At 38.1% G+C, this 72,089-nt stretch overlaps 1 long non-coding RNA gene and 2 pseudogenes across 3 annotated transcripts in view; 2 read left to right on the forward strand and 1 right to left on the reverse strand.

The window, feature by feature from the left end:
- LOC309661543 (tumor suppressor candidate 2 pseudogene) overlaps positions 1 to 143 on the reverse strand; it is a 2,159-nt pseudogene extending 2,016 nt beyond the window's left edge. Inside the window, exon 1 of the transcript in view lies at positions 1 to 143. This exon is cut by the window's left edge and continues 2,016 nt beyond it. The product of the transcript in view is annotated as a tumor suppressor candidate 2 pseudogene (transcript).
- A 3,522-nt stretch (positions 144 to 3,665) lies between these two features.
- On the forward strand, positions 3,666 to 20,796 carry LOC309661538 (large ribosomal subunit protein mL49 pseudogene; annotated as a pseudogene). Its single transcript, XR_014268383.1, has 2 exons — positions 3,666 to 9,520; positions 10,404 to 20,796. The product of XR_014268383.1 is annotated as a large ribosomal subunit protein mL49 pseudogene (transcript).
- Positions 20,797 to 36,146: 15,350 nt separating this feature from the next.
- Positions 36,147 to 38,842, forward strand: LOC309661553. Its single transcript, XR_014264072.1, has 2 exons — positions 36,147 to 37,378; positions 37,704 to 38,842. It is a non-coding gene; the product is annotated as an uncharacterized lncRNA (long non-coding RNA).
- The last annotated feature ends 33,247 nt before the right edge of the window (positions 38,843 to 72,089 follow it).

Raw genomic sequence — 72,089 nt, forward strand, 5'->3', positions numbered from 1 at the left:
AAACAGATTTTCTTAGCCTGTTTAAAAATCTCCTATATGAAGAGTTCCAATGGTTTTGAACCTATTTACTAAAAATATAAAAATTAACTTGATAGATTTTGCAAGAGTTTACTGGTTGAAATCATGGAAGATCAAAATTTACCCTTCAAATTTCAACAAAAATATTTGCCTAATTAGTAGACCAAATAAAAAAATTTAAAAAAATTTTTTCTGTGTCAACTTTACTGGGCTAAAGAATGCCCAGATATTTGGTCAACCATTTTTCTAGGTGTCTGTGAGGGTGTTTCTGGATGAGATTAACATCTGAATCAGTAGACTGATTAAAGCAGATTACGCTTCCAAATATGGGTGGGCCTCATTCTATCATTTGAAGACCTGAATAGAAAAATAAGGCCGAGTAAGAGGGAACCTGGTTGACCTGCAACATAGGTCTTCTGCCCTACGACTGGAACACAGACTATCAGCTCTCCTGGGTTTCCAGCTTGCTGCCTGCAGATCTTGGAACTTCTTAGCCTCCATAATTATGTGAGCAAATTCCTTATAATACCTATCTATCTATCTCATTACAGAGAATTCTCTATAATAATATAGATAGATAATTATCCTGCCTTCCTCCACTACTCCCATAGGGAGGTGAGAGAATGTTTCCAAGTGAGGTTGAACTCTTTGTCCTTTGTCTGGAGAGATCTTTAATCTACACTCTTGGGAATTCTTGACATTAAAAAAGTTTTAACATCCACCCATATTCAGTGGAGAATTGAGCTATATTGGGCACCTTATTACTTATATCAAACTTCAACAGACTGAATTTAGGTATCCGAAAAGAAAAAAAGACTGTACACTTTTCCAAGTTACTCCAAAGTGGAGCAAGTTTAATAATGAACCATATTTCCATTGCCAGATTGAATAATTATCAACATTTGCCATCCTTGTTTTATCTGCCAGTTTGTTCTTTCCTTTCCCCTTCTTTTTTCTGTGTATGTTTAAGATTAATTCTTGACACCAGGTAACTTTATCCATAAATCCTTTAATATGTACCACCAAAAAATAAGGATTTGTTTCTGACATAAAGACACTGCTAACATCATATTAAATTCAATTAACATATTTTCTTAATATCATTTAATATGTAGTCCACATTTAAGTTTCTCCAATTGCATAAAAAAGTCTTTTTTCATGGATGATTTATTTGATTCAGGAAGCACATGAGATTCACAGTTATTATCACACTTATTAGATTATTTGCTCTATTTTAATCCAGAACAGTCTCACCTCCTTTTTTCCCCTTTGCCATTGATTTATTGGAGAAACTGGGTCATTTGTCTCAGGTCTTGAGGAATGATTAATATTCTGCATTTGTCTGCTTATTTCCTTGTGGTATTGCTTCCTTGTGGTATTGTTTAACTTGTCTCTATCTCCTATATTTCTTAAATTAGAAGTTGGTTTGAAAGCTTTAATTAGATATAGACTGAATTTTTTGACAAGACTACTTATGCTGTTTACTCCATATTGCATCATACTTAAAGGCTCATAGTAAGTGGTTGACCAACTTTTAGTGATGCTTAAGTTGGATCATTGGTTTTAGTGGTGGCAAGTTGATCCTCCCATTGTTAAGGTCTATCAGAAAAAACTGATAGTTTTTTCTCTTAATGGCTTTCTCTCATTCTACCATTTCTTTTACATTTACTTTCTGCAATTTTTCTCTAAGTAACTTTCCTTCATCAGCTAGGGCTATTTTAAATAAATTACACAGGACTGATGAGATAAAAGCTTATTTCTTTCTCTATAATTGTCATTTTCAAAATAAAAAGTCAGTGCTCTAACTACCTCTAATGATTTCTGATGAGTTCTTGTTAACTTTTTGTTTTTGCTCTCTCGTTCTCTCTTTTGGAATATCATTATGACTCATACATTTTTATACAATTATTTTCAGTGAATTGAAGTGATTATTTTTATGCTCAGATTATTCCATCTTTGGCCAAGCTGGCTCTTATGTCCTTTTGACATAACCCTATTATAGTTTGGTGGCTTCTTTGATTTTTGGCACAAGATATCTAAGGCTCATCTGATAAATTTCCTGAACTGAACCTGAATCTGGCCATTTCTGTAAGGACCCCTAGTTTTTTTTTTATTGGTGAATGATACTTAGAGCTCACAACCTGACACTAGGTGTGGTCACTGATTTTAGACCTTTTCAGTAGACAGAGCTAACTTCTTATCATAGAAAAGTTTAAACATACCTAAAAGTTGAGAGAGTAGCATAAGAAATCCCTCTTGTGCCATCATCCAGCTTCAGCAGATATCAATATTTTGCTCACTCGGTTTTATCTAGTTCCAACACTTCCTATAAAAGCCCTTGAACATCTATGATAGAAAAATGAGCAAGAGACAAGAAGTAGAACTCCATAACTGAGGAACCACAAATGGAAAGCAAAAGTAAACAAATAGGACTACATCAAACTAAAAAGCTTTTGCACAGTGAAGGAAACCATCAACAAAATGAAAAGGCAACCTACTGAATGGGAGAAGATATTGGCAAATGGTATAGACAATAAAGGATTAATATCTGAATTATATGAATAACGCATACAACTCAATATCAAAACCCCCAAACAATCTGGTTAAAAAATGGGCCAAGAATCTGAATGGATATTTCTCCAAAGAAGACATTCAAATGCCCTGCAGACACATGAAAAGATGTTCAACATCACTAATCATCAGGGAAATGCAACTCAGAACCACAATGAGATATTGCTGCATACCTGTCAGAATGGCTATCATCAAAGAGACAACAAATAACAAGTGTTGGCGAGAATGTGGAGAAAAGGGAACCCTTGTGTACTGTTGGTGGGAATGTAAATTGGAGCAGCCCCTATGGAAAATTGTGGGAGGGTCCTCAAAAATTTAAAAATAGAACTACCATATGATCTAGCAATTCCAGTTCTGCGTAGTTACCCAAAGAAAACAAAAATACTAGTTTGAAAAGATATATGCACCTTTATATTCAGTGCAGCACTACTTACAATAGCCAAGATATGGAAGTAACCTAAGTGTCCATCAACAGATATGGTATATGTATATACACACAATGGAATATTACTCAACCGTAAAAAAGAATGAAATCTTGCCATTTGGGACAACATGGATGGACCTAGAAGGTATTACACTAAGTGAAATAAGTCAGACAGAGAAAGACAAATACCATATGGTTTCACTTATGTATGGAATCTAAACAATAAAGCAAATGAACAAGCAAAACAAAACAGAAACAGAGTTACCGACACAGAGAGCAAACTGGTGGTTTCCAGGGGGGAGGGGGGTGCAGGTTTGGGTGAAGGGGATTAAGAGGTACAAACTTACAGTTGTAAAATAAATAAGTCACAGGGATGCAATACATAGCATAAGGAATATAGTCAATAATACTGTAATAATTTTGTATGATGACAGATGGTTATTAGACATTATGGTGATCACTTTGCAATGTATTTAAACGTTGAATCACTATGTTGTATACCTGAAAGTAACGTAATGTTGTACATCAACTATACTTCAAAAAAAAAAAGGAAGATAAATTACCATATGGAAAATTATAGGCTCTGTATTTTATGGATTTATTGAAAACATTAACATATTGACCATTTATACATTTTAATCTAATTTGCTTTTGTAATTCTTAATGTGAGATTAAGGGATATGGAGATTTGGAGGAAGATGTGATTGGTATTGAAATCAGATATCCATGTAGCAGGACTTCCCTGGTGGTCCAGTGGTAAAGAGTCCACCTTACAATGCAGGGGACACAGGTTCAATCCCTGGTCAGGGAACTAAGATCCCACATGCTGTGGGGCAATTAAGCCTGTACGCCACAACTACTGAGCTTGCGTGCCTCAACTAGAGAGCCTGAGTGCTGCAAACTACAGAGTCCACGTGCTCTGGAACCCGCTCACCACAACTACAGAGCCCACGCGCCCTGGAGCCTGTGCACCACAACCAGAGAGAGAAAACCCGCATGCCACAATAAGAGAGAAGCCCGTGCCGCAACGAAAAGCCCATGTGCCACAGTGAAAGATCCTGCATGCCTCAACAAAGATCTGGCGTGCCACAACTAAGGCCTGATGCAGCCAAAAATAAATAAAATAAATAAATAAATAATAAATCTTTAAAAAAATATTCAGCATTAAAAAGAAAAGATATCAGTGTAGCATTTGTGCTTTGATTTTTCTAACATACAGAGGGGAAAATTCTCAAAGAATGAGACTTGTCATGAGAAGGCTTCAAACTTGATTACCATATGCACAAAACAACCACATTGTTTTGCCTAATCTGCATGAAACCTCCCACAGTGGTAATAATATGAGCCTCTCAACTGAAATAGCATGTTATATTTTTGGCAGAGAAACAGCAAGACAAAAAAAAACAAACAAAGCAATTAGAATACGAATTAAGATATAGAAAAGTCATTTTAAAAATAGCTGTTAACACTTCGCAATTTCAGTAGCAATTCTGCTTCTGAGGCAATATAAATCATGTATTAGACTTTCAGCCTCCACAATAAATTCTTTATCAGCACTACAAATTTAGAACATATAAAAATATCAGCACCATTATCCCGTGTTAACCAGCATAATACCTCGGTTCAGCTCTCACTACTGTAGTTCTGTAAAAGCAGATTTAGAGAATCACCAGAATAAATCAGCAATGTTGTTTAATAGAAGACATTATTAAGGTATAAAATATATTTTGTTAGGGAATAATTACTTATAATTAACAAATAATAATTTGTTTGCAGGCTTTCAATTTTGGATAGTCTAATTTGTCTAAAATCATCTTTCTTTAATATGTCCTTTTGTCAATTTCATTTTCCTTATTCTATTATTTAGTCTTAACATATCAGCATTATCTCTGATTTGTTCCAGTGTTATTAAATGTCTACAATTTGCCAGGCGCTGGATAGGAAAGGGAAGGGATAAAAAGATAAGATATTTTTCTACATTTGTAACGTAAATACAGAAAAATTGCTAAAATGTAAGTAACTAATACTTTTAGAAACAATGTAAGTGACTAATAATTTAGAAATAATCCGTCAACATTTTTCTAGTTCATTAGATCTGTAATTTTAATGTAAACGTTGAGAATTTATTCCTGTCATAATGTAAAAGCATGTTCTTTTACTCTTATCTCTAGAAAAAGCATCACAAATTATTTATTATATTTTAAGACAAAGTGTGTGACAGTTGAGTAAAAAAAGTTTATTAACTTTTTAAATTAAATCAAAATTATAATTCAAATGAACTTTGGAAAACACTAACTCGTTTGATTAGTTATTTTAATCGAGCCTCTACAATAATCATTGCACTTTAATATTCAAAATTGACAGTCGTTCTCTCATGTCACACAGTAGTATAAGTACAGAGACTATTCCTCAATACCTTTTGCAGAAACTATGACCCTACTAATGCGAAAGGGCAAGGCTGTTGATGACCAGACAGCAGGTAGCAGGGAGTCAGGCTGCCCTCTTGTTGAATGCTACCTCTCTTCTGACTATTGTATTGTGTTCCATGGTGTGGTAGGAGGTCAGCGAGAGGACGTGACTGCCGGTTGACCTGTGAACTGGACCTGGGCAGTGGAAGGCTCCTCGCCCCCTCCCCGTCCTTGGGATGAACTTCTGCCTACCGTTCCCACAGTGGGAGCCGTTTTCAAGGATGCAGCCTTGAGAGAGCAATGTGTTGCTAAGATCTTCTGGACATAATATGTGACTGAATCCCGTTAAGGCCTCTATAAAAACTCAAGATTCTGGAGAGCAGGTGCGAAGATGTACTGCTCTAGCAGCCGCCCAAGATAAGCCTCGTATGTAATGCCCTAGCTTATTAAGCTCGCCACCTACCTGGCGCGGCTGCCGCTTTCTTCGGTTTCTCCCCCACCTCCGTGAACAGGGGCCAGTTTCAGATTTCACCTGGGAAGCCCCTGAGGGTGCCAACCAACAACGGAAGGGTCTGTCTCATTCTTCTGTCTCTCCTTGCCCTCTGTGTTCTGGGCCAGTTTCGAATTTCATCCGGGAGAAGTCCTGAGATTGTGAACCAACATACGGTAAGACAGTTTTGTTCTATTTTGTTTCGTTTTTTAAGCTGAAATGTTTATTCTAGAGTATAACATTGGAAGGTGGGAGTTTTAACTTTAACTGTTTGTTCTCCTATGGTCCACGGAAGAGTGATGAAACCTTTTTCTGACCCATTCTCATCTTCATTCCCAATTTGCTCTCCTCTCACTGTCCCCTGCCCTCAGTCCCCTCATCAAGTACTCCCTGGTGAGACTCCAACTCTCTCCACCTACCGGGAGAATCTTAAGGGGGGTCTTGGCCCCAGAGCTTTTCACGCCTCTTATCAGCTCCCCTGTAGCAGATTTCAGCTGCCAAGGGCCTTACTTCTGCTTTGAGACTCCTGGTCTGAAGGAGTAGGAGGGAGGCCGCCCTGCAGAGCTGCAGTGAGTAGGGGGATGTCTGACTTTGTTTCAGGCTCTCCACCAACAATGACTGAGGCTCTTTTCTTCCAGAATTTACCTAAGTACAAATATACTTTACGTATCTTAGTTTTCTTCCAAAAACCAATCTATTCCTAACGTGAAGAATATTAATACAACACTAATACACACCCATTAATATGACACTCATGTTAAGCTTCATAAAGTTGTAGTGTTAAAGTAATTAACAAGGAAGCCATTAGACCAAGGTGTCTCTAATGCCTGGGCTGCCTATGTAAACAAACCAAAACCTAAGCCAGAGTCAATTTCTGCAGATGCCTCAAGGTCAAAAAATGGAAACCTGAGGACAACCAATCACAAAGAGCCAACTAGGCTTTCCCAAATAAGGCAGGGTTTAAGCTACAGCCAATCAAATAATTTCCTTGCATTGTTTCTTCATCTGCTCTCTAAAAGCCTTTTCCTGGCTCCTGTTGGGGAGGGCACCTAATCATTTTCAGTTTGGTGCTGCCTGATTTGACTCACTGTATGTTCAAAGAAACTTTTCAAGAGTTTATTCAACCTTAGTTTACCTTTTAACTATAGTATGTTATTATTTTTAATAGTGTGCAATTATTATTGTGTTAAAGGAACACAGAGGTGATGGATTGTTTATGTTGGTATTTAATAGTGTTGGATTGGGTCAGCAATAATACCAGTGCTTTAAGCCTGGGTGCAGTTTTCCTCCCGGTAACATGTGATGAATTTCAGTTCACCTCCCAAGACAGAAACCTGGGAGTCAAGGCTCTCTTCTTGTCCAGTCTAATTCGCCATCATGCCCAGTTAATCCCACTTCACTGTTATCTCTTGACTCTGTTTTCTTTTCCCCAACCCCTTTCTTATACTATAGGACTACAGGATAAATTATAAACTTTGAATACAAGACCCTTTATCATCTGACCCTTGCCTACCTACTTTGTGGCCTCATTTGTAGCTACTACTCATTTGTGGTCATAAAAATACAGCACTCATGTTTCCTTCCACAGGAAGCATAATTGACTGATGGCCCCAGATGCTGTCCTTCTGGATTCACTCTTGTGTTCATGTAAAGGCCATGTTTCCCAAAGCCTTCTCTCAGCCAAAGTCTGAGTAGCACGGGGATTTGTTCTAACGCGTGCCCATTCTTATAGTTACAGGAGTCCTTGAATAGGTGACTTCGGCCAGAGGACTCCCCTGAGTTCTGCCTGGCGGAGACTTTCTTAGAACGGTGCCACATCTGAGACCCTGCCTGTACAATCCTCCTCCATCCCCTCTCTCTCACAGGGGGCAGACCTGCATCACGATTTGAAGGCTTTTCCTACCTCCTCCAGCTCCTTCTCCTTCACAGGGTTTTCCCCCAATAAATCTTTTGTACATCTAATCCCATCGTGGCATTTTCTTGGTGGAGGACCCAAACTAACAAAAGTGGTTCCAGGAATGATTTGAAGAAAACTACAGGGACAAGTGGGGCTTTAGAGCCAAGGAGCAAGGTGGGGGTCAGTGTATGGAAAATTGCTAAGAAGAAACATCAGGCGTAAGGAAGGATTCTGGTTAACCTGACTTGACAGGATTCTTGCTGAAGACAGGCTAGGGTGATCAGATATCACCTGGAGGATGGTGAGAAATGAGGAATTTGATCAGATAGGGAGGGTGGAGGATTCTCTCTAAACTGACTTAATGGATTCTTGCTGAACTGGGTATGCAGGCCCAGCCAGGGTGGACACTGAAGCCCAAGGTCAAAGCCTAGTTGAGAAGAGGGCTTAGAAGAGCCTGACTAAAGTTTGGCCAAATTGAGAGTTTTTGTCCAACAGGAAGAAGTGGTCACATATGTACTGCTACCTTTTTACTGCTAACATGAATAGGAAATATTAATCTTGTGTAGAATGCAGGGTCCAGAGAAAATCACACTATGGTTTTATTCAGAGACAATAGCATTAAGTGGATCTTAAAGGCAATCTTAAGGGGAAAAGAAAATGTTATAGGAAATCCACATGCATTTCTTTGAAGGAGGTATGAAAAGGAGAAACAATAAACCAGTTATATCTTCAGTACCTTAATCACCGAGGAAACAGTGGATAAGTATTTTCAGAACCAGTAAAGGCTCCACTTTATTCTAGAAAAATGAATTATGGTGCTTGCTGCATTCACAACCCTTGCACAACTCTACCCATCTCCCTCACCCCCATACTCACAGCATATATGAAAAAGATAAGCCAAAACAGTCATATAATATAAAATAGCACCCTTGGCTACAGGTATTGGATTAGGAGCACTTGATCTAATGGCAGCCAGTGCATAGATCTGTCTGTAACCTATGACATGCATGACTTAGCATGAAATGATGATCTGGGCCAATCGTATTCTTACTCCCACTTACATGACTGAGAAGAGAGAGAATCAGACAGTTAATAGTGAGTTTGAAGCCAAAGATGCATAGAGAGAAGCCCTTGAGATAGATTTGGAGCTATATATGAGGGATTAGATTTAGGTTATTGAAAAGTCAGGGCAATCTGAATTATAAGTAGAAGCTATCAGGTGGAGAAAAGTTCCAGAATAAAGAGAGAAAAAAACTGGGCTAGTTGGTATAGTAGATTAAAGATGGTTGCAGATTCTTTGACACTTTGTCAAAGGTGAGGTAGACTTTTTTTTTTTTTTTTTTGACCACTTGACCACTCCTTAAAATACAGTGGGAGCGATCCTGTGCCACTTTGGAATCTCAAGAGATTGTTAGCTTCCAATTCCCATTTCTTCAAATACTTACTGTGGGAAATAAGCAACATGCTATGCCACCAAAAGGCTCATGGAGAGGCCTATGTAGAGAACTAAGGCCCCTGATCAATAGCCTGGGGTGAGCTCCCAGCCAACAGCAGCACCAGTTTGCCAGGCGTGTGAGTAAGCCATGATGGAAGTGGATCCTCCAGGTGTAGTTGAGCTGCCCCTACTGATACCACATGGACCAGGAAAGAGCCATCCACAACCAGCTCTGCCCAGATTGTGGGTTCATGAGCAGAATAAATGACTGATGTTGGTATTTTTACTTTTTTTTTTTTAACATCTTTATTGGAGTATAATTGCTTTACAATGGTGTGTTTGTTTCTGCTTTATAACAAAGTGAATCAGTTATACATATACATATGTTCCCATATCTCTTCCCTCTTGCATCTCCCTCTCTCCTACCCTCCCTATCCCACCCCTCTAGGTGGTCACAAACCACCGAGCTGATCTCCCTGTGCTATGCAGCTGCTTCCCACTAGCTATCTATTTTACATTTGGTAGTGTATATATGTCCATGCCGCTCTCTCACTTTGTCACAGCTTACCCTTCCCCCTCCCCATATCCTCAAGTCCATTCTCTAGTAGGTCTGTGTCTTTATTCCCATCTTACACCTAGGTTCTTCATGACCTTTTTTTTTCTTAGATTCCATATATATGTGTTAGCATACGGTATTTGTTTTTCTCTTTCTGACTTACTTCACTCTGTATGACAGACTCTAGGTCCATCCACCTCACTACCAATAACTCAATTTCATTTCTTTTTATGGCTGAGTAATATTCCATTGTATATATGTGCCACATCTTCTTTATCCATTCATCTGTTGATGGACACTTAGGTTGCTTCCATGTCCTGGCTATTGTAAATAGAGCTGCAATGAACATTTTGGTACATGACTCTTTGAATTATGGTTTTCTTAGGGCATATGCCCAGTAGTGGGATTGCTGGGTCATATGGTAATTCTATTTTTAGTTTTTTAAGGAACCTCCATACTGTTCTCCATAGTGGCTGTATCAATTTACATTCCCACCAACAGTGCGAGAGGGTTCCCTTTTCTCCACACCCTCTCCAGCATTTATTGTTTCTAGATTTTTTGATGATGGCCATTCTGACCAGTGTGAGATGATATCTCATTGTAGGTATTTTTACTTTTTATTATTTTTAATTGTGGTGAAATACACATAACATGAAAGTTATCATCTTAACCATTTTTAAGTATACAGCTCAATGTCATTACATATATTCATGTTTTGTGCAGCCATAATCACCACTCATCTCCAGAACTCTTTTCATTGTACAAAACTGAAACTCTATATCCACTGAACAACAACTCCCCATTCTTCTTTTCCCTCAGCGCTGAAAACCACCATTCTACATTCTGTCTCTATTAATTTGACTCTTCTAGGAACCTCATATAAGTGCAATCACACAGTATTTGTCTTTTTGTGACTGGCTTATTTCACTTAGCATAATGTCCTCAAGGTTCATCCATGTTGTAGCATGTGTCAGAATTCCCTTTGTTTTCAAGGCTGTATTAAATTCCATTATATATGTATATCACATTTTGCTTATTCATTCTTCTGTCGATAGACACTTGAGTTGCTTTCACCTTTTGGTTATCGTGAATAATGCTGCTATGAACATGAATGTATAAATATCTGTTTGAGCCTCTGCTTTCAGTTACTTTGGATATATATTCGGAAGTGGAATTGCTCACTGCCATTTGTTTCTGAAGAGTGAAAATATATTAAACTAAGGAGTACCATTCTCCTTGTTATGAGTGAACCAAACTGGTCAAAAGAAAGAAATTCCTTTAGTATAGGATACATAGCAAACAAATCACTAAACATACAAATATAAATTTTCTAGATAAAAAATTTGACAAGGTATGGCAAATTAAATGTTTTTACAGGATATTATGGTACCTTGTTCTACAAATTAAAGTTCTTAGTCAACAGGTATGGTCAAAACAAGATAACTTTTTCCAAAGCCATTCAAAAGTTTATGAATTCTTACAAGTACAGATGTTCCAGAGCTTTATAATATTATAAATATATTTTCACAAATGAGTTTATTTTTAGATAATTTATCACTTAAAAAGACACACTTTATTTTGTCTCTGGCTTGTATTAGCCTTTGGATTTTTTTGTGATTGTCCTAAGATTCACAGGTTAACAGAGCCATTGATTTTAACTATTAGCTTCAAGGTCCTATTTTATCTAACCTCTCATCAATAGTAAAATCTCTACCTCCCATGTGCCTATATTACTACCTTGATAAACTCTCTGAAAGGGGAAATGAAGAGCATTGAAATAACTGGAAGATAGCAAGGATCTCAACCATTAAGACAGAAAATTGTCATAGCTAACCATTTCCTGAATATTTGAGTTAGAAGTGTGAACGATCATGAAGAGTGTTGATATGTGAAGGGGTTTAGTGTGTGTGTATGTTACACGTGTTTTTGTGCATCACTTAGACTGTCGGAGCTCAGAGAAATCTTGACCCCAGCTGCCAAATATTAACATCACCTGGGGAGCTTTTATTTATTTTTTGGTTAATTAATTAATGTATTTTTGGCTGCATTGGGTCTTTTTTTTTTTTTTTTAAAGTCACCTACTTTATTTATTTGTTTATTTTTGGCTGTGTTGGGTCTTTGTTTCTGTGCGAGGGCTTTCTCTAGTTGCGGCAAGTGGGGGCCACTCTTCATCGCGGTGTGCAGGCCTCTCACTGTCGTGGCCTCTCTTGTTGCAGAGCACAGGCTCCAGACGTGCAGGCTCAGTAGTTGTGGCTCACGGGCCTAGTTGCTCCGTGGCATGTGGGATCTTCCCAGACCAGGGCTCGAACCCGTGTCCCCTGCATTGGCAGGCAGATTCTCTACCACTGCGCCACCAGGGAAGCCCTGCACTGGGTCTTCATTGCTGCGCACGGGCTTTCTCTAGTTGCAGCGAACGGGGGCTACTCTTTGTTGCGGTACGCAGGCTTCTCACTGTGGTGGCTTCTCTTGTTGTGGAGCACAGGCTCTAGGCACGCGGGCTTCAGTAGTTGTGGCTCACGGGCTCAGTAGTTGTGGCTCGCGGGCTCTAGAGCACAGGCTCAGTAGTTGTGGCGCACAGGCTTAGTTGCTCTGTGGCATGTGGGATCTTCCCGGACAAGGGCTTGAACCCGTGTCCCCTGCATTGGCAGGCAGATTCTTAACCACTGGGCCACCAGGGAAGTCCCTGGGGAGGTTTTAAAAATACCCAGGCTCGGATCCTACCCCATAGCACCAAGTCAGAATATCTGGGGATGGGATTTCATCAAGTTCATTAAAAGATCTTCAGATGAGAACCGGTGTCCCACCGGGCTGCAGGCTACAGCAACTGAGCCAGACCCAGGGGCCTCCTGATTACCCCAGCTTCGTGGAGTCTGTGGATGAATACCGTTTTGTGGAGCGCTTGTTACCCCCCATCAGCATCCCAAAGCCCCCAAAGCATGAACATTATCCCACTCCTAGAGACCCCCCACCCAACCTGCCCTTCTTTGTGCGGTGCTCTTGTATGCACAACATCCGGTCTACAAGGACATCACGCATGGAAACCGTCAGATGACTGTGATCCGGAAGGTGGAGGGGGACATTTGGGCCCTGCAGAAGGAGGTGGAAGATTTTCTGAGCCCGCTGCTGGGGAAGACACCTATCACCCAGGTCAATGAGGTGACTGGTACCCTTCGGGTCAAGGGCTACTTTGACCAGCAGCTCAAAGCCTGGCTCCTGGAGAAGGGCTTCTGAAGCCCAGCTGAGCAGCCCGCATGCCCAGCGTCCCCCTGAGACTGGAGTCCCGGGGATCTCAGGAGGAGGGAAGTGGCTGTTGGGGCAGCTAGGAGAAAGGTGTACAGAGACCGGGGCTGAGGGCCTTGGAGCAGGCCTTGTTTGCATAAAGGAGGAAATGGGACTCTGTATAGGTGCCAGCACTGGGGGAGGGCTGTCTAATATTGGAGACCCACCAGGAACAGCCAAGCTAGGGGGGAGCGTGAGTCCCCCACCCCAACTTTGACGTGTTCCTGCTTTCCCTTCATTGGAGCTCCTTGGACTCAGGTATTCAAGCTGTAGAGGTTGTTGACTGCCCCTCTGTTGGAAGCAATAGCTCAGCCCAGTTTACAGGAAGGTAACACAGGGCAGACCCATTGGGCACATTCCTTCCTAGGCCCGCAGACCCTCTCTGCTGCAAAACATCATTGAGCCCTTGCTCTAGGTCAGACCCGACTTGGTAGAGTCTACAGAGAGCACAACATGACTCAGGCGTGGGTACTGGAAGTCTTCAGTTCCAAATGTAGTGCACGTCAGCCCCTCGGCTCATTCCTTTACCCATGGAGAGGTAAAAAGACCAGTCACCTGTATTCCATTCCATATTAGAGTTGGGTCTGACTGGGTTTCCAGCTCCAGGGAATTAAATGGTTAGCTTTAGCTGTTCCGCCCACAAGGGGCTCCCTGAGAGCTCCTAGCAGCCCAGCACAGAGCCATCCTTCCCAGGTTGCTGACCTAGTATCAAGGCTGGACAGGGGGTTTGCAGGCAGGAAGATGCTGACCTTTTGTCCCTGCCATCCTATCCCACCCCAGCTAAGGAACCTTCACACTTGCCCCATCCTTGGGAGTCACAAGGGCCAAAGGCCTGAGTTCCCACCCCACTCAGCAGCAAGCTGGCTTAAGACAGGGTTCAGAGCCTGGCTCCCCTACTTGCTCTGACCTAAGGCAGGGTACTTAACCTTTCTGGGGTTCAGTTTCTTCATCTGTAAAATGAGTATATCTTCCTAATACCTTAATATTCAACACTGTGCCCAAGAACAGTGCTGGCTTGTATAAGAAAACCCTCACTCCTGGAGATTCCAGGCCACTCTCGAGTCTACGGCCTGAATGAAGAAAAAGGAGCGTGGCACACTGATCCTGTCACACCAGTTCCACCAGTCATTAATGCAAGTTTTTATTTGGCTGTATATACAATTTAAGCTATTAAAATTTGTTCAATATTTACAAATTAAATAATCATCTGAAACTGCCAAAAAAAAAAGTTCTCCAGATGATTCTAATGTGCATCCAGAGTAGAGAACAACTGGACAATAGAAAAGAAACTGTGTTTGTACATTTTGTACGTTCTGCCCAAGGCCAACTACACTTTGAGTGCTTATTAAACATTAAGGATTTCTCTGTTGGACTAGGTCTTTTAGTAAACAGATGAGGCTTCAATTAGATAGCCAGTCACTCTATTCTATAGGGCTTTCAGTTTTCAAGGTCACATAGATAAGATGAACAGTATCCATGACAATGGCAGATGTGATTCATCCATTCCTTAGTTTTCTGTTTCTTTTAGGACATTCTGTTCCCTCGGATGACATTTGGGGCAGCTCATACACTCTAACAGCCTTCTGGCATAGCTGGTGATTGGAGCTTTTCTTCATCTATGTCTTTTTAACTTTATAATCCTAAGGCTCTGCTTAATGTATGATATCAGTTCACATATGCTTTAAAAAATGACACTATATTTTCATGTTATGCTAAAATATACTGATCGATTAATTTATTCTTGAAGAATTTACTGAATATGTGTTTCATGGTCAATACTTAAAGGTTGATCCTTGCCCTCAAGAATCTTACATTCCAAGTGATGTTAGTACCCTATTTTATACCATCAAATCTATTTTATGATTTAGGTTCTCAGACTTGTATATGGTGCTGTATTAACCAAGGTTCTCCAAGGAAACAGAACCAACAGGATGTGTATATAGAGAGAAAGAGACTTATTATAAGGAATTGGTGCACAGGATTACAGAAGCTGGCAAGTCCAGATCTGCAGTGTGGACCAGCAGGCAGAGAGAGACCCAGGAGAACTGATGTTCCAGTTCCAGTCCAAAGGCTGGCAGGATGGAGACCCAGGAGAGCTGTTAGTGCAGATGAAGTCCAAAGGCAATCATCTGGAGAATTCCCTGTTGCCTGGGGAGGCAGGCCTTCAGCTGACTGGATGTAGTCTAATTGGAGGGCAATCTGTTTACTCAGAGTTCACTGATTTAAATGCTAGTTACCATCCAAAAACACCCTCCTAGGTAACACATAAAATTATCCATCACAGGTGATGATGATGATGATGATGATGATGATGATGATGATGATGATGATGATGATGGTGGTGGTGGTGGTGGTGATGATGATGATGATGATGATGATGGTGATGATGGCGATGATGATGGTGATGATGGTGATAGGTACACTATATTGTGTGCTTAGCATGTGCCAGACACTGTGCTACTCAGTGTACACCTTTTAATCCTCACATCAACCCTATGAGGGAATTACTGCTACTATTATCATTGTATCGACAAGGAAATTGAGACTTGTAACAGTTAAATAACTTGTCCAAGCCACAGTTTGTGACCCTTGGTTCTACAATTTAAACCCAGGTCTGCCTGGCTCATAGCCCTTGCCCTTAACTACCACAAAGCTCCACAAAGACGTTTTTGGAAGTTTCCTTTCTGCTCTTCTCTGAAGTATACTCTTAAGGGGGAAAAGACATTTGGTTGACCTTACAGAGGAGAATTTTTCATTATTTGCAATGTTTTATTTAATACTAACTTGAAATACTGTGGGCAACAGCATTCTAATGTGTTAAATTCAGAGTGAAGACCTATCACTTTCCAGTGGAAAATTTTTATTAAAATTAAGTATGCCTCTGCTTCTTCCTATTAAAATGGAGAGGAGATACTTATCACTAAAGGTTTATAAAGTGCCTTGAGATCCTCAAGTGAGAAATACTTCAAGGGGACGTGTTGCTATGCTGAGTTAAATAATTGAATCAATTAACTTCATTTCCTCTGATCAATGTAAAATATCAATATTGCTTCTTGGCTCTTCTGACTAATTGCATAGGTCATATTATGAGCATAAAAGTAATGTTGTTAGGAGAGCTGTGCTGAAAATCTGTTAGAATGGGAATCATAGTTTTACCCTTCATAAGAATGGAGAAAACTGGCTGAGTCGCACAAATCATCTTTCAGTACAATATCTTTCATGTCCCTGGTTCACTTTGCATTAATTTTAACTAATTATTTAGTGAACTGACAATTATTCCTTCAAAAAACTTTTATTAAGTGTTTCTAATGTGACTGGTAGCTAACACCTATTTAGAACTTTATAAAGCAGCTTTACACACAGCTCATTATTCTTGCCCCTGTTCCTAGGTGGAGAGTATTAGTTATTTTCCCTAGGCACTTATTATTTTTGCCATGTTCCCACTCCTTTTCAAAAGTTAATTTTGTTTTAATACAATTTTACTGATGAAGCTGAAGATCCAGTCTCCCTTCAGAGACAAGTTTATAACTGCTGATGTCCAAAGTGTATGGTTTTCACTGACATCTTCCTGCTTGATCCTCCCATTTCAGTCAGTGAGATTAGTTTTTACCATCTGTAATTCTTTAACTGAACGAATCAAAGTATATTGGTTCCTGTCATTTCCTTCAAAACGTATCAACGATCAGAGTATCAGATTTTTGGAACATTATTTTTGAGAAAATGTTATAGGATGAGAAGAAAAACCTTATTATATTTTATATTTGTACTTAAATGAAGCGTTGGACATGAGAGGATCATATTGTAAAGGCACGTGATAGTATTTGGAAAAGGAATTCACATATGATCAGCCAATGCTTGCTGAGCCTAGGCCCTTTATGTCGCAAAAATAACAGTAGCTGGAAATGTCTACGACAGGTATAAGGCCCCTTTCTGAACTGGATTTCCCTCTCCTCTTTAATGATAAATATTGTATTCACCATTTCCCACTAACCATACTATGCTTTGCTTTGGAAAAGGCTGTCAATTAATTGCCGAATCATTTCCAATATGCTGGACTATGGATTGTACGTTAACAAGTCATGAGATCTTTATGACTGTGGACATAGCAAGGTTTCAGTTAGTTCTTTAATCTAGTAGGTTGACTTCATTTTTATTGATACTTAACATCAGTGTTCCTGGAGCCCTGAGCTTCACTATCTATTTTAGGATTATATAGAGATAGCTATCTTTCCATATTTTTCTGCAAATGCAGTGATCATAAACACATTAAAATTAATTCATATGAGCTGAAGGCTTGTAGATCCTCATAGTTTTATTTTATTAAACACTTTAAAGTTAATGAGAAAACCTCTTGCTGACCTTTTGGGGAATATTTTCTATCTCCCCCAGTTGAATGGGATTCATCAAGACATTATCCAGGCCACGTTTTTAGAGTGAAGCTTAATCAGGAGGGTATGAATAAGACAGCAGGCTCTTGTCCTCCCTCTTCTCAGCTTTCTGTATAAAATTGACAGAATAAGATCTGAGACATGGACTTGATTTTGGAGTGGAAATAAATGAAGCAGACCTTCTGATTCAGGGCTCCTTAGGCCTATCTAGTGTAGAAAAGGGGTTTGTACTTGGTCTAATCTAGAAAATTGGGGTTTAACATTGGAGTCTGTGACAGGACCCAGGCAGTAATAAAGTGACTTTGTTTTGATTCATCATATGCTCATATATCTCCTTTACAACATTGTGGGGAGAGGTAGGTTAAGGAAGGTTTGCGTATTTGTGTGTGTTAGCAAAGACCACCATAATGGATCTTAATTTTATCTTAATGGCATCCAATCAATTAATACTTTAATCTAGCATTTTAATGGACTATCATACCTGGTATCATAATAGAGCCTCAAATTAAGCTCACGTGGTCCATTTCCACCCCCAAACTCAAACCAGAGTCTTGAATCTCACTGTTTCAATTCAATGAAAAGTCATACTTACCTTCTTCAGGGAAAAAAGAGGGAATGGGGAAGCATATGTGTTTAGTAGAAGCTTAGAGTAATGGACCAAGCAGTAAACCCGGACTCTAATCTCTGGGGATAGATAAGGGTAGAGGCGATAAGGATATATAACAATTAAACTTAAATATGCTCAGAGAAGATATAGAAACAAAACGTTTGATAACATTTATTGAGTACTTTCTATGTTCTATTTATTCTATTACACCCTTGTTTAACTTTCATCACCACTGTGTGACTAGCTAAACTTTACAGATTAGGAAAGTGGGGCTTTGAGATGTTAATATTTCAGAGGTCAAACAGGTAGTTAAGTGATAGCCCCCGATTCTTTCTCTGTACTGTGTACTCAAGAGCCAGCCTTCCTATTTGCTATGCTATTCTATCTCTGTTATATACATCTATCAGTATAGCTTAATTTTTCTAGTTTAAATATTTGGTTCTGTTATGAAACTATTGCTATGCTGGGCCAACGTCCTCCTAAATATTGGCATTCCAATTATACGCTATTCAGTAGGACTTTTTGTAAGTGTGGTACTATTTGGATGCTAAACTATTGTGAAAACTAATTAAAATTCTTTTTTCCCCCTACTGAGAAGAAATCTCTACAGTTTTCTTGCTTAAATGTCTGTACAAAACAATTATTCTGTGATTTTTCTGTATTTTTTTCTGGAGTACGTGATAGCTCTTAGATATTAACATTTCATTTAATTTGAATCAGAAATAGAGCCACTCCTGAATATAAGTCTTGTATCTTAAGAGCTTGATTACAAGATCTAAAGCTTAAAGTCTTTCATGTACTCAGTTTGGAAAATAGTTCTATATGGCTGGAATAGAGAGTCCATGAGTGTGTAGAGAAATAAAGATGTGGTCAAAAATGCAGACAGGGGCTCAGTTGTAATACGGCCCACATGCAAGCGTTGTTGGAATAGTGTTGCTTTGAGCTGTTGGACTACCCCACTCTTTGGAATTAGTCTGCACTAGGCACAGTACCTGGCATATAGTAGGTGCTCATTAACCCTTGAAGGGAAACCAACTCTGGCAATACAACAAAGTTTTAATAGAACATCATTAAGAATCACAGCTGGATTAATGTTTAATATTGTTATTTTTAGTAGCAAAGCTAGTTTTGGGAAGAAAACATAAAGGAATATTAGAGAAAGACTAACCTTAAATTAGATAATACTATGAAGAAGAACAAGGTTTCTGGAATAACATTGAATGCAATGCCTACTGCACAGGGAGAGGCTCAAGAAATGTTGAATAAATTAATGAAAGAATGATTTAAAAGTGTACAGTGTGTGTTGTGTGTGTGCACATGCTCACAGATCATACCAGTAAATGATAACTGGACTTTAAAAATGAAAGTTTAATGTATTCAAATATATTCACATAAAACTCAAATTTCAACTTTGGAAAAACCTAATGGGAGCACACATTTAACAAAGCTTATTTTTTTATCTTTATCCACTGCTGTTAAGCCTTTTCACAGCTTCCTTAAAATCTCAAGTTCCCCAATGCAATACTATTAGAAAAGAAAATCTGAAAGATGGTGTTGAAGAGTAATTAGCATTTAACTGGCTGTGAATACAAGCATGAAACAATGTCCCAGGGGTAGCAGATAGGAAAAAAGACTTGAAGAAGAAGAAAGTAATGATTATCAAAACAACAAAAGAAAATGCTTTTTAGACTTCAGGTTGTAACATCTTTGAGATACCATTGAAGGTTTCAGTAACAGAGAGTGGCTTGTGGGACACCTGAACACTCCTGCTTTATTTGTTTGGTTTTGGGAAACTTAAAAGTAATCTTGGGTCTACAGAGCAAGTGTGGCTTTGTAAAACAATAATTTTAAACCATACCATCCTTTTCCTCCTTCCTCCATGTTTATATGATCTCATTCCATATGAATTCCCTCCCATGTGTGTGTCTCAAGCCAGTCAACTTTAGAGGCTGAGTCTAAAGTTAAACCTCAAGTGGGTAGAATTTTGTAGAATCATTAGGAGTATGTTAGAGTTTGCTTTTGTTAGAAATATCAAACACAAAGAAGGCAACATTTTAATTTTGCCAAGTTATTAATTCAGTTTTAAAATAACACCATCTTTGGTGGGGAGGATACTGAAATTCTTTATCTCCAGCTTTGATCTTCTGTGAATATTCCAGTGCCACTTCTTTTGCATCTCTATAGGACTTTTCTTCTTTTTCTTTTAACTAATTTATTTATTTTTGGCTGCATTGGGTCTTCTTTGCTGCGTGCTGACTTTTCCCTAGTCGTGGCGAGTGGGGGCTACTCTTTGCTGCGGTGCGCGGGCTTCTCATTGCGGTGGCTTCTCCGGTTGTGCAGCACGGGCTTTATGTGTGTGGGCTTCAGTAGTTGTGGTGCGTGGGCTCAGTAGTTGTGGCTTGCGGGCTCTAGAGTGCAGGCTCAGTAGTTGTGGCGCACGGGCTTAGTGGCTCCGCGGCATGTGGGATCTTCCCGGACCAGGGCTCGAACCCCTGTCCCCTGCACTGGCAGGTGGATTCATAACCACTGTGCCACCAGGGAAGCCTGTACTTTTCTGTTTAGATGTTCTGCTAAAACTTTATACTTTTCTTCCAACAAACTTTGAACTGTCCCAATCAACACCCTGTTAGTGAATTTTGGAATAATTTTTCCTTATCTTTCTTTCTCTGTTCACAATTTATTACCTTGTCTAATTTTCTCTTTGAAAAATTAAATATTTAAAAATTAAAATTTGATATTTAAATGCATCTACTCTTATTGCTGTAGACTGAATTATCCTCACTAATTAATTGCTTGTCCAAAATATGCTTCAGGAAAATGAAGGTAACAACAGGGCTGTTGTAAGTTTTAAATGAAATAATGTATGCAAGAGTATGTAGCATAGAGTAGATTTTTAGAACCGATATTTAATAATACGTTTTCCTGTTAAAAACTTTTCATTATTTTGTTGCTCCCGGGATAAAATCTAGAAATTCAGACTGATAGTCAAGATCATGAAAGTTTGGCTCTAACTACCTATATCAAATTATTTCCCACTAATATCTAATTGTTATTTAATTGCACAAATCTCTTTATGCCACAAACAGGCCATATTCATTTCAACATCTATGCCAACATTCCTGTTCTTTGTTGGTGGGGAATACTAATTCCTCTATTTAATCATATGCTCCTAGTATCAACTCCAGTTTTGCCATATCTATGGAACTTCCTTTAATTGTTCTAGGTGTAAGGGATACAGCAATGAACAAATTAGAAAATGTCTCTGTTCTCAGGAAGCTTACAGACTAGCAGGGGAACAGATAACCAGATTGACCGAGAAATTAACAAAATGTGGCCCATACATACAATGAAATATCATTCAGCCTTAACACGTAAAGAAATTCTGCAATATGTTGCAATGTGTATGAACCTTGAGGATATTATGTTAATCACAAAAAGATAAATACTGTCTGATTCCACTTAATATGAGGTATGTGGAGGTGTCAAATTCATAGAAACAAAAAGTAGAATGGTGGTTTCCAGGGGCAGGGGGTGGGGAAAAAGGAAGTTGTTGTTCAGTGGATTTAGAGTCTCAGTTTTGCAAGGTGGAAATGTCGATGTCTTGTACAATGTTCGTGTAGTTAACACAACTGTACTGAGTACTTAAAAATGGTTAAGATGGTAAATTTTATGCTTTGTATTTCTTAACACAATAAAAAAGAGAAATAATTGAGATAATCTCAGCTAATTATAAGTACTATTAAGAAAATAAAGCAGGATAAGAGGAGAGCTCCTGAGAGGCAATGCTACTTTAGAAAGCCCCTGTGAGAGAGTGACTTTGAGCTGAGGCCTGAATGATGGCACGTGTCAGCCTTGAGCATCGGAAGGAATGGTAAGTGCAGAGGTCATGAGGCCCAAACAGATTTGGCCTATTCAAGGAAAAGGAGGAAGACAGCGTACAGAGTACATGCAGTGAATTTTTTGAGGAAGGCAGACACCAGATTCTGTAGGGACTGGTGGGTTGCAGAAAGGAGAGTGAATTGCATTTAAGTGCAATAGAAATTCATTGAAGAGTTTTAAGCAGTGGATGATATGGTCTGATTTACAGGTTTTAAAAGCTCAGCTAGCTGTAATGAGGAAACAGACCCATAGAGGTAAATACAGAAGCTGAAACACCAGTTAGAATGCATTTACATCTACATACAGATGATGGTGACTTGGACTAGAGCTGAGAAGGAGTGAGGATGTCAGAATTGGGACATATTTTGAGGCAATGACAATTGGATTTGTGGATGGATTGGATGTGGGAATGTATAAAGAAGAATCAAGGATGACTTCTATGCTATTGGCCTGGACACCTAGGGGAAAACTGGGAGAGAATCAGCTTTGGGTTTGAGGGAGTAAGCAGTTAAGGGTTCAGTTTTAACCTCGTTAAGGTCTTTTTTAAATATTTGTATTGAGATATAATTCATATACCATATAATTCACACATTTGAAGCATTCAAGGACTTTTCAATGTATTCACAGAGTCATGGAATCATCATCACAATTTAAGTTTAGAATATTTTATCACTTCAGAAAAAAACCCTTTACCTATTCCCCTGCCCCTAGGCAACCACTACCCTACTTTCTGTCTCTATAAATTTCTCCAATTTTGGCATTTCATATTAAGAAATGCTACAATATGTGAGCCTTTAGTAACTGGATTCTTTCATTTAACTTAATGTTTTCAAGGCTCATCTATGCTGTAGCATGTATCAATCAATCAGTACTTTAATCCTTTTTATTGCTGAATAATATTCTATCATAGAGATATACTACCTATTATTTATCCATTCAGCTGTTGGACATTTGTGTTGTTTCTACTTTTGGGCTGCTATGAATAATGCTGCTATGAATGTTTGTGTACAAGTTTTTGTTTGGATATATGTTTTCATTTCTCTTCAGTAAATAATCAAGAGTAGAATTGCTAGGTTATGTGGTAACTCTGTGATTAATTATTTGGGAAACTGCCAAACTATTTTCTAAAGTGGCTGCACCATTTTTTATGCCCCTCAACAATGAATAAGGGTTTTAATTCCTCTGGATTCTTGCCAACACTTGTCATTGTCTGTATTTTTTATTGTAACCACCCTAGTGGGTGTGAGGTGGTATGTCATGGTGATTTTGATTTGCATTTCCCTAATTACTAATGATGTTGAGCACGTTTGCATGTGTGTATTGGCCATCTGTATGTCTTCTTTGGAGAAATATGTATTGAAATCCTTTGTGCATTTTAAAATTGCGTTTTTTTTTATTGTTGAGTTGTACAAATTCTTTGTATATTCTGGATACCAGCCCCTTGTCAGACATACGATTTGCAAATACTTTCTCCCCTTCTTTGGGTTGGATTTTCAACTTTATGATGGTATTGTTTGCAGCACAAAAGTTTTAAATTTTAATGTAGTCCAATTTATATTTTTTCTTTTGCCATTTTTGCTCTCAATGTCATATCTAAGAAATGGCTACATTAGATTTTAGTAATATATTAGACACCAAATGGAGATAGGCAGTTGAAAGTGAGTCTGGACTTTAGAGGAGAGATCAGTTGGATAGAATTGGGGAGCAATCAGTGTACAGATAGTATTGGGTTGGCCAAAAATTTCATTTAGGTTTTTCTGTAACACCAAAAATGAACTTTTTGACCAACCCAATATTTAAAACCCTGGACTTTATGAAATCACTCAGAGAGAAAGAGAGAGTAGAAGTAGACAAGTCTTGAAAGATACAATTTCCATTACACATAGCATGGGGTTCAGTGTATGCCCGGAGTTCTGGGGTAAGCTACCAATAAAGAGAATCTAAGTTACTGAGTAAACACTAAGACTGTCCAGTTAGGGGTAAGCAGATGTCCCCCTGGAAGAGTTTGTGAAATAGTTTCCACTCTGTGGCTGCTATAGTCAAATTGAGTTTTCTAAATAAACTGGATTAGAATTTTCTCCACATGTTCTTAACCTCCTAAGAAGCTGATCAAATCCCTGTATAGGACGTCCATACTGGTCAAAGAAGCAAATGGAATCCATTCCAGCTTGCTTAAGCTAACAAAGAATTTAGTAGAGAACATCAGGTAACTCACAGAATCCTCAGCAGGGCTGAAGAAGTAGGCACCGGGTCAAAATACCAGCAACCACGTCCAGAACCAACCACATACTGGCCGGATAAGCATATTGTTGCAGCTGCCTCTGATCCCAGAAGCACAGTGCAGAACTTGCCTAGTGTGGGAACTGCCACTGTCATTGCTACCACAACCCACACTTTAGATGCCAGGAACTCAACTTCTCTCAAATTGCTATACATATCTATAAAATTGCTTTAGATGCCAGGTAGTCAACTTTACTGCAGGTTCTACTTTACCCTTTAAAGCAAGCTACTCAACTGCCACTGGCATTAGGAAAGTAGATGTCCAACATTTAGCCTGTATCCTCTTGTTATGAACTGAAACCTCATGTGGGTGACCCTGACTGGTGGAACCAAGGTCATCTGTTTGCATCCTAGATGCCTAGGATAGTGGCAAAATAGATTTTCTGGATTTTATCTTGGGAGGGCAAAACTCACAATGAAGAAACATAAAATATAGAGGATATTATTGAAAAGATGATGGGAGGCCATGTGTGAGAAGTCTTCACTATAATGAGCCATGCACACTTACCAATTACAGCATTTCACTAATACCTGTGAGAGTTTCTTATCCAGATATCATATAATTGATAAAGGTTACTGTAGGGCTTCCCTGGTGGCACAGTGGTTAAGAACCTGCCTGCCAACGCAGGGGACTATGGGTTCGAGCCCTGGTCCGGGAAGATCCCACATGCGACGGAGCAGATAAGCCCGTGCGCCACAACTACTGAAACCCGCACGCTTAGAGCCCATGCTCTGCCAGAAGAGAAGCCACCGCAATGACAAGCCCGCGCACCGCAACCAAGAGTAGCCCCTGCTCACCGCAACTAGGGAAAGCCCGCGCACAGCAACGAAGACCCAGTGCAGCCAAAAATAAATAAATAAAATAAATAAATTTATTAAAAAAATATAAAATAAACGTTACTGTTAAATGTCTTCCATTTAGAAGTGACAATTTCTCCATCTAAATATAACATAATTAGATGAACTATATTTGTGAATTCACAAGTTTATCAGCTATTTGCTTTTTTTTTAGAGCAGGCCTCAGAACTGGATGGTAAGTTGTTATACACATGGAATGTTATACACATTTTAATATACATGAGCAACTCAGTGACCTTACATTATTGAACATTAATAATTTCTCTTCATATAGAAAGACATTTTATGATGTTATTCATTTAATGAGATCTATGTGCATTATTTTTGTCTGTGACATATCTGGCAAAGAAAAGTCGCCATAAGATATAGAACTTACCATTAATTTATTATAAATATTCACAACAATTTAATGGGGCTTGAACAAAATAAGAATTTTGCATTGCTTAGCTACTGACTTTTTTTTACTCAATTTCACTGAGGTATAATTTACATAAAATTCAATAAACCCTCTTTCAAGTGTGATAAATTTTGACAAATATATCCACCCAAATAATCATCAGCCACAATCAAGATATAAAACATTTCTATAACCCCCCAAAACTCCTTTATGATGCTTTATATCATCCTCACCTCCCCAGCCCTATGAAAACAGCAATCTACTTTCTGTCACTACAGATATTGATTTTTTCCAAATTACTGAGGCATAATTTTCATACAAGATAATGCATTCATTTTAAATATGCAGTTTGCTATAGCTATTGATTTTCAGAAAATAAAATTACTCTCTATATATGTTTTTCTCTTGAATTTTCAGCTGTAGTTATTAATTAAAAAAACAACCTTACCAGTCATTTGGTTATATAGGAACGCATTAAATACGTTCTCTTTGTTTTCTATACACACAGACTCACACAGAGTACCTCCATACTTTCTGCACACAAGCTGTGTGATATCACAGTATTCTTGATCCAAAAACTATTCTTGAAAAATTGCTGATACAAAGGCCAGTGAAAGCAGACATAAAACTAAGCTACTGATTTAGAACCAAGCTGTTATTAGCTACTACAACACACATATGCATCATAAGGTCCCCGAAATATCGATATTAATGGTATTCCTAGCTCCTATAAAATTATGTTAAGGAAGGTAGAGTATAAATCTTAAGTAAACAAGTGAATAAATAAATATACACAGTTGGTGATTTAATGCTTGATGTGTGTGGGAGAGGATGGATAGAGAACATGTTATCCAGCGACTTCCACTAATTGATGCTATTAGCGTGTTTTATGAGTTATTGATTTCTAAATGTCTTCTTCCCAGTTTAGCAAGAGAATCAGATCTTAGAGGACCATGCCAGCTAATCTTTTTTTATCAGGTAGGACGGATAATGGTTTGAATGTAATCCAGCTTCCTGAATGTGAATGAATAGAATGACTTCCCACAGTGTGGTATCCCAATTTGCGTGTGAGTTACAGTAACAATTGCTGGGAGCAAATTCTTGTAACTTAGAAATTTGAGCCCCTGAGAAAATTTTGAAGGAAGGGGCACCTGACCATTTTAAAATTCACAAAATAAACAAGAATAACCATCATATAATCAATCAATAGCCATTGTACAATTAATCTATCACTTCATTTTAACAAACGTGTCATGAATGTATTATATATGAAATACCACTTAAGGCCATGGCGATACACAAACAAAGGAGGGCTTCTGCTCTTGTGTTCCCACTTTAAACAGGCAGGAGAAAGAGAACATTAAATTAACAATTATAACATGGAGTGCTAAGTACACTTAGAAATGTGTCCAGAGTGCCATGGTAGCAGGGATAAAGAACACTGGATTTAGGTCAAGAGAATAAGAGAAAAACTTTCTAAAGGTGATGATATTTTTGTTACCTCAAGGAGGAGCAGAAATTAGGCAAATTAGAGGAAGTAGAGTTTGGCTGCATTCCTAAGAAACCTCTTGTTATTAAAAGTCACATTATAACTTCTTCAATGAAAAAAGGTAAGTAAGATGCTAGAGAACTTCAAAATTGTAATAGTAAGGTTTTTTTCTCCTGCAGAAATTTCAGTAATAAAGATATCTCTACTGTTATAAAGGTATTTTTATATTATAAACAGCAACAACAAAAAAATCAAAATGGGCAAAATCAAAACTAAACAGTTTCTCATTTACTCTTTGGTCCACGCAGCCTCAGTTCCTTTTTTGCTGAGTCCTGACCTCACAATTGTGCTTGCTACGCTTATCGCAGCTGCCAAAGGTAAAGAAAACAGCCCAAGAACAGAAGTCCATGGAAAGATGTTGGCAGAGCATCTGGCCATGCAGTCAAAGCAGTCATGTGTTTCCATGCATTGTCTGCATGAATTTCCCCCTCTCTACTAGTGAGCTACTAATTCCTAATAGAGACTGACTTATAATCAATAGTAGTTTACACAATGCAAAGTAGGTTTCATAACTAGTTGATTGCATTATATCTAATTCCCATTATAAAAGCTTGTTCTGTTGGAGATATGCCTGAAGTTTGGTGTGACTGTAGCACAAAATGTAACTGGGGGTAGTTACTTTCAAAAGTGAGCCTGGACGAGTACCTAGATCCTGGAGGCCTTTGTGTGCCATGCTAAGGAATTTGGATTTTATTCTGAAAGCAATACAGGAGATTGATTAATGAATTACAGGGAGGGTTGAGAGAGAGCCTAAGATTCGAATTTAGAAAAAGCTCCCTGGCAGCAGTGTACAATATAGATTGTGTGTTGGATGTTGGTGAGAGAGACTATTAGGAGACTTATTAGGATGATGAGGACCTAAAGTAAGGCAGTAGGAAAGAAAAGGAGGGACTAATTTAGACAGATAAGAACACTGAATGATTTTACTTAGTGACAGACTTGATGTAGAGGTGTGTATATGTGTGTGTGTGGTGTGTGTGTGTGTGTGTGTGTGGCAATGCTTGCAACTGTGTAGAGGGAGTTTAACGGCTATCTTTATGTCTTAGGACTACCAGGTGAGATAAGAAAGACAGGAGGAGAATCAGGAACAGGATTTCTGGAGAGGAGTGATGGAAGAGGATGGCTCATTCATAAATTTAATTTATGTATGAAATATAAGAGGAAATACTCAATAGGTAGGTCTGAAAATCTGGGAATTAACATTACAGATAAACAGGATTTTAGAAAATAAAATTCTACTTAAAATTGTAATCAAAGTAAAACATACATGTGGTTAAAAGCATCAATTTATCAGTAATGGCTTAGAAAGAAAAACCATGATTACAGTGTGGCAGTTATGGATTGGAGCCTCTCGGCTCCAAATCCATCTGCCATTGTCAGCTCTGGACCCTCAAAGCGTTTCCCTTTTGCAACAAGCACAGTGCTACGCTTTCACAGCAGAGGGCACTGGAAGGACACTGGAAGAGGAAGGGATTTCTCTTACTGATTCCTGATGTTGCTTCAGTCGGCTCCTGCAGCATGGGTGGCTTCTGCAGGATCCAGCACCAAAAGCCTGAGTGGCCTTCTGCAGATCCAGGCCTGGCCGTGTGCACAGCTTCTCCAGCACACGGTGGTCAGCAGCTTCCTCAGACACCTCCTCTGGCAGCTTTGTTGCAAGTTCCTAGGTGTAGCACCTCCCTGTAAAGGGCTTACCTATGAATGCCCTCCTCTGGCACCTCGGAGGGTGGATTTCCAGCCAGCTCCAGGTGACAGATTTCCAGAAAATTCTGCTGGCATGGCACCATGGCAACTCTTCTGTCATCCAGTGAGCCACAGCTGTGCCCTCTCCTGCAAGGTCTGGATATCGGCTCTGAGGAAGAGACTTTCCTTAAGCACTCTAGCTCAGCCCTAAGCAGAGGGGCTGCTCTTTTTTTTATACGCTATTCCTATATTCTTCAGAGTCCTCTTCAGTTCTTACTAGCCAATCTTTTGTTACTTCAATTCTGTTATAGTTAGTAGCATTTTGTATTTAACTTTCCATCTTCAGATAACTGGGATGTTTCTCTCTTCTGATTGAACCCTGACTGATACATCTTTTCTACTTCTCACAAAACTAATGCCACCCTCCAGAGGCAGTAACTTTTTACTATTTTTAAAACTATTTTTTTTTTTTTTTTTTACTATTTCTCATTTTAGCTTTCCTGATGGTCTTATGGGTTATTCCAAGATCATGAGGATTTAGTGTATTTCCATATCACCCGCCACCTCTGTCACTTCCATCGCTTTCTCCCATGCCCCTTCCACCTCCCCTTGATACAAATATCACCTTTCTCAGTTCCTCCACTGGTCACTCTGCAAAATGTCAAACTATGTACCTAATTCTCATTTCTTATTCTATTACCTAAGGAAAGTATATGTTTTTGTCTACTAATCTTGTAATGTGAGAACATTGTCATTCTTTCCCTTTGCTCCACCTTTGTCTCCCTTTCGCCTCCATATATGTATCAACCCTGCTTTTATTTTCTTAAAATTAAAAAAAATATGGATAAAATTTAATTTGGAAAAATTAAAAACGAAAGAAATCATATTATAGGTAAATTCTTAACATTGAAGGCCAACACACAACATTCAGAGTCTTTCAGCTGTTAAAAAAAATATTGCTCTGTGAGGCAAGTAATGCACTCTCATGATACTTGCTTCTCTGAGTTTACAAAGTCAGGATCCAGTGTTACCTACCAGAGAATAAACCTAGTATCAAGTTCAAAAGATTTCTTTTTATCATTTATTCAAACTTATGTCGTGTTTTAGTTTCCTTTAAACTTAAGCTGCCTTTCTTTTATAGCTTTTTTTTTCTTCCTGTTTGCTGATTTATCTCTCATTCTTTATTTACTCGCATAGTCTTGTGCTTTTTCAAGCCCTCATCCATACTATCAATTATGTTGAATTCTCCCCCATCCCTTTTTCCCTTAAAGATCTCCTGGTAGAGCTTTCCACTCTTCTTTTCCAACTTAAGTTCTTTATTTTCTATGCCTGCTGAACAACTTGAAAATTCTCTTAACTGTTGTTTTTTCCCAATGGTTCAATTTCTTCTTTTGTCATGGTTTACTTTCCTGTTTTGTTGGACCATATCCTCAGACAACTTCCTAAAAAAAGTTTAGTGTGTATAAATTTTGAGTTCTCACACGTTTGAAAATGCCCATATTTTGTCTCCACATTTTATTTGGCTAGGTTGAGTACACCAGGTTAAAATATTTTTTTTCTTGAGAACTTTGAAGACATTGCACCATTATGTTCTGACACCCAGCACTGCTCACGAGAAGCCTACTTCTATAAACTTTTAGGATTTTCCTTTTATTCTTGGTCTCATGAACATTCATAATGATGTATCTCTGATGAAGCAGGGGGGAGGTGATATGACTGTGTGTGGGTACTTTTTCACTCATTCTTCTTGAAAGGCAATTGGCCCTTTTATTCCTCGCTACTTCATCTATTTTCTGTCTCCTATAACTTTGTTGAACTCTATCATGTGTTGGCCCCTGTGCTAGATCTTCTCCATTTGTCTCTGCAGATTCACTTTCCACCCTTCTTCTTCCTGCTGCATGCCCCAGGAGGGTGGTTTTTACAGATGGCAGCACAAGCTTCCTGGCTTCCAGAAGTTGGGTTTGAACAATGGGAGGCATCAGCAGGTTATTGGAATGTGGGAAGAAGGTACAGTTGATGTATTTATTCCTATGGAAACCTCCCTGCTGAGCCATGTATGGGCAGTGGTTGAATTTCTTTACAGAGTGTCATAGCTCTTGCAAAACTTAACAAGTATTAAGAAGGCGTAACAAGTAGGTTCTTGGAATTGCTCATTCTTCTTGCCCCTTCAGACAGAGGGATAGTAGTTGCCTCTCACTTTTGCTAGACTCATTAGTCTGTACTGGATTCCCCTTATCACTGACCACACTTTTGTAAATTAGGTATGTATTAAGCTCTCTTCAGTATCCATTTTGGGGGTGCTTTTTGATGTTTATGAAGAATCTGACTGATACAGATCCCCAGGTTGTTTTCTTGGTAGGTGAATATATGCATTGAGAAGAGATCATACTTCTGCTTAATATCCTGTTATTTGAGAATATAAGTGAATCAGAATCAGAACATAGGTAATAGTTGAGGCTTGGATAAGGTTACCCAAGATTATGCTTTGCAGCACATGTTGCATTTTCACCTATCTTGTCAGTGCCTATATTAGTAATTTACTTTAAAAAGTTAATCAACTGAATGTCAGCACATTTTGTTTAGCTCAAACTGAGTATTATAGGAAATATTTTTTTAGTAACTTATTAGCCTTGTTTAAAATTAGATAAAATCAGTCGTTCCTTGGTATCTGCAGTTGCTGAAGTTTCATATATAAAATGATGTAGTACAGTTGGTCCTCCGTATCTACAGATGCAGAACCTGTGGATATGGAGGGTCGACTGTAATTCATTAATTTAGAAGACTTTTCATTCATAAGTAGGTGAATTCTATTTTTGGAGATTTTAGGTTATTTCCTATCAGCTTTTTGTACCTTCAGTGTTTGTTGTTACAATGCATAAAGTAGAAAATAATTTCATTTACATTGAAAATTTTAACTGGAAGTTTTTATTATTGCTTCTGCTGTAATTAACAACATACATACGTTCTAAAGGGCTAGATACATTTCAGAATTACATTCCTATGGTTATTTTAAGAAGAGATTAGGAAGCATGGAATTTATATGTATGGAGAAAAATGCAAGAGATCCCAGAGACTTCATAGAGCAGGATGAGTCAGGGTTCATCCTACTAGAAAGTTAAGTGCACAGTCACAATAGATTGAGGGGTACACAAGGCAACTCTCTTTGATCTAAACTTTTATCCGTGCTTGTCTGCCATGACATCATTTTCCATTCTAATTTTCTCAAAATTCTCTTTATCTGAGCCATTACTTTGGTGAGCTGATGAAGTTAGGGAGGGGAAAAGGGAGAACAAGCATAGCTTGGTGTGGTAACTGGCTACTCCAGAAACCCTTAAGTCCATCCATAGGGGTCAAGATGATGATATAGGCTTAAAATAAAATTGCCCTTTCCCCAACAGAGGCTAAGAGAGAAATGGTACATTAGATTGTGATCATTTTACCGCTAGCCTTCTATTCTTATTGTTAGGAAGACCTAGAAATCCATCTTTCCCTACCCATCAATACTCATAACCTATCAGCATCCGCATCGTGTCTACTGGGAGTACTCTAATATTCCATTTATGTCTATTTATGTCAGCCACCAAAGGAGTCCCTAGACATCCAGGTTACCTCTTCTCTCCCACACTCTAATCCCCATTGAGTTCCATATACTTCCATTCTGGTCTCTTTCCCTACCCTAAAATTCTTCCATGATGCCCTCAGGAATCCCAGTTCCATTAGAATTAAAATCTCCTGTATCCTCAACCTATTCTCTGAATAGTCCTTTCATCTTCTTGCTGTAAAAGAAACCTGGGGGCTTCCTTGATGGCTCAGTGGTTAAGAATCCGACTGCAGGAGACACAGGTTCGAGCCCTGGTCCGGGATGATCCCACATGCCGTGGAGCGACTAAGCCTGTGCGCCACAATTGCTGAGCCTGTGCTCTAGAGCCTGCGAGCCACAACTACTGAGCCTGTGTGCCACAACTACTGAAGCCCACACGCCTAGAGCCTATGCTCCACAACAAGAGAAGCCACCGCAATGAGAAGCCTGCGCACCACAACGAAGAGTAGTCCCCGCTCGCTGCAACTAGAGAAAGCCCGCGCGCAGCAACAAGGAGCCAATGCAGCCAATAAATAAATAAATAAATAAATAAATTAATTAATTAATTAATTAATTAATTAATTTAAAAAAAAAAAAGAAAAAGAAACCTGGAACTCTCCTGAAGTTTCTGCTTCCCTGACAGCTGTCTCAAGTGATGGGTGTTTTTCTTATTCATCTCTCCCACCTCTGGGCCTGAGAGTGGAGAAGATCTCCTTGTACCTCATTGCTGCTTCCACACCATTCTCTCTTCTTCCTCCCTACAACTTTTTAACATTGAATCCCATGCCATCATATTATGTCGTTCATTACCCCTTATTGTTGCCATCATCTACTGATTCTCTAGCCTTTTCCTCTTACCTTCTACAGTTTTACTCCTGGCTCATTCTTGCTATCTCTAATACCCTCACAATTCTTGCTAATTTAATGTAGACTAAAGGAATCATTGCAACAACCTGATCTGTTAGTTCCTTGGACTCTTCTTCAAAGAACTTGTCTCCAGCTTAGTGCAGCCCCTCACTCTCTTGGTTATATCCTAGACCTTGAGATTACCATAAATGCAAACCCTACATAATCTCAATATATTTTTTTAAACATCTTTATTTGAGTATAATTACTTTACAATGGTGTGTTAGTTTCTGCTTTATAACAAAGTGAATCAGTTATACATATACATATGTCCACATATCTCTTCCCTCTTGCGTCTCCCTCCCTCCCACCCTCCCTATCCCACCCCTCCTATCCCACCCCTCTAGGTGGTCACAAAGCACCGAGCTGACCTCCCTGTGCTATGCGGCTGCTTCCCACTAGCTATCTATTTTACATTTGGTAGTGTATATATGTCCAATCTCAATATTCTTATACCCCAATCTCTAACCAGTACCTCTCCCAGCTCACATCCAGCCATCCTTGACCTCCATTGGGACCTACAGTTCATTAACCTAAATTGTCCCTCTCCTTGTGACATCTTCATTACCCTCTTACCCGGATTCATCCATAGGCAATCATAATAATCTCCCTCACACTTGCTCTTGTCTTCCTTGCCCCATTTCTCCCTTCTTTGTACTGCTTCATGAAACTACATTTGGGTTAAATCCTTCCTTGTCTGGGCCATGCAGCTGAGTATTGCTGGAGAAAAACTTGCAACTATAATGATAGTGTCACTTTAAATTAAACATACAAACCATAATGCTACCAGGCAATTGTTCTGGCCCATTCAGTCTCTCATTTTCGTAGACAACTACTTCACATTTTTTTCAGAAGCAAAGGAACGCTTTATTCTTATTCTTTGATCAGAGAATGGAGAGGTGCACGCTCCCGCTCCAGAGCACTCACTGCTCCCCACAGGCCGTGGGCGGGGCTGCTTTACAGGGATCTCGTGGGGGTGGGACAGTGGGGAGTGTTCTCACAGGATTGGAGCAGCTGTGCTGCTCACGCTCCAATCACAGCGCCGGGCACAGAGTCTCTGCGCACGACCTGCTGCTGCCATCTTGAATTGCGGTGTCACGCTCAGCACTTCTGCACACAGCCAGCAAATTTGGTATGTCGCAGCAGCAGTTCTGCGTCGGGAACTCTAATCCAGTGTGTTAGGTGCAAGGCTTCTGCACACGGGGTCCCTATAGGCAAGTGAAACCAGACTAAGCACAAAAGGAGAGCTTAGACTTTATCTTATTTTTCCTAGATATTATTTTTCCTGGGGATCCCTGTGAGCTTTGCTGGTGACATTTATGGGTTATGAAATGGACTTTGCATTTCATTCTAAGTGTTATGGGGAGCCATTGCAGGGTTTTAAGTAAACGAGTGAGGTGATCTGATTCACATTTTCAAAAGCTTCTCCTGGTGGCTTCGTGGAGAAAAACATGAAAGGGGGATGAGGGGCAAGCCTGGAAGCAAGGACACATGGGCTTGGCAACTGTCCTCCATGCTCCTAATGTTTTCATGTTACCCGAAGCTCTCACTTGAGAATCTGAAAGGATTATGGATCAAGGGAAAAGGGAAAGGAGCTAACAGATGTGGTGAGGGCCAGGAGAAGCAGGAAACGTTGAGGCAGAAACCACAGAAAATTTCAGAGGGTTCCAGCAGGATTAAGGTTAATGGCTGTTACCATCTTTTGCCTCTAATAAATGTAAATGTTCACCACAAATAAAACTTTCACAAGTGGCAATTTCCCCTGAAATTCTGGGAATAGGGAGAAGGTCCAGAACCCTGGAGCTGAACAACAGAATGTACAAAAATCTAGTCAGAGACTCCCGAATGAACAAAGAATGCTGGAAGGAAGGTGAAAAGGGTCAGCAGAATAGGGTCTTGAGATGAGCACAGTTTTGCCATCTGAATCTGCATTTGCTGCCCAACCTGCTAAGCTTTGCTACTGCCAGCCACTGAGCACAGGTGAGTATACTGGAAGATAGCAGCCCCAATTTCATGCTTATTACTGATTCTCCTCCAATGTGGCAAGGATAAACGATGGAAATCAGTGTTCTCATCCTTGACTTCTCTCTATCAAGCTTCCCCATGTTCAGTTTTCTGTGAGGATGCAAAGAGCTCAGGTGTTTTTTGTGACAATGAAAAGAGCTGATGGCATCTTTTGATATCTAAAGTTGTGAGAGCACTATTTCAATGCATATTTCATCTTGATGCTCTTCTGCCCCATGGCTGCACTTCATGGGAAAGGACTGCTGCTCTAGTCGTGATTAATCAGTAACTGACTTACTCTGTAACTGGAAATGCAGCACAAGCCTGAGAATGATAATGCAGCTTCAAAGCCCTTTGTTTATGAAGTGTTTTTATCATAATTTAAAAATTCTACTTGTTTTCACGTAAACCTATGAGGTAGGTTGTCGTCACTGACATTCTAAAGATGAGAATGTGGACCTTGGATGACTCCTACAAGGTCATAAGAGAAGTTATTTGCTTAGTCAGGATAGGAACTCACAGTCCTGTTTCATCAGATTATTACCCTTTGAGTCACATAATTACAGTGACAAATGGAGTGACCAGAGATAAAATGTTAGGTGAGACAAGCATAGAAGTCCATTGATGCAAAAAGCTGGAAGGCAAAAGGTGCCATTTTTCATGCAAGAAACATAGTCTGTGCCATGTTTTTAAGCCACTAAGGAGAAGTAAAATAAAGTTATATATTTGCTTTTTTTTCATTGTTGTTGCTATTTGTGCTGTCTCCATTCCCTGAATACTGTCCTTGCTTTTAGGTTTGTCAAGTGACTCTACTGTGGCTCTTGTCACTGTTAGAAACCATAGAAGAGAGCTTGATGTTTCCATGAAGTTCGATGTTTCCATGTTTCCTACTCAAAGGGCAAATGGTGAGTGCAATATGAAATAAGATCAAAATCCAGTAGAGGTTTTGACAATCTCATTCTGCCTTTCCTTTTTAGAATCTTATGAGATATATTGCTCTACTGAGAGAGAAGGATGTTGAGGGTGAGAACAAAAGAGAATGGTCTATCGTTGTACTCAATTTCTTGATGTAGTGATTAACAAAAGGAAGTCTTTACACATAAAGTATGTTAATCATAGATGAAGCCTGAGGTGGGGTCAAAAGAAAAGGTCCGGCTTTATGAGCCAGAAGGGAATTATGTTACTCAGATCTGATGCTGAAGATTTAAAAGGAATGTCCTTATCGTTCCATATCAATTGCCATCCCATCCAGGAGTGATAGGCATGAGCAAGAGCAAGCTGAGCGGTGACAGCTCTAAACAAAATAGACTTAAGGGTGGCTTCTAAGTGTGGAGAGTAACACGGCTTGTAGACAGACACGGGCAGGACCAACCTATAACAGATTAACAGCATAGGGAACCATTTCTCACCTCTGCACATCAAGAGGAAAAATACTTATCAGTAGGAGAAAGAGTGGATGCAGTGTACATGTGGAAAAAGCCTTGGGAATCCCACGTCAAGCCAAGAGGTGCAAGGGAAAATTGTCCAGCCTGCTTTCCTTTCCTTGGGGAGAAAAATCATCTATGAGATACTCAAGTATACCAGTTGACTATTGTGGAATTTTTCCTGCACTTCAGGACAACTGAATATTTTGGAGGAGGGAGAGAAAACTGGCCAGGGTAAGCCCCTTCCATTGTTTCCCCAAGGTGCTTTGTATCCTCCACATAACTGCACTTACAATATTGTGATTGTCTATTTTCTCATCTCTATCTCTGCACAGCTGTAGGCTCTTCGAGGGCAGGGGTCTTGTCTGGCTTGTTCAGTGTGGTATCTCCAGTGCCTAGCACATTGTACTTGGCACTTAATACATTCGATGGTTGTTGGTTGTCCAAAGGAGTGAATGGTGGATCAAGTAAAGGCAGCTTACAGATAGGAGAAGAAGTAAACTTTTGTCTCCTGAATCTAATCCTACTGGTAATCTTTAAAGAGATATATAGCATATAATTAAGAACCAGGCTGCCTAGTTTCCAAATCCAGTTTTGTCATCTCCAAGCTGTGTCATTACAGGATGTTTCTTAACCTTATCTGTGAATGGGGACAATGATACCCACTTATATCAGTGGTTATGTCAGGAATCTGAGTTTGGCTGCATGTATAGAAAACCCAAATAAGAGTAGTTCAAATAGGATAAAGGTTTATCTTTTTTTTTTTTTTTTTTTTTAAATTTTATTTATTTACTTATTTATTTATGGCTGTGTTGGATCTTCGTTTCTGCGCGAGGGCTTTCTCTAGTTGCGGCAAGTGGGGGCCACTCTTCATCGCGGTGCGCGGGCCTCTTATTATCGCGGCCTCTCTTGCTGCAGAGCACAGACTCCAGATGCGCAGGCTCAGTAGTTGTGGCTCACGGGCCTAGTCGCTCCGTGGCATGTGGGATCTTCCCAGACCAGGGCTCGAACCCGTGTCCCCTGCATTGGCAGGCAGATTCTCAACCACTGCGCCACCAGGGAAGCCCAAAAAGGTTTATCTTTTATTACCTAATAATAAGTCAGTTGGAAGAAGGGTAGTCCAGGGCTGCATGGCAGGTCTACTATGAAATCAGGACCCAAGCTCTTTCTACCTTTTCTTTTAGCCAGCCTTGGTGTGTGCCTTTTACAATGGTCATGTGGTGGTTGCTGGAGCTCCAGCTATTGCATCTGCTGGAAAAAGGAGATGAACAAAAGCAAACTCCACATGACACTAAGTCTCCTCCCTTTAAAGAGATTCTGAGAAGACTCAACCAAAAACTTTCATTTATAACTCATTGGCCAAAACTGTGTCACACGTTTGCCCATCTGGGAAGGAGTCTGGGAAATGTGTTTTTTGTCTTTTAGCTGGGCATATTGCTAGTCTTAAAATAAAAAGGGTCATGTTGGTAAGGAAAAAGTGGAGATTGGATATTGGATAGGCAACTAACCGTATTGGAACAGGTAAAGACACACACAGTAGGCACTCAGGAAATCTGTTGTACTCACGTTTAAATTAGACTTGTGATTGTAATTGAAAACATATTAAAATATATAGAAATGATGGATATGTAGACTTGAACATTGAATTTATAGGACGTATCTTTAGGGTAGCTTCCCAGCTCATGGGTAATGATTAATGCTGACACAGTATTTACTGTGAACCTGGATCCTGATACATAATCACTCATTTAATCCTTAACCACAACTCTGAGAAGTAGCTGCGGATATCATTTGCACTTTGTGGATGAGAAAAACTGAGAGTTAAGTAGGATGCTACCACAATCATCAAATGGTAGAACTAGGTAACATTTAAACTTAGACAATCCGCTTTCATCGTCTGTGCTCTTAATCACCAGTGTAAGTGAGAGAATGTCTTCCAATAAAAGTGTATTTAAAAGACCTCATTTCCGGGACTTCCCTGGTGGCGCAGTGGTTAAGAACCCGCCTGCCAATGCAAGGGGCACGGGTTTGAGCCCTGGTCCCGGAGGATCCCACATGCCGTGGAGCAACTAAGCCCGTGAGCCACAACTACTGAGACTGCGCTCTGAGAAGCCCACGCACTGCAGCGAAGAGTAGCACCCGCTCTCCGCAACTAGAGAAAGCCCACATGCAGCAATGAAGACCCAACACAGCCAATAAATAAATCAATAAATAATTTAAAAAATAAAAAAATAAAAACACTTGGAGTTTTTTAAAAAAACAAAATAAAATAAAACACCTCATTTCCTTCCTCTAAAAATTTTCCAGTTCCCTGGCTGGAATAAGCTAACTATGAAATCTTACAAATATATTTAAATTTATTGTGTCTCTTTGATGCCATGTTCGAAATAAGGAGAATAAATAGCAGATGGTGATATCTGTTAGAATATAAACCAAATAGGGAAAGACTGCCATTTTTTCTGGCTGCAGGAAGTGCCTAATTTAGTGTCTCAAATATTATGAAAGTACTTGGCAAATCACATTTGTTAGTGAAGCACGCACTTCGAATTTCCCAGCTACTGAGCCTCACCACATAAAGATGCTGCAATTTAAGAGCTTCCTTTACAGATTGTCTCCCTGTGCTATGCGGCTGCTTTCCACTAGCTATCTATTTGTGACCACCTAGAGGGGTGGGATAGGGAGGGTGGGAGGGAGGGGATATGGGGATATATGTATACATATAGCATAGCTGATTCACTTTGTTATACAGCAGAAACTAACAGAACAATGTAAAGCAATTATGCTCCAATAAAGATGTTTAAAAAAAAAAGAGAGCTTCCTTTACAGATGGAGCTAAAATTCTCATCTTTAGTCAACATGAAAATATGCTGTTTATAAAAACATTTAAAGCTGAATGATCAGCAACAAAACAGTTCATAAAGAAAGGCACATATAATCAATTTGCATGCATATATGTATACACACATATGCATATGTACATATTTTGCATGTATATATTATAAATGCTCATGCTTAAAACAATATCCTGATTATTTTTAGAACATCTGTTGGGAGAAAAGTATATTACCCAGGCACTCTTCAAGGATGATACGGATGGTAGGTAGTGACTGATTTTGAAGAAGTGCATGTCATCTATACAAGGTCAGGCAAAACAAAGCTTTGAGCCATTTCGGTGTTACCATGAAGGCAATTGCAATGCAATTTGCTAGTGACCAAATGATTGTCAGTATTAACCCTGTCTGCAAAGGCAGGAGAGGGGGTGGCACTTAGCTCCTGTTCACTTTCTATTGTCAACCTACAAGGCATCAGTGGTGGGATGGGTGGCACCTACAACTGCTTCTGATTGGCTGCTTTCACATCCTATGAAAGGAGAAGGAAGGGGCATCAGCAGGTGGGTTTACAGGAACAGTTTCATAAGCTGGAGACTGGATGCTATTTCTACTGCAGTTAACCTCAGGGCGCTGCTTTTTCCCTTTCTTCCCTTCTTTGGATTTTGCTAGTTAATACCCAAAAGGTTGACCCTTCACTCTGCCCTCAGACAAGCCCTTCTGCCAGGGCTGGTGGCTATAGCTTTCAGCCACACGCACTCAGAAATCAGTGAGTATTTCTCAGACTAGTGTGTTTCTTTTCCTGTGGGCTTCATGGTTTTGGTGGTTGTTCTTTCCTTCATGTTTCGACATCTACTGTCATAAAAGTGACTCTGAGGGCCAAAGGAAGGCTGACAATTCTACTCGAGCCCTCTGTGGTACTTGTTGCCTGGTTCAAAAAGTGCCATTGTTTTCGGGTGGTCGGGGGATCGTTTGCTGCTCTTGGGGTAGGGGAACCCTATAATAAAACAAATCTCCATAAAGAATATCACCTCTTGTAACACATTATTAATGTTGTTATTGTTGAAATTATTAGAGCAACAATCTTAGCTAGAAAAAATCATTGAAGTATAGGAAATCAACTGCCTTTTGATTTCAGTAAAGGAGAAAAGCTTTTTTATCTTGTTATCTTGTCATTTGTTTGTAGTTTTTGAAAATGTGTGTAATTTCCATGAAAATGCATATTTCCCTAAGGCTAGCAGGAGATGAATGAGTAACAGGAGGACAATGATACCTACTTCTTTCTTCCTTTTAATAGAAGTTTTACTTGGTATGCTTTGTTAAAACTTTGTAAAAGATATACGCTGATGTTTGGAATTTTAAAAACATCTACTTTTTAAACTCTTTATAAAAATTAGTTTCATGGATTAGGGTTTTTGTTTGTGTGAGACTATTCAAATGTATTTACATTGTAACAGGATAAAAAATGTGGAATAGATTAGTTAAATCTGATTATTAAAAGAAAACAACTACTTATGTATTTTGTGGCATCCCAGTTCTTAGTATCGCTTTTCCCCTTAGAAACACTCATACCTCATTAATTTGGATGACATTCACTAGCAATTTGTCATAGTTTAGGCTGGATGAAATTTTTTTAGCCAGGTCTTAAATCAATGGTAGAGTAAATAGGTTGAGAAAAGAAGATCATAGAAGCCATGTTTCAACACTGTTTTTTATCTATTCACTCATTCTCTACCCAGAAATAATTTGGAAGCATATTTGCATTCAAACAACCCAGCGGTTATAGGCTTTCTACTTTACCTACAAATGAGTGATACTTCCATTCACCAGCTACGTACTGAAAATCTATCTTGTCCCAGGAACCGTGCTAAGCACTAGAGATATCAGAATGAATCAGAGAGGTCTCCATCTTTGGAGAGCTCAAAGGCTAGTGACATGGTAGACGGGAAGTAAATAAACCACAGTGAGAGTCGTCAGTGCTCTTGTATGTGTATGAACAAATTGTGTGTGGGTACAACAAGGGTGTTAATGTCAGTGGAGCAGCCAGAGACAAGGCTGGAAGGGTAGGTTGGGACCCACTCTCTACCTCTGCCCTCTGAGGCACTGTGGAGGTTAAGAAACAGCAGGGCAATGGAAAAAGCACTGAACTTCATCATTGCTGAAGCTTTCTGAGCTAGTTTATGTAAAACGGTGTAATAATACCTGCCTCTCAGACTAATGGGAAAATAAAATTAGGAAAAACGTGAAAAGTGCCTAAAAACCTACTTGGTCCATAGTTAGCTTGGGTACTTGCCTTTCCCTCTTAAAATGCTATTTCTAGGAATCCTCCAAGAACTGTTTTTGTAAGTGAACAAACCCCCTAACTGAATCTTTTTGTTTCTTTGTCTGTTTTGTAAATATGACCTATGGCTTGTGTTGTCTGTAAATGGTAATAACCTTCCAAATTTCTTTGATTATAGAAACTTGAGTACAGAATCTGGAAATTAGAGGATTTGGATCTTTAGGCTGAGTTAGATCTATCATTCTGATGCCAATTGGATTTAAACTCACTCAAAGTTTTTGCAAAATTTCTTTCTCCTAGCCTTTTTGTCAAGAAGTAGAAATAATATATTTCTGAGCTAGTTCCTATGGAAATCTTTAAAGGATACATTTAATAATGTATGCAAAAGTGATTTGAAGAGATCCATACAAAGTGATAATAACAATACCTTACAAAATCTCATTAGGTAAATGTGGGTTATTTTAATTCTTAATAACTTAACACGTCAATAATCTCTTGGGATAGAAATTTCTGGATGAAAATGCAGGTGTCTAAAAGTTTTGACTATTTCCTTAAAGATGATAAGTACTCAATTCCATACCTAGTTTAGAGATTATTCTTTTTCATTTGGTATAGTTATGCTATGTGGTAGAACTAGAACAGTGCTTTTCATATTTATTTTATTGAATCTCAGGATTCTTAGTATGTTGGCCAAGATTCATTGGTCAGTTCTATAGTCGTTAGTATTGAATACATCTTGTAACAGCTACTTTCAAAATAGTCCTAAATTCTCAGAGAATTATGTTAATTGTTTATCATCATACATAAGGGTTAATTTCTGATTTGTAATCTTAACGTAATAATGAGGGTTGGTAAAGTCCACAGTTACTGAGATGGAGCTTTTCCTGATGTTACATATTTACCTGGGTCCTTACCAGTTACTGTATCTCACTTGACTTCATGAGTAGCTGATGTTTTCTTTCTGGTTGTGATTTTAGTGGGTTTTTTTTTGTTTTATGTGTTTTTTTTTTTTTTTTTTTTTTTTTTTTGGCCATGCTGTGCAGCATGTGGGATCTTCATTCCCCGACTAGGGATCGAACCCTCACCCCCTGCAGTGGAAGCATGGAGTTTTAACCACTGGACTGCCAGGAAAGTCCTGATTTTAGTGTTCTTGATTGCTGCCATACATATGTCTGTTAGCCTTATGCAATTGCTTGTGTTGCTGTCAGGCTATAACCAGTGCATCTTAGGATGTAAACTGTCCTTATGTCCAGTGATCAGTTTATAGAGGTAGTAATCACCCAGGTTTATACTTGACAGCCATATGAATGGCTCATGTGAACAATTCTGTTTTTACTTTATTATGTGATATGCAGAGTATTTTAGTTGTTAGGTTTAGATGTTGCAGAAGAAATGTTGCCATTTTTACACGGCCGCAGTACCTTTTGGAATTTGCTTGAAACTTTTAGAATGTAGTAAAATAGCATCATGGTTTATGTATTCCTTTAACTTCATTGCTTTAACTGAGAGGTTTTAATGTTATCTCCACAGGAAAACAAAATGTTTTTCAAGAAAATGATAATAATATTAGTAGCATTAGTATCAACAGTCATCATTGTTTTTGTAAAAGGAGTTTAGTGGCCAACCCTAGCCATCTAATTTAGCACATTTTGTTGTAACATAAAAGAGAAACTATGAGGAAAAAAATCTCAATAATTTATATGCAATAGATTTGTTTTACTATTCACCTGTGAGGTCTCTTGTAATTTGACCTCTGTGGTAGCTATAAAATATTACAGTAAAATAAGATCATACTAAGAATATTTACCTAAGGCAACACATAATTTTAGAATCAGTTTTAATGTATACATTATAATAATAAAATAAGAAAAATCTCCTTGTTATGGTGATGACTTCAAATGCTAATTACAAACATCATTAATTATTGTTAACTGCCGATTAATTCTAGGATTTAACCTAAATTTTTCCACTTCATGTTCTTAAATGAAAACAACTGTCACTTTAAGGGATTCTATTCAGTCTCCATATGATGGTGATAGAATTTCCTAAAAGGAAAGCAAAAATTTTCTGAAAGGCAATTGATTGCTAAAATATACATTCAATAACATTGAATACTTATTTTCCCGGTCCTTGACAAATCATGAGGGAATGAATATTAACTGAGTGTCTTCTCTGGGCCCAACCCTGCTCTAGGCATGGAGGCTGTAGTAGTAAACGAAGCAAAGCGGCTGCTTTTATGAGCTTCTGTTCTATAGCTAAATGGTCTACTGTCTAACACTTGCCAAAACTCCAACTGATGGAAGGGTTGTTTAAACTACTCTAATGATCAGCTGTTTTCCCAAGGGGAAACTCTGACCGATGGCTGATTTCAGATTGCTGCATTTTTAATGACATGAAAGTTGCATTTGGAATTAGATTGCAACCCTGTGGTCATGATGGACAGGCTCCATGGATCCCTATGGAATGAGTTTCTCATCAGAGCTCTAGATGGTCTACATCAGTGGTTCTTAAACTTTAGAATACATATGAAACAACTTTGGCACTTGTCAAATTCAGACCTCACCTGGAGAAATTCAGTTTCTTTAGATTTAGAGAGGTGCTTAAGAATCTGCATTTTTAACAAGCAGCAGGTGGTTGTGATGATGGTGGTACCACAATCATATTTTGAGAAACACTTGTATTTAGATTTTATATATGTGGCATTTACTAATATTATAAACGTAATCTAATTTTACTAATTACTACTAACATTACAAACCTATAGACAACCTTAGCTGTTCATTGGTGTAGATGAGATATATGACCCATGTGAGAAATTAATTTTAGCATGAGATGTAGGACATGTTTATTTTCCCTGGAGAATTATTTTATCATAGTGGATAATGTTAAATGTGTAACTTACCATGCTTCCTTTTCCATTTTGGCATTCAGGTAGCTTTGTATTAAGTTGGTAACTGAAAAATAGTCATAAATTTGATCATCATAGGTATTCTGATTTCTCCACATCACCCTCCCTTAATGCCACCAGTTTCTAATTGTCTCTTCCAACTTTTCTCAGTGGTTCTGATGATAAATGTTTATTCATATTATCAGTTACACTCCGTAAGCAGCCCCAAATACTCTCTGAGAAATGAGATATGTTATAAGCAAGACACTTTGTCATTCAGACTTTTATTAATACAGACAAGTATTTCTTCCAATTTAGTTTAATTTAGGTATCACCATGCTAAAGAGAAAAGCTTGTTTCTTCATTTTGCAGTAATTGTATTTTTGAAATTTGTATTCATTTAGGAAATACTGAGAATGTGGATAATAAATATTAGCATTTGTAATAACCATCATGCCTGGGAATACTTGATTATGCAAATGTGATATGAAACAGGCAGTACGCTGAAGTGGAGTCCTGGACCAAGAATCAGGAGCATGGGATTTAGTCCTAGCTCTATTTATTTTAATGACATGAAAGCTGCATTTGGAATTAGATCACAACCATGTGGCCATTCTGATTATATAGTCATATAATCACCTTATGACTCTGGAGAAATTGCAACCTCTTTGAACCTCTGTTTTTCCCTCCATGAAATCACATGGCTTTGAGTAAATAATCTCTGGGCTCTTTTAAGGCTTATTTGCAGATTATTATAATTTCCTTAAGATTTATATGATATAAATTCTCTTTAAGTATGGCTTTAAAAGAACAGGTAAATGAAAATATCTAAATGGGATATTTTTTAAAGTTGGAAAATCCATCCTCAGGATTTGATTCTGACATTAAGAAATGGGCCAGACTCAATTTTGTGTAAGATGTTTCTTACACATGAGACTGAAAGTGCAGATAAAGTGTTGGTGATACCCCCTCCTCCTTTCTTTTTCACAGTAGCTATACAAAGGAAGATTTAGGTATGTGTACGTACGCTATCAAGAAAATTAAATTATATTCAGACAAATGTAAAGTTTTCATCTCCAAATTTGTCTCAGTACCTTTCTGCCCACTTCCCCTATATCCTGTCTACCTTTCACACACTTAATCCTCCTCACTCACTTGATTATTCAGGATAGACCTGAGGTGGAGATGACAAACTACCAACATGGTGATTTTCTAATGCTAAATTTTGTAAAACTAAAATCAAGCCGGAGAATGTTATCTCTCTCATAATTGCTCACTTAAAAGATTAGACTTTTATAAACATTTTTGGATGACTAAAAAATACACTTCCATTTTGCAGTGTTATAACCTTGATGAGAACCTCAAAGTATTGTGAAATTCAAGGCCTCCTGATAGAATTTGCTGAATACACGATGCAATCTTGTTGCCTAGAGAAGGAGAGAAAAGACATTTTCAGCACTTATAATGGCTGGAGCATCCTTTTGTTTGTTTCTTCTATGATAAACCTGCAGCAAGTTGAAGCTGTCAGAATATGTCCAGATGCAGCACAGTTTTTAGACGTCTGGTGAGTAAGAATATCTCTAATCATGAACACACAAACCAGAACCAGCACTAATTAGTCTTTTTTTCATTGCAGTGGGACAACAGGAATTATCATCAACAAGAATGGCCATTAGATATTTTATTAACATGTGCATGTTCTTTGTCAAGCTTATAGTTTTTAAGAAATGTTTGTCTTAATGTAGTCCTAGGGACCACATTAGAGGAGTACAAATAATTGTGGCTGAAATTTATGGCCCAATTTTTAAATTTTGACATTTCATAAAAGATATTCATCAATGATTAGATAGCAAACTTTTCCTTAAAAACTGTCAGGAGTTGGCTTTTAGCAGACCAGCAGGGACAACCACAACTTTTGTTCAAAAATTATTTTGAGTCTATGTATCCCCTCTTGCACTGTGTACAAAGATTTGTAACACATGGTCTCAGCCCTTAGGGAACTGGGAACACAAGGTATCAGTTCATAAAAGTGTGACTAATTTGTTAAAAAGAAAACTACAAAGGATATCTTCAACAAAGACAGTGTAGGAAGTGCTAAAAGAATGATTTAGACAATAAATCCTGAATGTACAGGATGGACAAATTACTGTGGGTAGGAGAAATCAGGAAGGCATTATTGAGGAAGGTGAACTTCAGCTGCTTGTGATTTTATGGCCATTGAGGAAGGGGTGAGAGTTTCATACAATCAAATAGTTTGTGTAATATTAAAGTGAGGGCAAGTGGAAATCTAGGAAATAGATTAGACCCACTTATAGAATAGGGTTTGGTTACTGTAGATGGTTTCTGGCAGACAACATTGGAAAGATAGATTGATGTCAGAGAATGATATCTTCTTTAAAAGCTGGCTCAGCAGTTGGAACTCTGTAATATAGGTGATGGAGAATAATCAACCAGGAAGAAAGCAATCATTTAGGAAAACCTAATTGCAAGATACAGGAAGACTAAAGCAACAGTTTTCAAAGTATGGTCCACGGACCCCTGGACATCCCCCAGATTTTTTTAGGGATCTGTGAAGTGAAATCTATGTTCATGATAATACTAAAATCTTGTTTACCTCTTTCACTATGTTGACATTTGCACTGATAATACAAAGCAGTGATGGGTAAGACAGTGGTGGGTGGCATCTTTGCATGAATCAAAGCAGTGACACCAAATAGTGCTAATAGTCATTAGATTCTTTGTCACCACACACTTGCAGTGTCAGTTTTGCTTAAGAATGTCCCTGACGAAGCTGTAAAAATGATTAATTTTATTGTCTCACTCTTGAGTATGCATCTTTATGTTCTTTGTGACAAAATGGAAAGTATGCATACAGCACTGCTGCATACTGAAATATGATGGTGTTCTTAAGAAAATGCACTTGCTTTGAGGTAAGCTGACCTAGCCACTTTTTTTTTTTAATTTTTTTTTTCCTAAGTATTTGTTTATTTATTTATTTATGGCTGTGTTGGGTCTTCGTTTCTGTGCGAGGGCTTTCTCTAGTTGTGGCAAGTGGGGGCTACACTTCATCGCGGTGCGCAGGCCTCTCACTATCGTGGCCTCTCTTGTTGCGGAGCACAGGCTCCAGACGCGCAGGCTCAGTAGTTGTGGCTCACGGGCCCAGCTGCTCCGCGGCACGTGGGATCTTCCCAGACCAGGGCTCGAACCCGTGTCCCCTGCATTGGCAGGCAGATTCTCAACCACTGTACCACCAGGGAAGCCCCTAGCCACTTTTTAAAAGAAAATAAAACATCATTTTTCATTTGAGATAAAGGCAAACTATGGTCATTCAGAGGAGGTACTTGGTAGACATGTTCTCAGAGACAAAATGAATGGTTAGGTTAGTTAGCTTGATTGGAAGAATCATTTCACAATGTATATGTACTTCAAAACATCACATTACGTATCACATTTGCTTGTAAATCATACCTCAATAAAGCTGGAAAAAATAAAGTAAAATTGGTTAATCAAAACAAACAGACAAACAGAGTGAGCCTGTCATTTCAAAGAAGACAACTGACAACGTTTGTTGCCAATTACAAAATTTGACCTTTCAGGTGAAAATTAGACTTTGGAAAACTTTTGTCTGCCACACTGAGATCGACAGCTTCCCAATACTTAGGTACATTTCTGTTGAGATCAGTATCGATATTAACTAGTGTGATTTATATTATGTAGAATGAAAATTGTCAATATTTGGAAGATCTGTATAACTCATTGAAGTAATACTTTCCAAGTGGCTAGTGCATGTTGTTACAAAATAATGCATGGGTAAAAAAAATCCATTTAAAGTTCAAGACAAACCAATGAAATTTAGTGTATTCAAGTTAAAAAAATTGACTGATGTGATTTCAGATTCCACATTTCAACTAACCTTTAGGAAACTACCACTTTTTGAATTTTGCTGGTAGTATTAAGGTAGTATCCACAATTGCCTCCTTTTTTCAACTGCTTATCTGTGTGAGGATGGATTTTCTTCATATATTCGACCACAACAGCATATTGCAACAGATTGAATGCAGAAGCAGATGGAAGTGTACAACTCTCGTTTGCTAGGTCATTCGCTATAGAGATTGGCAAAAATATGAAACAGTAGCACTTAAGACATTTTTTTTTTGCTTGGAAAATGTAATTATTTTCATAAAAGTATAATTTGTGTTTATATATAATAGATCTATTATTTTTAAAATGAATTAAATTTTTTTAAATGAAAATTTTATAAAATTCTGTTTTAATTTCCTATATAATAAATATCAGTAGCTATCACCTAAATAGTAGGACCTACCCCAAAGAGTTATTGTAAGGATTAAATGAGTTAATACATGTAAAACCTTAAGAAAATGATGGTGCAAAGTAAAGACTTCATAAGTGTTTTAAATTATTATTATGTCTCTTTTTACTACTTGATCAGCTCCTTAAGAAGTGGGTAATTTGCAGACAAACTCTTAAGGGATTCGTGTCTTTCAATGCTCATGTATCTGCCCACATAAATAATAGAGTGAAACAGTTGCTTCTGTTTTTCTTTTGCCTTCTAAATCTCATGAGAGCATCTCTCCCTGGTAGATTATAATCCAGAACCATGCCAACGAGGGATTCTGGGAAATATTGTTCCCTGGCCTTCAGCCCCTGTTGTGTAGGAGAGTGGGGAATGGTGCTGAGTTGCTAACAGATAATATGAAGCACAAGGGTTAACAAAATTAAACACAATTAAAATAATTAATTTGGGATTTCTTAAAGTCTTAACTATGCTAATAGGCATTGTAAAACTCCAAAGGAGATTAGCTTAGGTTTTCCAAACATATTTGACACAGAGCTTTTTTCTCCAGATTACTTATTTTCCATGGAGCACCTGGGCCGGGAAGAGTCTATTGTTTTCTCTGAACATTCTGGGCTCAATAAAGCATTATGACACATATTGGCATTGATGAACTAGTCATTAAGGGCCAAATGTCATAGAATCAGTGCTTTAATTCTTGTGATGCTATCAGTTTCCTAGGAACACAGGACATTTCAACACTCGGAACCACTGGGAAACTCTGCCAGAGTTTGTAAATAACCTCCCATCCCCTGAAGTTTCTCAACTCCAAACTACCCTGTTCATCTTTGGTATGTCACGCACAAATTTTAGAACAGTCAATAATAATATAGAAATAAATGAGAGTCAACTGATATAACCGTCATAAAATATGTTACTACAACTGTGAATTTTGAATAGTCAGAGGTGCTTTATCTAATTAGTGAGTTATCACTAATATACCACACCTTCTTTATCCATTCATCGGTCAGTGGACATTTAGGTTGCTTCCATGTCTTGGCTATTGTAAATTATGCTGCTATGAACATTGAGGTGCATGTATCTTTTCGAATTACAGTTTTCTCTGGATATATGTTCAGGAGTGGGATTGCTGGATCATATGGCAACTCTATTTTTAGGTTTTTAAGGAACCTCCATACTGTTTTTCACAGTGGCTGCACCGATTTACATTCCTACCAACAATGCAGGAGGGTTCCCTTTTCTCCACACCCTCTCCAGCATTTATCATTTGTAGACTTTGTAATGATGGCCATTCTGACCAGTGTGAGGTGACACCTCATTGTAGTTTTGATTTGCATTTCTCTAATAATTAGCGATGTTGAGCATCTTCTCATGTGCCTATTGGCCATCTGTATGTCTTTAGAGAAATGTCTATTTAGGTCTTCTGCCCATTTTTTGATTGGGTTGTTTGTTTGTTTGATATTAAGCTGTATGAGATGTTTGTATATTTTGAAAATTAAGCCCTTGTCAGTCTCATCATTTGCAAATATTTTCTCCCAGTCTCTAGGTTTTCTTTCCATTTTGTTTATGGTTTCCTTTGCTGTGCAAAAACTCATACGTTTGATTAGGTTCCATTTGTTTATTTTTGCTTTTATTTCTATTGCCTTGGGAGACTGACCTAAGAAAACACTGCTATGATTTATGTTAGAGAATGTTTTGCCTATGTTCTAGGAGATTTATGGTGTCGTGTCTGTGTCTGTGTCATGTCATTTCTTTTTTCTTTAAACACTGTTGATTTTGTTGTTTATTGAAAGTTTAGTGGGTGGACCAGAGGACTCTCAAAGTGTGACTAAAGTAAGATTCCTTATAACTTTTTTTTACACTTTTAGTGGAAAGATTAGCCATTTTCGATTAAGCGATATAGAAATCCATAGGGGAGACAATACAAAATTATTGAATGAAATAATTTTTTTGCTCCTTTATTATGTTACTTATCTGTGCTTTTCTTGTCTCCTGTTGCAGCTGATCTGAACTTCATTTTTTTAAAGAGTCAAACAGGTGCATTTTCTACTTTTTATTACATTAAAATTACTGTCATGAGTTAGTGCATCTATGATAGCATGATAAATTCTTTTGGTGTTTGTACCAGTAAACTTAAAACTCAAGCTGTATGAATTATATTCCTTCTACAACTATATATCTATAACTACATGGGTGTACATCTGTAAGAAAATTTTATATATCAATCAATGGGGCTGCTATGGACTGACTCATGTCCTCACAAAGTTCTTGTGTTGCAACCTTAAACTCCAATGAGACTGTATTTGGAATAAAGAACCAATTAAAGTTAAATGAGGTCATGGGGTGGGGACTGGATCCAACGGAATTAGTGTCTTTGTAAGAGGAGACACCAGAGAGCTTGCTTTTTCTCTCTCTGCCATGTGAGGACACAGTGAGAAGATGGCTGTTTGTAAACCAGGAGGAGAGATCGCACCAGAAATTAAATCTGCTAACATCTTGATCTTGGACTTACTAACCTCTAGCACTGTGAGAATAAATTTCTGTTGTTTAAGCCACTCAGTCTATTGTATTTTGTTATGGCAGCCCTAGTTGGCTAATACAGATTTTGATAGTGAGAAGTGGAGGTGCTGCTGTAACAAATACCAGAGATGTGGAAGCAGCTCTGGAACGGGGTAATGGGTAGAGTTTGGAGAAGTTTTGAGGTGCATGCTAGAAAAAACCTGGATTGCTGTGAAGGGACTGCTGGTAGGAATATGGATGTGAAAGGCATTCTGGTGAGGGTGCAGAAAGAAGAGAACTTCAGAGAAAGCCTCCATCTTTTTAGAGAATATGTAAATAATCATGAACAGAATGTTGGTAGCAATATGCATGGTAAAGATCATTCTGGTGAAATATCAGATGGAAATGAGGAACATATTGGAAACTGGAGGAAAGGTGATTCTTATATAGTGGCAAAGAACTTGGCTTAGTGTTTTGTGGAAGGTAGAACCTGCAAATGATGAAAGTGGATATTTAGCTGAGTAGATTTCTAAGAAAACTGTTGAAAGAGGAGCTTGATTTCTCCTGCCTGCTTGTAGTAAAATGTGAGAGGAGAGAGGTGAATTGAAGAAACATGTGCTAGCAAAAAGGGAGCAGAAGTTAACGATTTGGAAAATTCTCAGCCTGTCTGTATTACAAAAAATGAGACAGTATGTTCTAAAGAACAACAAGGTTGTAGCTGGATTATCACTCAATGAAGAGCTCATAGGATTATGCAAACAGAAACACTGCCAGTTTGAGATGGAGACAGAGAGGGGTACAGTGAAGGAAGGCTGTCAAACTTCTTGAATTCTACAGGACAAGATTATAGAGCTATTTGGGTGTGAATGTGCACTATTCTTCAAAAAAAGGGAAAAATGATTCTGAAGACAATTTGGAAGTCATCAGGGCTGCCACTCCCATCACAGGCCCAGGGAAGGCTTTCCTCTTCAGTTTCAGAGGACAAGGCTCTGGCAAAGCTGTATAGGTGGGGGGGGGGGGCGCCCTTCTGAGTCAAAGGGGTGGGGCCACCCCAGTAAGCTGTAGAGGTGATGCTGTCACCCAGCAGGACTGGAAGACAGGGCTTTGAGCCAAATAGGATTATTCTCAAGCCTTAAGATTTAATGGAATGTGATTTGCTAGGTTTTGAACTTACTTGGGACCTGTCATCCCTTCTTTCTCTTATTTTTCTCTTTTAGTTTGGAGATGTCTATCCTATGCCTGTTCCAGCATGGTATTTGGAAGCACATAACTTGTCTGGTTTCACAAGTTCATAGCTGGAGATGAATTTTGCCTCAGGATGAATAGTATCTCAAGTCTCTTTCATACCTGATTTAGATGATATTTGATAAGACTTTGGACTTTAGACCTTATAGAGTTAATGCAGGAATGAATTAAGCCCTTTAGGGTTGTTGGGATAAAATGAACATATTTTGCATATGATAGGGACATGGATTTTTGAGGGCCAGGGCTGAATGCTATGGACTGAATTTTGTCCTCCCAGATTCATATGTTGAAGTCCTAACCTCTAACGTGATTGTATTTGGAATAAAGAAGTAATTAAGGTGAAATGAGGTTTTAAAGGTGGGGCCCTGATTCAATTGGATTAGCATCCTTATATGAGGAGACACGAGAGAGATCACTCTTTCTCTTTTGACATGTGGGGACACAGTAAGAAGGTGCTTTGCAAACCAGCACCAGGAAGAGAGCTCTCACTGGTAACCAAATCCCCAGCTACCTTGATCTGACTTCCTAGCCTCCAGAATTGTGAGAAATAAATTTTTGCTGTTTAAGTCACCCAGTTTGTGGTGTTTGATTATAGCAGCCCTATCTGACTAATACAGCAGCCAAATAGATAAAATATTTACCTGTGAAGGTTGAAAACAAGGAAATCTATAATCTTGTTTATTCTAAGAGCCAAGGCCAGTTTAAAAGGGATTATTATTATTTTTATTGTGGTAAAAAACACATAGTTTTAAATTTACCAACTTAACCATTTTTAAGTGTACAGTTTAGCAGTGTTAAGTATGTTCACATTGCTGTGCAAAAAATCTCTATAACTTTTTCATCTTGCAAAACTGAAACTCTATACCTATTAAACACTAATTTTTCCTCCCCCACCCCAAGCCCTTGAAAACCATCTTTCTATTTTCTGTTTCTATGATTTTGACTACTTTAGGTATTTCGGAAGAGTGGAATCATACAACATTTGTCCTTTTGTGACTATCTTATTTTTTTTAACATAATGTCCTCAAGATTTATTCGCATTGTAGTATGTGACAGGATTTCTTTCTCTTTAAAGGCTGCATAATATTCCATTACATGTGTACACCACATTTTCTTTATCCATTCATCTCTCAAAGGACATTTGGGTTGCTTCCACCTTTTGGCTATTGTGAATAATGCTGAATGTAAAGGGGATTATTTATCTATTTATTCCATGAGATGATTTTGGAGAGTATGCTATTTCTAAGGGCAGTAGATTATTTTAAGTTTTCATGTCAGTGATAATGATGTATAATAAATGCCCGTCAATACTATGATGACTAAATAGTCGGAGGTGTGAAAGAGGACTTTTAAAACAAATATAGAGAAGAAACTGCAAAGATTGTATTTATTGGCATAATTGACATAAATCAATTATACATCAGTTCTTGTCATATAATTCATTTGAACTTTTGTAACTGTTGTCATAGACAAGCTCCCAATTGTTTTCTGTCAGTGATAATATGATTACTATAATGTATAAAGTCATTTATACATTATAGTAATCATAGTTCTTTTCTGCTAGTTTTCTTTGGAGACATTAATTGGAAATGAAAGACTCAGTTATTTGCATTCTTTTTGCTTCTCTCTCTCTCTCTCTCTCTGTCTCTCTCTCATCCTTGTTTAATCCTGTATTATACTCAAGTACATTTTTCTTATAGGGGTCCTTTTGACATGATGGAATACTCCAGACCCAGTCTTTTTTTTTTTTTTTTCATCTTTATTGGAGTATAATTGCTTTACAATGTTGTGTTAGTTTCTGTTGCATAACAAAGTGAATCAGCTATAGGTATACATATATCCCCATATCCCCTCCCTCTTGCGTCTCCCTCCCACCCTCCTTATCCCACCCCTCTAGCTGGTCACAAAGCACCGAGCAGATCTCCCTGTGCTATGTGGCTGCTTCTGACTAGCTATTTATACAGACCCAGTCTTTGCACCTCTTTTCCATCTTCACTTTCTCATCCAGTCCCATGGTTTTAAATATCATCTATATGGTAATAACTTATATATCCTATTCCTGCCTCTCCCTTGAACTGATACCCCTGTATTAAATCTCTACCTCAATTTCTGTAGCAACCTCCTAACTGGTGTCCTTGCTCCACACTGCTGGCAGTTCAATCCTTTTTTAGTTTTTTTTAAAATAGACTTTATTTATTAAAGAAGTTTTAGGATCATAGCAAAATTGAGCGGAAGGTACAGAGATTTTCCGTGTATTTATTTTCCTGTTTGGAATCCCCCATATCATATATAGATTAAAAGCCACACTTCTCACCTACAAGGCTCTTCATGACCCTGGCTACCTTTTCAACTTCCTTTCCTAAAATTTTTCCTTACTCTCGAGCTACTCCAGCCACATGACTAGCTATTTCTCAAATACACTAAGTCCATCCCTGTTCCTGGACTTTTGTATTTGCTGTTTGTTTCATGTGGACTGCTCATTTGCCAGAACTGTACATGGCCCCCTACCTCACTTATTCAGGTATCAGCTCATTTGTCACGTTGCTCATTTGTCATTCCCTGGCAATCTTCTCTAAAAGAGCAACCCCTGTCACTTTCTATCCTCTTCCCCTCACTACCTGACATTATACTATATGTTACTTTGTGTTTATCTGACTCCCCCAGTAGAATGTAAGCTACATGAGAGCAGAGACGTTTCCAGTTTGTTTTCAACTGAATCCTCAGTTGCCGAAAACGGTGCTTAGCACGTAGAAGGCTCTTTATACCAACTGGTTGAATGAATGAATATGGATAAATTTTGTGCTATTGTTTGAATGTTGATTAGTTCCATGTTTTTATGCTCAACTGTTCTGTCTTCTGCTCTCCCTTTTTATTCTTATAACAAGTAGTTAGATTTTGCAGCAATGGGTTTTGGTTCATTGGAATATTTCTTTGGAATTGAATGGCATGCAATTTTGATATTCTTATAGTTATCTCTAATGACTTGCTCTTTCATTCCCTCTTTCGCTACCCATGATCAATACTTCATACCTTTATATTTGTGGATTCCTTAACCCATCCAACACACTTCTTAGAATATTTTTTCACGTATCCAATGAGAATATAGGTGCTCTTATGTATGAATTCCCTCATGTTCTCTGTTCTTTTAAACCTCAAATTGTATTTACTCCTTATTTAAACGTTTTTCTTTTCCTCTTATAGCAGAGAAAGAGGGCTCCAAGACTTTTTCAAAGTTTAAGCTTTCTTAATCCTTCTTTTAACTCTCTTTCCTGCCATCTCATCGCCACAGCTCTTTCCCTTGAGCTCAAATATGTTTACCAAACTTCTTTGTACCAACTCTTGTCTGTTTTCTTTTAAGCCACTGCCGTAGCTTACTTTCCTCATACCCATATTATATTATCATAGGATATTGAATATAATTCCCTGTGCTGTACAGTAGGACCTTTTCGTTTATCCATTCTATATATACCAGTTTGCATCCGCTAATTCCAAACTCCCAATCCAATCCTCTCCCACCCACCTCCCCCTTGGCAACCACCAGTCTGTTCTCTATGCCCCTGATTCTGTTTCTGTTTCATAGATATGTTCATTTGTGTCATATTTTAGATTCCACATATAAGTGATATCATATGGTATTTGTCTTTCTCTTTCTGACTTACTTCACTTAGTGTGATATTTATACTGTTTTTTTATATCCACAACTTTTATCTCAAAGTCAACTGTTATCTTCTAATTATCAACTTTAATCATTTCTTCTTCATCTTCATGTCATATGACCTTTCTTTGACATTTGACTTTTTTGATCCATCCTATATCTCACAATCCCATCTCATTTCATAACTTTCTTTAGATTCATTGTTTCTCTTCACACATATTTGGCTATCATATGTAATTTATTTCACTGGTTCTTGTTTTTCATATACAACAAAAAATGGGTGCTACCTGAGGTTATATACTCAGTTATTAGTGATAAAAACCCAACTCACTCAGACCAGTCTAAGCAATAACAGATTGTGTAGATGTGGGCCTGACTCATGGGCTGTAATATTGTCGTTAGAATCTCTCTACTCTGTATTCCTCCATTCTGTGGGCTCCGCGTGGTGGCAAAGTTGACCACTGACAGCTCTAGCTTACAGTATTCTTATAGTTAACAATTCTGGTGAAAAGAGAATGTCCCTTTTCTGATAACTTTTTATATATCTAAGATATAATACTTACTGGCCCAGCATGGGTTCTGGGATCATCCCTGAATCAATCGCTACAGTCAAGGAAAGGAAGGACTGGAATTACCAGGCCTAGATCACAAATAGCTGTAACTGGTATTTTTGTCATATTTCTGCCTGAAGCACATGGAGTAAGAATGGGAGAAATACTGAGCATCTTCTCTTCCTATTCTTTTTTTTTTTTTTCCTATTCTTTACATTGTGTCCCTGTGCTATCATGTCCACTGTTATAACTTCTGTTATCTTTATGCTGATACCTTGCAAATCTCATAATACAAATAAGCCTTTCCTGTAAAGCCACTGGAAAATTAAATGAAGCTGGAGTTACTGCTCTAAATGCAATGGCTGGTCCTGATGAAGAAAACTAAAGGCACAGTGTCCAAAGTGAATGCCATGTTCATGCCTGGTTTGTAAAGTATTGCTACCTGGATCTGGCAAATGAATTAAATAACTGAGTAGGTAGGTGTTACTCAAATCCAGGTAGACTTGGAGGACTTCTTTCCAGTCTCATCAGGAAGCCCACCCAAGGCAGGTATGAAGCAGGATCTGACCCTGCAGCTGAGGGAAGACTGGCAGTAACCAGATGGGGCTTCAGGGCCCTACTCAAGCAGGTTGGTTTTCAGTATTAGACCCTAGTGCTGAGGCAGACTAGCAAAGTATATAGATTCACTGAGAAGAGCAGAGGATGGTGGCAAGCAGGAGTCTAATATGGATGGGACCCGTACAAGGCGGGGATGGGAATTGGAAAAGCAGTGGCTTGGAGTCTACACCCAGGTCTTACACCCAGGTCTTATTCTTGTATAACAAGTACCGGGTGTGGTTGGAAATAAAACTTTGCTATAAACCCAAAATATTGTGAATGCTCAAAGATAGGTCTTTGAGTACTTCTGTTCCTACCATTTGCATTTGTATTTTCCTCTTTGTAAATAATGAATTACAAATGAAACAACTAGGTTGAATGAACTAATCTCTATCTTCCCAACTATACAAGTATTGATATCTTCCCAACTATACACGTCTATAATTCTAAGAGTATTCAAGAATATAATTAATAATTTAAGTAAAGGCAGAGATTTTGTTTTTTCCCCATTAATTCATTAACCTAGAACAGTACCTTGCACAAAATGATAGATATTTATTGAATTTGAAAGAATGTTGTACATGGAAAAATAAAATGTGGCCTATTTCTTTCTCTCTGTATTTTGGAATTGAAGAATATTAAAAAAAATTTTTTTTTGCAGTATGTGACGTGAAAGGGGGATGCTAACGATTTGACTGGAAACATGGAGAATTCATCACTATTATAAGAAAACTGTGATAGAGACAGGTCAATTCTTAATGTTGATTTTCAGACAGGTTTGCTTTCAATTTACTTGAATAGCTCTTGGACTTACCTTAAGGAAAGAAAGGAGGTAGTTAGATTCATAAAACAAAATGTTTTTGTTTTAATATTTATTTTCAATTAGCTTTAAATCTAAAAAATAAGGATCCAGTGCCATTCTGTGGAAGGCTTTTACCATATGATGGCATAATGTGAGAAATTTCCTTAGAATCATTAATTTAAGTAGGAAACTAAGAATTTCAAGTTGTCTTTTTCAGAGCTGAAATCATTATTCTTGGTATTGTCAAGCTGTAAGACCAAATTATATCACTAGGTGGCATGAGTTGCAAATTGAAAAGCCGTGGTGTTACCAGATATGAAGTATAATAGCTGATATTTACCTGCACCCTAGCTTATCTTTGTGTGTAGGTATATTAATCTTGGAAACTCTCACCAGGGAGAATGTACATTTTGTTTGGATCTTCACTTATGAACTACATATAATAAAATAGAAACAGGCATTAAGCTCTTAGTTTAAGAACAATTAAAGAAAAAAAGAGCTATAGTTTTTCTTAACCAAAGTCATTCACTACTGAGTTAAAAAATGAGGGGGCACCATAAGGTAAGTAAAGTTATCCCCAGGCAAAACTGCAGAGTGGTGGATTAATCCCTCTCTCTGTATCCTGTAGGACCAAAATAGATAGTTCTCTATTCTCCCCATTCGCGTTTGGAAAGTCCCTTCTCCCAGCTGCTCCACGGTCACCACTGTGGGCACTCAGCAAACTCATTTTACTTGTACATTTATCAAAACATGCCTATTCTATGTCTCATCCTCTTAGAGTCAGAACTTTGAGTTCTTTCCATATATTTGCTAATCAAGAAACAAACCCATGCCCATGTATGAACGGGAATTAGGTTTTAATGGGAGAGCTGGCTCAGCTTTGTTTCATTCTCCTCTCTTAGATAAAGTGTATTTTCATAGAGGTTCTAGTGGTCAAGATTTGAACAGGAAACAGAAGGCATACTCAATGGGGTAAGTGGAGAGAACATCAAGTAGTGGTAGGGACCCACCCTGGGACTACTGACAGTGATAAAACTATTACTATTCCCTTTGCCATGGTCTAGGGGCATCCCGCGAGGAGCTGCGGACATAAATAAAAGAAGACAGTCACTATACACTCGAGGCTCCAGGCTGCTGCTGCTGGTGTGTGTAGGGGGAGGGCCAGGATTAAATATTCGGGTTTTTCTTTCCTTTCATAGTCTAGTTTCCTGATGTTGCTTCCCACTGGGGAGATCTTAACCAGAAGCCAAAAGTCAAGGGAGCCTGTGAATGTGGTACATAGAGGTCAACGTCTCAGGTCGCAGAATGGGGCAGAGAAATTGGAAAGTGATTGTGGAGGGGCAAATGAAAGCATCCAGCACAGGGGACTTCTGAAAACAATACTTCTTTTTCTAGATAGGGTCTCCAGGTTGGGAATTTCAACTAATCAGCTTGTTGGCAAATGGGGCCTTAATGTATTACTCAAGTTCCACAAATATACCTTTTATTAGTCGTGAACTATACTTGCTAAATATCACATAGCTAATATCTATTTATTCATGATTGTCTTTGTACATCAACAAACAACTAGATAATTTATCAGGATATTTGGTTCCCAGAAGAGATCTTTTTGGAAGTGCTTTCTTCCACCTTCATTAGTGTTTTTTAGTATATCAAAGAACATAGTGCCATATACTCCCATCTTCTAAAAATAGTCTTGAGAATACAAATATAAGCATGTATTTTTTACCACAAAGATTTTACAATTCCAGTTTTTATACACTATGCCCCAAACTTTTTCTAAAGTAAGAAACCTTTAGGCCAGATTATGTTTTATTTATATATGTATATATATATCAATACAGGCAATTTCTACTGTGCTAACTCAAGCTTGCTCAGGTGGCTGAGTTGTAGTTTGAGCCCCCTGATAGCTTAATTGTTTTTTCTCTCCATGCAAATTAGTCCTGGCACTTTTACAGTGCGGAAATAACACTGGGCCATGAGAGGGACTGAAGCAGGGAGGAATTTGCCTGGGACATCACCCAGGATTGATATGGAAGATTCCACAAAGGATTGATCCCAAGCACAGTTCAATATTCTGCATACAATAGACAGTTCTGCTCTGCTGGACCTTAAATAAAAATAATTAAAACACAAAGTGAATTTTCTTGTTCTTTTTTCCCTGGCCCAGATTGCTTTTCTATGAGAAAAGATTAGAATGCCCCCAGAGAATCTGGTAGCAAAGATTTAGAAATGCTGTACCACCTCAGACTGCATGCTAGTTTACTGAGGAGAAATTGTACAAATGATTAGGATTTTGGTCACCCTCTGATTCACCCTCTGATTAGACCCTTAGATTCTCTTGGTACTTAGCTCCAGGTTGCTAAGCATCTGAGGTAAAACGAGGTCATCCTTGGCACTCTTTTTCTTTTACTTTACACATTCTCCAGGCAAATTTACGTAAGCCCATTGCCCCAGCTACCAAATATACACAAATGATCCTTAGTTAAAGCATTCTCCTCAGATTCAAACACAACTGCTTCATAACCTACTTCCTAATCTCCTTTTCAGATAATGCCACTACAATCTACCTGTGAGTAATCCTGCGTGCCACCTCCTTCCTTACTTCTCAGTAAGTCACTAGTTTCCCTTGACTTCTTCAGTACTGCTGGAACAGTCTTTCCTCTCTCTACTCTTTGCCACTGCCCGTAGGTCAGATCATCATTTCCCCACATGGGTCCTGTGCTCTGGGCATTCTGAATTACTTGCTCTTCTCCAGACTAGCCATAGTCTCTCATGCCTTTGTGTTGGCTTCTCAATCTTTTTATTTTATCTACTTTCAGTAATTAGCTCAATTCCTCTGTGATAAGTGTCAGTTCCTTTGTGATAAGAGGCCATGACTGAGTTAGTTTCTGTCTCTTGGTTCTTATAGTACTCTGTACATATTTCCAATATGTTATAGCAACTACTATTGCACTATACTTGCTTATTTCTATATATGTCTTCTCAAAATCCTGACACTCTTTGAGAGTTAGGACTTTGTCTTAATATCTAAGTATCTCTAATATTCAATCAGCATTCAATAAATGTGAATTACTAAATAAATGATTATATGTGGTATAGAACCATCCCCTTGTCATGGAAATGAAACACTATATTCTATTGGTGAGATCTAGTCAAATGGCCTCACTTAACATAGGGGAGGCTGGAAAATATAGTCCGACTGTGGTCCAACATTTGGTGAATAGCTGGCTTGTCTGCCATAGGAACAGTGTTATTGGGAGGATACATATTTGGAAATATTGGATGCTCCTTTATAATAAAAAAACTTATTATGTAGTGAATCCTGATTGTTCTTTTTGCCTTAAGATCTCTCTTTGTCTGATATTAATATAGCCTTACTAGATTTCCTTTGAGTGATTTTTATCTGGAACATGTTCTTTATTATTAAATAAGCTATATCTTTATGTTGATCATATATATATGTCTTGTAAACAACATCTAGCTGAACAATTTTTATAAACCTAACATGACAATCTTTCTTTGTTGGTAAACTTAAATATTTATATTTGAATTTTATACTTAATGTAATTTATGACATATTTGGATTTAATTCCTCCATGTTATTTTAGAGTTTTTATTTGTCCTTTTTATATGATTCTTTTCTCTTTTCCTACGTTCTTTTGAATAGATCAAGATTTTAAAAATTCCACTTTCCTTTCAACCAGGGTATGTGCATCATTACTTTCCTAGCTGATGCCAAACTGTTTTCCAAAATGACTTTACCATTATATTCCAGCAGCACATGAGAATTTTCTTTGCTTTACATTCTCACCAGCACTTGATATTGTTCGGCTTCCTTTATTTTTGGTAATCTGGGAGGTATGCAGTGGTATTTCAAGGTGCTTTAATTTGCATTTATCTGATTGCTAGTGAGGCAGATTATCTTTTCATATATTTAGTGACCATTAAGATCCTTCTTTTCTAAAGTGCTTATATCTTTAGCCCATTTTTTCTATTAGGTAGTTTGTTTCTTTCACTCAGTCTAGTAGCAGTTCTTTATGTCTTCTTTATACTAGTCCTTTGTCAATTATATGTGTTGCAAATGTCTTTTTCCACTTTTTTACTCATTTCCTTCTCTTTCTATGGTGTCTTTTAATGAAGAGTTTTTAGTTTTAATGTCATTAAATGTATCATTCTTTTTTTTATAGTTAGTAATTTTTGTATCTTAAGATGTCTTTCCCTCTCCTGAAATCTTGAGGATATTTTCCTATATTATCTTCTGAAAGCTTTCTAGTTTGTTTTCCTCATAGGTCTCTAACTTACTGTGAGGTGACATTAGTCTGTGGCAGGAGGCAGAGCTTTTTTAAATGAAGGTACCCAGTTACCAGTACCCAGACCCTTTATTTATAATTTGTAAAAACACCTGTCATATGACCCATTTCCCTCAATTGTTAATAACCTCTCCCTCAATTTGTAATAATGCCTCTGTCATTTATATAAGTGTGTGTTAATTTTTGGACACTCTTTTCTGTTCTATTGATAATCTATTTGTCTATCTCTGCAGCATTACTAAACAGTCATATTTATCTAGCTATATAATAAAAGTTGCTGTCTTGTGGCAAATTTCTTTCTAATCCATCCAATGTAGCCTTAGCACGTAAGGCTCTAGGTTCCAGGGGTCAGCACGTATCCTCAGGACAGAAGTCATTTGAGTACCAATTTATCACACTGTATTTCTGCTTACTTTTTGGATTCTTAGCTATGTATTTAAAAGAATCTTTAGTGCAAGTCATCTCGCATTGGTGTTTTGTCTGGAAGGATTTCTCAGGATATCTTGTTCTCCATATTGCCAGAGGCCAAAGCCTCCTTCATTTGGCAAGGAGAAACAAAACCTGCTTTAAAGAGCAGTTCCAGATTTTAAGAGGAAATATTGCTCAAAAATTTTGGTGTGAATATGAACAGGGAGAGGAGGATGGAGAAGAGAAGTTTAATTTTATGACTTATCCCCATCATCATGCAATCAGTTATTCTTAGGTCTCTATAGGCTCAATGAATTAAAATATTACATCTAGCATTAAATATTTTCATAGAAATATTTAGTAGCCTTAGTAGCCTACCATGACTTTTTTTTCTATAACAAATACTTAGTAAATTCTTCTTGGTTGACTAATTGATGGTAGTATCTCAGAAAACAACTTAAAAAAAAACATTTATATAATCCTTAGCATGTGCCAGACACTATTTTAAATGGTTTATAAATATTAGCTCATTTAATACTCATACAACTTGGTGAAGTAGGTAGTGTTATAACAAATGAAATAACTAAGATATGGAGTAATTAGTTAGGTTGCCTCACATCAACAGCTGGCAAGTGGTGGAGCAGGGATTTGAATTCAGACAGTCTGGCTCCAGAGTCAGCACTTTTAACCACAATACTATGCAAAAATCAGCTCATGTTTCTATGGAGTTTGTTGTCTCTCACAGGTTGTAGAAGTTTTAATGATAAAACATGATAGTAAACTCTGAAGAGAGAAATAAAAAATCATCTAAAGTTATTTCACTACCTATATTTGACATGATTTACAATAATTTGGCAGTGAGATGTCAAATGTAAGCATGATTTGGAAGTGGACCATAGCATACCCACATTATATTTTATTTTATTTTTTAAATAAATGTATTTATTTGTTTATTTATGTTTTGGCTGCATTGGGTCTTTGTTGCCGTGCGCGGGCTTTCTCTAGTTGCAGCGAGCGGGGCTACTCTTCGTTGTGGTGAGTGGGCTTCTCATTGCGGTGGCTTCTCTTGTTGCAGAGCATGGGCTCTAGGCGTGTGAGCTTCAGTAGTTGTGACACACGGGCTCAGTAGTTATGGCTCACGGGCTCTAGAGCACAGGCTCAGTAGTTGTGGCACGGGCTTAGTTGCTCCGCGGCATGTGGGATCTTCCCGGACCAGGGCTTGAACCTGTGTCCCCTGCATTGGCAGGTGGATTCTTAACCACTGGCATCAGGGAAGCCCCGCATTATATTTTATTCATCAACATTTTTGAGTACCAATTATGTGGCAAGCATTTTGCTACATCCTTGGGTTAAAAATATGAATAAGATATGCCCTTCCCCTTTCAATTCTCACTTCTAGAATCTAGCAGAAATTTCTCCAGAATGGCAGAAATGGGTTTCAGTGAACAGAGGTACATCTCTGTAGGAACTTTCTTAGATAAGTACAGTTTGGGGTGGGAAGTGTAAGAGAAAAAGGTAAATATATATAAAAGAAACAAATAAATAAAAAGAAGCAAGCAAGAAGATGGATTGTTATGACCACTGACTGACTTGTTCCTATTCTACCTATACTAGTGGCCTATTTCTAGGTTTCTGAGACAGTGCCCAAGGATCTTTTTCCTCTGCTTTGAACATTGCAGGTAAGATATGGATGTGATAGGTAATTTTGAGCATGTTAGTTTCCTTCCATCTTAGTGAGGAAGGAAAAAGATGACACATCTCAGAGTTCACTAATTGTCATTTTTCCTGGAATGTGAAACAGGGAAAGCAAAATTGCAATGTGTTATAAGGTACTAAGGCAAAAGATTATCCACAATGTGAATGTGGCTGCTATGACTTCTCATTCCAGTTGAGTAATCAACTTGTATGTGACCTTGAACAATTTGTGCTTGGGGATTTTTCACTACCTAATTCTCAGAACTGTAAAATAAAAACAACACCAAAATGGAATTCAATCAAAGTATCAAAAACCAAAGCTGATAATTAAGTACAGTTTCTCTGAGTTTTTAAGTTATTGTTTAGTTGCAAATTTTGTATTTTTGTATTGCTTTGTGAACACTTTCAAGTCATGTAAATACTTGCAGAAAAATCCACACAATATACTCTTTATATAGAGCTAGCTGTACGAGTCCGTGATCGGTAATATAGTTTCTTGTGTTCCTCTTCCAGTGGGGGATAGTTCTATACTACTCTTTCCATTGTTTCCTTTCTCCTGGCTCCCTTCCCCTTTGTGACAAATACCATGTAGAAGACCATTTACGTGGTATTCTGGTGAGATAAAACATTTATGTAAATTGATTTAATTAGAACATAATTACTTTATTGATTTTTGTACTAAAGAAAATGTTTTTATCATTGCATTTGTTACCTGTCATATTAGAAACCATGTAGAAAACTTCTAGAAAAATGAAGAATTAGGCCAAGGCTTTCAAAGAAATATATATTAAAATAGCAATTCTTTTTTTTTTTTTTTTTTTATAAATTTATTTATTTATTTTTATTTTTGGCTGTGTTGGGTCTTCGTTTCTGTGCGAGGGCTTTCTCTAGTTGCAGCAAGTGGGGGCCACTCTTCATCGCGGTGCGCGGGCCTCTCACTATCGTGGCCTCTCTTGTTGCGGAGCACAGGCTCCAGACGCGCAGGCTCAGTAGTTGTGGCTCACGGGCTTAGTTGCTCCGCGGCAGGTAGGATCTTCCCAGACCAGGGCTCGAACCCATGTCCCCTGCATTGGCAGGCGGATTCTTAACCACTGCGCCACCAGGGAGGCCCAAAATAGCAATTCTTTAGGGGATATTAGTAACAAGATTTATAGGTGAGATGAAACAAAAAGAGATCAGTAGCATCTTAATAATCAGGACAGTGAATGGAACTCAGGTACACATCATTATAAAAGCCTTTTAAAGGGCTGGGAAGCTATCCCCCTTGGAGCTCTGTGCATGATTCCGAACCTTATATGATAGGTATGGTAACAAAGCATCAATAAAGACCGCCATGATGATAAAGGATCTTTAGGTCATAGCTCCTTGTGGAGACTAAAAAAATGAGGTCAGTGTTCATTTTTGAGAAGGAAATGAAAGGTGAACCTGACTAATGCAGATAAAGTTTCGTGTATAAGAAAGGTGTATAAAAGGAAACTCTTCAAAGATATAATAGTTCAAAAGCAAGAGGGCATGAAATAGAATACAAGGGACTGACGTTTAAAGAATGTTATTAAGAGAGTGCAGTTCATATGTGGAAATAATGGCCAAAGGACCATGGAATTTGCCATTTAGGGAGAAGGAATTTATTAGATAGTTAGGTAATATCATGGAACAAATTGGAGGGTGTTGCAAGTATGACCTGGATGTTCTTTCATGAAGAATTTTCATTTTATTTTACTTTTAATTTTTTTTAACATCTTCACTGGAGTATAATTGTTTTACAATGGTGTGTTGGTTTCTGCTTTATAACAAAGTGACTCAGCTATACATATACGTATATCCCCATATCTCCTCCCTCTTGCGTCTCCCTCCCACCCTCCCTATCCCACCCCTCTAGGTGGTCACAAAGCACCGAGCTGATCTCCCTGTGCTATGTGGCTGCTTCCCACTAGCTATCTATTTTACATTTGTTAGTATATATAAGTCCATGCCACTCTCTCACTTCGTCCCAGCTTACCCCTCCCCCTCCCCGTGTCCTCAAGTCCATTCTCTATGTCTGAGTCTTTATTCCTGTCCTGCCCCTAGGTTCTTCAGAACCTTTTTTTTTTTTTTTTAGATTCCATATATATGTGTTAGCATATGGTATTTGTTTTTCTCTTTCTGACTTACTTCACTCTGTATGACAGACTCTAGGTCCATCCACCTCACTACAAATAACTCAATTTTGTTTCTTTTTATGGCTGAGTAATACTCCATTGTATAGATGTGCCACATCTTTATTCATTCACCTGTCGATGGACACTTCGGTTGCTTCCATGTCCTGGCTATTGTAAATAGAGCTGCAATGAACATTGTTGTACATGACTCTTTTTGAATTATGGTTTTCTCAGGGTATATGCCCAGTAGTGGGATTGTTGGGTCATATGGTAGCTCTATTTTTAGTTTTTTAAGGAACCTCCATACTATTCTCCATAGTGGCTGTATCAGTTTACATTCCCACCAACAGTGCAAGAGGGTACCCTTTTCTCCACACCCTCTCCAGCATTTATTGTTTGTAGATTTTTTTTTTTTTTTTTTTTTTTTTTTTTTTTTTTTTTTTTTTTTTTAACATCTTTATTGAAGTATAATTGCCTTACAATGGTGTGTTAGCTTCTGCTTTATAACAAAGTGAATCAGTTATACATATACAATATGTTCCCATTTCTCTTCCCTCTTGCATCTCCCTCCCTCCCACCCTCCCCATCCCATCCCTCTAGATGGTCACAAAGCACCGAGCTGATCTCCCTGTGCTATGCGGCTGCTTCCCACTAGTTATCTATTTTACATTTGGTAGTGTATATATGTCCATGACACTCTCTTACCCTGTCACATCTCACCCCACCCCCTCCCCATATCCTCAAGTCCATTCTCTAGTAGGTCTGTGTCTTTATTCCCGTCTTGCCACTAGGTTCTTCATGGCCTTTTTTTTTTTTTTCCCCTTAGATTCCGTATATATGTGTTAGCATACTGTATTTGTTTTTCTCTTTCTGACTTACTTCACTCTGTATGACAGACTCTAACTCCATCCACCTCATTACAAATACCTCCATTTCATTTCTTTTTATGGCTGAGTAATATTCCATTGTATATATGTGCCACATCTTCTTTATCCATTCATCTGTCGATGGACATTTAGATTGCTTCCATGTCCTGGCTATTGTAAATAGAGCTGCAATGAACATTTTGGTACATGACTCTTTTTGACCTATGGTTTTCTCAGGGTATATGCCCAGTAGTGGGATTGCTGGGTCGTATGGTAGTTCTATTTGTAGTTTTTTAAGGAACCTCCATACTGTTCTCCATAGTGGCTGTATCAATTTACATTCCCACCAACAGTGCAAGAGTGTTCCCTTTCCTCCACACCCTCTCCAGCATTTATTGTTTCTAGATTTTTTGATGATGGCCATTCTGACCGGTGTGAGATGATATCTCATTGTAGTTTTGATTTGCATTTCTCTAATGATTAATGATGTTGAGCATTCTTTCATGTGTCTGTAGGCCATCTGTATATCTTCTTTGGAGAAATGTCTATTTAGGTCTTCGGCCCATTTTTGGATTGGGTTGTTCGTTTTTTTGTTATTGAGCTGCATGAGCTGCTTGTAAATCTTGGAGATTAATCCTTTGTCAGTTGCTTCATTTGCAAATATTTTCTCCCATTCTGATGGTTGTCTTTTGGTCTTGTTTATGGTTTCCTTTGCTGTGCAAAAGCTTTTAAGTTTCATTAGGTCCCATTTGTTTATTTGTGTTCTTATTTCCATTTCTCTGGGAGCTGGGTCAAAAAGAATCTTGCTGTGATGTATGTCATAGAGTGTTCTGCCTATGTTTTCCTCTAAGAGTTTGATAGTGTCTGCCCTTACACTTAGGTCTTTAATCCATTTTGAGTTTATTTTTGTGCATGGTGTCAGGGAGTGTTCTATTTTCATACTTTTACATGTACCTGTCCAATTTTCCCAGCACCACTTATTGAAGAGGCTGTCTTTTCTCCACTGTATATGCTTGCCTCCTTTATCAAAAATAAGGTGCCCATATGTGTGTGGGTTTATCTCTGGGCTTTCTATCCTGTTCCATTGATCTATATTTCTGTTTTTGTGCCAGTACCAAACTGTCTTGATTACTGAAGCTTTGTAATATAGTCTGAAGTCAGGGAGCCTGATTCCCCCAGCTCCATTTTTCGTTCTCAAGATTGCTTTGGCTATTCGGGGTCTTTTGTGTTTCCATACAAATTGTGAAATTTTTTGTTCTAGTTCTGTGAAAAATGCCAGTGGTAGTTTGATAGGGATTGCATTGAATCTGTAGATTGCTTTGGGTAGTAGAGTCATTTTCACAATGTTGATTCTTCCAATCCAGGAACATGGTATATCTCTCCATCTATTTGTATCATCTTTAATTTCTTTCATCAGTGTCTTATAATTTTCTGCATACAGGTCTTTTGTCTCCTTAGGTAGGTTTATTCCTAGATATTTTATTCTTTTTGTTGCAATGGTAAATGGGAGTGTTTTCTTAATTTCACTTTCAGATTTTTCGTCATTAGTGTATAGAAATGCAAGAGATTTCTGTGCATTAATTTTGTATCCTGCTACTTTACCAAATTCATTGATTAGCTCTAGGAGTTTTCTGGTAGCATCTTTAGGATTCTCTATGTATAGTATCATGTCATCTGCAAATAGTGACAGCTTTACTTCTTCTTTTCCGATTTGGATTCCTTTTATTTCTTTGTCTTCTCTGATTGCTGTGGCTAACACTTCCAAAACTATGTTGAATAATAGTGGTGAGAGTGGGCAACCTTGTCTTGTTCCTGATCTTAGTGGAAATGGTTTCAGTTTTTCACCATTGAGGACAATGTTGGCTGTGGGTTTGTCATATATGGCCTTTATTATGTTGAGGAAAGTTCCCTCTATGCCTACTTTCTGCAGGGCTTTTATCATAAATGGGTGTTGAATTTTGTCGAAAGCTTTCTCTGCATCTATTGAGATGATCATATGGTTTTTCTCCTTCAGTTTGTTAATATGATGTATCACATTGATTGATTTGCGTATATTGAAGAATCCTTGCATTCCTGGGATAAACCCCACTTGATCATGGTGTATGATCCTTTTAATGTGCTGTTGGATTCTGTTTGCTAGTATTTTGTTGAGGATTTTTGCATCTATGTTCATCAGTGATATTGGCCTGTAGTTTTCTTTCTTTGTGACATCTTTGTCTGGTTTTGGTATCAGGGTGATGGTGGCCTCGTAGAATGAGTTTGGGAGTGTTCCTCCCTCTGCAATATTTTGGAAGAGTTTGAGAAGGATAGGTGTTAGCTCTTCTCTAAATGTTTGATAGAATTCACCTGTGAAGCCATCTGGTCCTGGGCTTTTGTTTGTTGGAAGGTTTTTAATCACAGTTTCAATTTCAGTGCTTGTGATTGGTCTGTTCATATTTTCTATTTCTTCCTGGTTCAGTCTCGGCAGTTTGTGCCTTTCTAAGAATCTGTCCATTTCTTCCAGGTTGTCCATTTTATTGGCATAGAGTTGCTTGTAGTAATCTCTCATGATCTTTTGTATTTCTGCAGTGTCAGTGGTTACTTCTCCTTTTTCATTTCTAATTCTATTGATCTGAGTCTTCTCCCTTTTTCTCTTGATGAGTCTGGCTAATGGTTTATCAATTTTGTTTATCTTCTCAAAGAACCAGCTTTTAGTTTCATTGATTTTTGCTATTGTTTCCTTCATTTCTTTTTCATTTATTTCTGACCTGATCTTTATAATTTCTTTCCTTCTGCTGGCTTTGGGGTTTTTTTGTTCTTCTTTCTCTAATTGCTTTAGGTGCAAGGTTAGGTTGTTTATTCGAGATGTTTCTTGTTTCTTGAGGTAGGCTTGTATTGCTATAAACTTCCCTCTTAGCACTGCTTTTGCTGCGTCCCATAGGTTTTGGGTCGTCGTATCTCCATTGTCATTTGTTTCTAGGTATTTTTTGATTTCCCCTTTGATTTCTTCAGTGATCACTTCGTTATTAAGTAATGTATTGTGTAGCCTCCATGTGTTTGTATTTTTTACAGGTCTTTTCCTGTAATTGATATCTAGTCTCATAGCGTTGTGGTCGGAAAAGATACTTGATACTATTTCAATTTTCTTAAATTTACCAAGGCTTGATTTGTGACCCAAGATATGATCTATCCTGGAGAATGTTCCATGAGCACTTGAGAAAAATGTGTATTCTGTTGTTTTTGGATGGAATGTCCTATAAATATCAATTAAGTCTATCTTGTTTAATGTATCATTTAAAGCTTGTGTTTCCTTATTTATTTTCATTTTGGATGATCTGTCCATTGGTGAGAGTGGGGTGTTAAAGTCCCCTACTATGATTGTGTTGCTGTCGATGTCCCCTTTTATGGCTGTTAGTATTTGCCTTATGTATTGAGGTGCTCCTATGTTGGGTGCATAAATATTTACAATTGTTATACCTTCCTCTTGTATCGATCCCTTGATCATTATATAGTGTCCTTCTTTGTCTCTTGTAATAGTCTTTATTTTAAAGTCTATTTTGTCTGATATGAGAATTGCTACTCCAGCTTTCTTTTGATTTCCATTTGCATGGAATATCTTTTTCCATCCCCTCACTTTCAGTCTATATGTGTCTCTAGGTCTGAAGTGGGTCTCTTGTAGACAGCATATATATGGGTCTTGTTTTTGTATCCATTCAGCCAGCCTGTGTCTTTTGGTGGGAGCATTTAATCCATTTACATTCAAGGTAATTATCGATATGTATGTTCCTATTCCCATTTTCTTAAATGTTTTGGGTTTGTTATTGTAGGTGTTTTCCTTCTCTTGTGTTTCTTGCCTAGAGAAGTTCCTTTAGCATTTGTTGTAAAGCTGGTTTGGTGGTGCTGAACTCTCTCAGCTTTTGCTTGTCTGTAAAGGTTTTAATTTCTCCATCGAATCTGAATGAGATCCTTGCTGGGTAGTGTAATCTTGGTTGCAGGTTTTTCTCCTTCATCACTTTAAGTATATCCTGCCACTCCCTTCTGGCTTGCAGAGTTTCTGCTGAAAGATCAGATGTTAACCTTATGGGGATTCCCTTGTGTGTTATTTGTTTTTTTTCCCTTGCTGCCTTTAATATGTTTTCCTTATATTTAATTTTTGACAGTTTGATTAATATGTGTCTTGGTGTGTTTCTCCTTGGGTTTATCCTGTATGGGACTCTCTGTGCTTCCAGGACTTGATTAACTATTTCCTTTCCCATATTAGGGAAGTTTTCAACTATAATCTCTTCAAATATCTTCTCAGTCCCTTTCTTTTTCTCTTCTTCTTCTGGGACCCCTATAATTCGAATGTTGGCACGTTTAATGTTGTCCCAGAGGTCTCTGAGACTGTCCTCAGTTCTTTT

Source organism: Balaenoptera physalus (genome assembly GCF_965194825.1).
Source record: "Balaenoptera physalus genome assembly, chromosome: 5".
Taxonomy (NCBI): Eukaryota; Metazoa; Chordata; class Mammalia; order Artiodactyla; family Balaenopteridae; genus Balaenoptera; species Balaenoptera physalus.